Below are 65,616 nucleotides of genomic sequence, written 5' to 3' on the forward strand. Positions count from 1 at the left end.
TATACATAGAAAGCCAGGAGACCTTGACCCATAGGTTAAGGCAAGGAAACAGATGCCAAGCCTTTATATTTCTTCCAAAGATTTATTATATGTGATAATATGTATAATAGTAATATATATTATACTGTAGCTGTCTTCAGACACTCCAGAAGAGAGCATCAGATCTAGTTAGTAATGGATGGTTGTGAGCCACCATGTGGTTGTTGGGATTTGAACTCAGGACCTTCAGAAGCTCTTAACCGCTGAGATATCTCTCCCCTCCCCATGCCAAGCCTTCTCAGTCCCTTTCACAGGACACCATATACTGTGTGTGTGTGTGTGTGTGTGTGTGTGTGTGTGTGTGTGTGTGTGTGTAAAACAAATGTGAAAGAGGTTATACGAGAGGGAGTAGTGGACAAGTGGAAATTATGGAAAGTACACATGAACTTCTCAAAAGAAAAACTGAAAAAATGCTGTTCTCAAAAACACTTCCCAAGTAAGCGTTGGTAACTTTCAACAAAATTATGGGAAAACAATGTGTTGTCCGGTTGTATTGATCCCAATTGATCTTTAAGCTGCCGAACATAAAGTGAAACGAGAGAGTTCGTTTTCCTTGGTAATATCAGTTCTGTTGCTTTAGTTTTTGTTTTTGTTTTTGAGAGGGTCTACACAGCCCAGGCTGGGACTCACTATGTAAACCAGCTAGCCGAGCATTTAATAGTGCCAGTTACTGTATTGCTCTGCTTTCAAAACACAGAGCACTGCTGAAGGTCAGATACTAGATAATGTGAGGCAAAGGGTAAAACAGAACACTATACACTACAGAAACCTCATTAACATGGCCTTTTGCAAAACAAAACTCAACAGTGTTTAGAACTGTGGGTGTGGTCTAGTCCTAGTCAACCAGGTGAGGAGGAAATTTCCCGCCTAAGGGCACACAGCTCCGCGCATACTCGGTGACCCAGAAATAAAAAGCCTTACTCTTACAGGTTCCCAGAATCCTCTATCAGCTGGAAAGGTGGGCATCAAGTTCGTAAAATAAACCCAAAAAATGAAGGACGAACGGCAAGACATACCAGACACCGGAGCTGTCAAAATCCAACTTTTATTAACTCGGGGTAGGGTATTAGTCCAGGGAGCCCCAGGCTCCGCCGCTCAGCCGGTGATGCGCACGTCCGCGCGGCGCCTCAGCCGCCGAGCCCGGGCCGCCTCGGGTAGAATGGCCTGCAGTTGCTCCTGCACCAGCATCTCCACGATCTGCTCCTTGGTGCGGATGTCGGGCCGCAGCCACTGGCGGGACAGCTCCCGCAGCTGCCGGAAGGCTTCCCGGGGACCGGCTGCGTCCTGATAGCGAAACTGCCGGAAGCGCTGGCGAAAGGTCTCGGGGCCCAGCCGAGAGGCTCCGGGCCGCGGGGCGGCGTCAGCCTGCGGCGCTGCGTTCAAAGCTGCGGGCGCGCCGGGGAGGTCCCGGGCTGGGGAGCTCCCGGAGTCGGGTTCCGGGTCCGCACAGTCGCCGGCTCCTTCCTGCTGCTCGGGCGGCGCCGCGGGGCTTTGGGCGGCCTGGCTGGGCTGCGGCGCCGCCATGACTACGGCTGTCGGCGTCACCCTTTGTTTCGCAGTTACGCGCTTCTTCTGCGTCTGCACCGGAATGAGGTAAGAGAGACCCGCTGAAGGGCAGAGCCCGCACACCCCGGCGGGACCCGGACTCGGGACAGGTCGCAGGCGAGCCGAGCTTACCTCTACCAGCGAAGCTCCTCGGTAGCCGGAAATGGATAAATCCGAGAATCCGGAAGGCGCGTCCCTTTCAAGTCACGTGACGTTTGAGCTGGAGAAGTCCTTGGGGTCGGTAGATACCAGCTCTTCAGACAGTAAGGATGGCGGCAGTAGAGAGCTCCCATTGGAGGAGACGCGGAAGCCGCGGAAGCCGCAGACCGAGGAGATGGAGACGCAGAAGACGGAGTCGAAATCTGAGTCTGAATCGGATTCTAGATCGGAGGAAGAGAAGGAGAGAGAGGCCATGAAGTATAAGATAAAGGCGGATCTAGCCCAACCGAAGGACCGTCCTGTCATGCAGGTGACCTGCGCCTGCCAGGGCAAATGCTGGCCCTGGCTGACAGTCCTGGGTAAAGGAGGGTGATGGTTGGCCAGGAGCTTGGGCGGATGACCTGGGTGGGACAGCGGGACAGGGGCTCCAACTACTTTAAAAAAGACTACCCTGTAGTGGTGGCGCACGCCTTTAATCCCAGCACTCTGGGAGGCAGAGGCAGGCGGATTTCTGAGTTCGAGACTAGCCTGGTCTACAGAATGAGTTCCAGGACAGCCAGGGCTATACAGAGAAACCCTGTCTCGAAACAAAACAAAAAAACTTATTAAAATCCCAGATCTAGAGGCCACCCCTGAGCCTGAGACTAAATAAAGTGAGCCGAGACTCTCAATGAATACACAAACCTTCTAGAAAAGGGGAAACCATTTGAAATGTAAATAAAAAATGTATCGAATAAAACAAACGAACAAACAAAAAAAATACACAAACCTTGTCACCTGCATAGGTGCAGTAGATCTCACTTTATTTTGAGAAGGACAAAGTATTTGAGGGAAAGAGTTTTAGACTTTCCTGGCCCAAAACAAATGCTCAGGGCTTCTTTGTCATTATTTTTGCTTATCCTCGAAAACCAAGAGAAAGTGATTCGGTGGGTAGTACTTTTTAACTTGAATAAGTAGTAGGGGACTGGAGAGAAGGCTTAGTAGTTAAGAGCACTGACTGCTCTTCCAGAGGTCCTGAATTCAATTCTCAGCAACCACATGGTGGCTCACAGCCATCTGCAATGGAGTCTGATGCCCTCTTCTGGTGTGTGTGTCTGAAGAGAGCAATGGTGAATACATTAAATAAATAAATAAATTAATAAATAATAAATAAGATTAATAAGTGGACTGTAAATGACGATGTCCCATATGGTAGCCATTTGCTTCGTGTATTTACTAACCTTTGGAATAATGCAAATACCTCAAATTGAGATGTATTATAGTGTAGAATACACATGTGTCTGTGTAGGAAAAGAAAAGGGTTTATATTTATTACATATTCGAGTATGCTATGTAATTTTGTATGTATGGGGTAAAATAAACTATATTATTAAATTTTACCTGTGTCTTTAATTTTAAAATACAGCTACTAATGAAAAATTTAAATTACACATACAGTTTATAGTGTATTTTTGTTGACTAGCTGCTGTCTAGAGTGTTGTCAGAGCTAGGGAGGTAGTGTGGTTGGTAAGGATGCTTGGGATCCCGACGATGGGATGAGATGAGCATGGTGCCCAAGCTTCGTGAATGCACAGCTCTGAGCAGCCCACGAATGTCCTCCTCTGTTCTAAAAGCTGCTAGCCTCCGGACAATCTAATCTTCCAAGATGACTGATTTAATTCATCGTCTCCTGGCTTCTGACTGAATTGCTCTGCTTGGCCTCATACTAACTTTGGCAATCTGTTGTAATCTTCTGGCTCCTCTGTCCTCACCTGTGTCTACATAGTTCTCTCTGCAACCTGTGCCTGTAAAACTGTCCTGTTAAACTGCCAAATACACGCCACACCACACCTTTTCCCCTCTCTCTGCCCTTCAGTAGTCGTTTCCAGTGCTGTTCTCCTGTGAGTTGGGCATATCTTATCTCTGACTCATTCTGTCAAATCTTTCTCTGATTCCACACTTTGTCTGTCTGCCCCTTAATTAGAATTCGCTTTCCAACCAACCTGCTTCCTTCTATAAAACTAATCTAGCTTACCTTCATTGTTAAGAGATTAAGGTATGTACTAAGGAATTAAAGGTGTGTCATTCCAGCCGTATTACACAGACCTAGAAGGTCTTTGAATGTGATCCCTTGCTGGAGCAGCCGTATTGCTGGATTAAAATTCTTCTACTGGTGCTTGCTGTGCTAGCACAAGGCCCCGAATCTCCCCATACCCAGGTAAAAACCAGGCACGGCTGAGCTAGCCTACAACCTTACACAGGTAGAGCTCAAAAGAGCTGTGTGGTTAGCCTATCCAATATATACTTCTAAATTCAACCTGAGACCCTATCTCTATTGAGTAAAGCACCCTCTCCTGAACTCACACACCTGTGCACACGCATGGATTAAGTACACACACACACATTTTCATTAGGTCAGGTGCATTGCCTTCAGCCTCTGAGCTACAGTTGTTGCTGTTTTAATCTATACAATAAAAAAATCTGAATGCAAGAACTTGAATGGAAAAGAGAAATAAAAAGGAAAGAACATGACTGTGGTTCCCAGGCACAGTGGAGGGGAAGTTTTATTGTAGATAACAAGGAAAGCATAGCCAGAGTCAGAGACACCTGGGAGAGTCCAGAGGGGACATGATCCTGAGCCAGGTGGTGAAGAGAGAGAAGGGGAAGGCAGAAGGGAGAGAGGGGAGCCAGGTGCCACAGCCAGGAAGCCCAAAGGTACAAAGCTAGTAGGTAATCAAAATGGCTGGATGATACAGGGTAGGGCGCCACTGGGCTGCAGAGTTCAGGGTAGGGGGTAGGGTATATGAGCCAGGAGGACTCTGTAATAGGCAGGGACTGAAGGATGCTGGGATAACCTGGTGGCCAGGTTCACTTTGACATATTAAATAGGCAATGCAACCATCTGTCCCAGGGTTTGAGACAGAACTAACTTCATGGGAGTTTCTGTGAGAATTCAGATGGTACCAGCAAGTGCCATCCCTGGCAGCCCCTGGCAGCTGGTACATTCTGTTTGACAGCTTACTCCCAAATAAGTTGTGTATCTCCATTTTCCAGAAAAGGGTAGGCGTCCTGTCTTAGGGTTTCTGTAGCTGTGACAAAATACCAACACCAAAAAGCAACTTGGAGAAGAAAGGATTTATTCAGTTACACTTCCACATCACCGTTCGTCACCGAAGGCAGGGCAGGAACTCACACAAGAACTCACACAGGGCAAGAGCCTGGAGGCAGGAGCTGATGCGGGGGCCTTGGTGGGTGCAGCTTACTGCCTTGCTTCCCATGGCTTGCTCACCCTGCTTCCTTATTAGAACCCAGGGCTTCCAGAACAAGGGGAGCACCACCCACAATGGGCCAGGCCCTCCTACATTGATCGCTAATTGAGAAAATGTCTTCGTGCTGAATCTCATGGAGGCATTTCCTCAATTGAAGCGCCTTCCTTTCTGAAGATTCTAGTGTCAGTTTGACACAAAACCAGTTCAGGCCCCATATGATGGGATCTTAGGCATCCTTGCTCTTCCTTTGAAGTCTGTGCAGAGCTCCTGTAAGAGCCCTGTAACAACCATTAGGACAGATTTCTGATGATCATCATCTTGCCTACCCTTGGAGGACATTCCCCCCCCCCTAGGGGTGTGAAAGATGACCTTGAAAGTCACCACGGGGGGAAGGGTTGTAGTTGCTGACCTGTAAGCTTGGGAGACTTCACCTGCCAATCCGGACAAAGCCTTTTCTTGCTGCTGCTCTAAATCTGCATTTCTGTTAGTTGATCAGCTATTACTTCCTTACACAAGCTGCTCTGTCCCAGTTGTCCCCATTCTCTGACATAGAACGCTATTTGCATTTGCTATTGCCTAAGTTCTTTTCAGAAGTGGAAAGGGTAGAACTCTTGTGTTTGCTAGACCTAGTGGCTTCAGATTTCCTTCTGCCTGGTTCCCTGGTTTACTACTCTATATTAACATTAACAACAGTCTTATTCCTTGCGGTGACAGGCAGCGTTCAGTACTTGTATTCTTGTTCAGTACTTGTATTCTTGTTCAGTACTTGTATTCTTGTACTTGTGTTCAGGGTTTCTATTCCTGCACAAAACATGACCAAGAAGCAAGTTGGGGAGGAAAGGGTTCTTTCAGCTTACACTTCCACATTGCAGTTCATCACCAAAGGAAGTCAGGACAGGAATTCTCACAGGGCAGGAACTTGGAGGCAGGACATGAAGCAAAGGCCATGGAGGGATGTTTCTTACTGGCTTGCTTCCCCTGGTTTGCTCAGCTTGCTTTTTTATAGAACCCAGTACTACCAGCCCAGGGATGGCACCACCCACAATGGGTCGTCCTCCACCCTTGATCACTAATTGAGAAAATGCCTTACAGCTGGATCTCATGGAGGCATTTCCTCAACTGTAGCTCCTTTCTCTCTGATTACTGCAGCCTGTGTCAAGTTGACACACAAAACCAGCCAATACATCTGCCCAGGTTGCTTTTGGTCAGAGTGTTTCAGCACAGCAACAGAAGGAAACCAGAGGAATAGCATGTTAGGGACTGTGGACAGGAAGAAGCCTGGAGCTCTTTTTCTCTATAACTTTTTTTTTTTTTTAACCTGCTGGGTACCAAAGCTGTAATCCTATCATCCCATTGGCTGAGGGAAAGGTATTGGAAGTTTGAGACCAACCTGAATTACATAGTGAGACACTGTCTCAAGAAGATGTAACAACAAAACCCTTCGTATTTGGGAAATGTAGATTCGTAGGAAGTTGCAAAATAGTAGAGAGATTGTATGGTTTTTTAATTGAGCAGCATTTTAAAATTTTATTGAATTTTATTTATCTCATGTGCTTTGGTGTGAGGTCAGCCCTTAGAACTAGAGTTATGGGCTGAGAGATGGCTCAGTTTTTAAGAGCACTGACTGCTCTTCCGAAGGTCCCGAGTTCAAATTCCAGCAACCACATGGTGGCTCACAACCATCCATAATGAGATGTCCCTTCTGGAGTGTCTAAAGACAGCTACAATGTATTACATATAATAAATAAATAAATCTTTGGGCCTGAGTCAACAGGCCAGGAGAGACAGGAGCCAGAGAGAGCAACCATCTGTAACAAGATCTGATGCCCCCTTCTGGAGTGTCTGAAGACAGTTGTAGTACTTAAATATAATACTTACATAAATATAGTACTTAAATATAATAAATAAATAAATCTTTAAAAAATAAAACTAGAACTAGAGTTACAGTTGTGAGCTGCCTTGTAGGTGCTAGGAATTGAAACTTGATCCTTGGGATAGAGAGATGGCTCAGTGGTTAAGAGCACTGACTGCTCTTCCAGAGGTCCTGAGTTCAAATCCCAGCAACCACATGGTGGCTCACAACCATCAGTAATGAGATCTGATGCCCTCTTCTGGGATATTTGAAGACAGCTACAGTGTACTTAAATATAATAATAAATCTTAAAAAAAAAGAAAGTAAGAAAGAAACTCAATCCTCTGGAAGAGCATTTAGTGTCCTTAATCGCTGAGCCATTTCTCCAGCCCCAAGAAATTATATTACTTTGTTTATTTGTTTTGTGGTCTTTTAGTTTTTCAAGACAAGGTTTCTCTGTGTAGCCGTGACTATCCTGGAACTCACTTTGTAGACTAGGCTGGCCTCAAACTTAGAGATCTGTCTGCCTCGGCCTCCTGAGTGCTGGGATTGTGGTGCTTGGGTGGAACACACGCTTGTAGGAACATAGCAGGGGTAGGTATGGGGTGGGCTTGTAGGAACATAGCAGGGGTAGGTATGGGGTGGGCTTGTAGGAACATAGCAGGAATAGGTGTGGGGTGGGCCTAAAGGAACATAGCAGGGGTAGGTGTGTCTTGTAGGAACATAACAGGGGTAGGTGTGGCTTATAGGAACATAGCAGGGGTAGGTGTGGTTTGTAGGAACATAGCAGGGGTAGGTGTGGTTTGTAGGAACATAGCAGGGGTAGGTGTGGCTTATAGGAACATAGCAGGGGTAGGTGTGGTTTGTAGGAACATAGCAGGGATAGGTGTGGTTTGTAGGAACATAGCAGGGATAGGTGTGGTTTGTAGGAACATAGGGGTAGGTGTGGCTTGTAGGAACAAGCAGGGGTAGGTGTGGGGAGGGCTTGTAGGAACCTAGTAGGGGCAGGTGTGGCTTGTAGGAACATAGCAGGGGTAGGTGTGGCTTGTAGGAACATAGTAGGGGCAGGTGTGGTTTGTAGGAACATAGCAGGGGCAGGTGTGGTTTGTAGGAACATAGCAGGGGCAGGTGTGATTTGTAGGAACATAGCAGGGGCAGGTGTGGTTTGTAGGAACACAGCAGGCGTAGGTGTGGTTTGTAGGAACATAGCAGGGGCAGGTGTGGGGTGGACTTGTAGGAACATAGCAGGGACAGGTGTGGTTTGTAGGAACATAGCAGGGGTAGGTGTGGCTTGTAGGAACACAGCAGGCGTAGGTGTGGTTTGTAGGAACATAGCAGGGGCAGGTGTGGGGTGGACTTGTAGGAACATAGCAGGGGCAGGTGTGGTTTGTAGGAACATAGCAGGAGTAGGTGTGGCTTGTAGGAACATAGCAGGGGCAGGTGTGGTTTGTAGGAACACAGCAGGCATAGGTGTAGTTTGTAGGAACATAGCAGGGGCAGGTGTGATTTGTAGGAACATAGCAGGGGCAGGTGTGGTTTGTAGGAACACAGCAGGTGTAGGTGTGGTTTGTAGGAACATAGCAGGGTCAGGTGTGGCTTGTAGGAACATAGCAGGAGTAGGTGTGGCTTGTAGGAACATAGCAGGGGTAGGTGTGGCTTGTAGGAACATAGTAGGGGCAGGTGTGGCTTGTAGGAACAAAGCAGGGGCAGGTGTGGCTTGTAGGAACATAGCAGGGGCAGGTGTGGTTTGTAGGAACACAGCAGGCGTAGGTGTGGTTTGTAGGAACATAGCAGGGGCAGGTGTGATTTGTAGGAACACAGCAGGGGCAGGTGTGATTTGTAGGAACCTAGGGGCAGGTGTGGTTTGTAGGAACATAGCAGGGGTAGGTGTGGCTTGTAGGAACATAGCAGGGGCAGGTGTGGGGTGGACTTGTAGGAACATAGCAGGGGCAGGTGTGGTTTGTAGGAACATAGCAGGAGTAGGTGTGGTTTGTAGGAACACAGCAGGCATAGGTGTAGTTTGTAGGAACATAGCAGGGTCAGGTGTGGCTTGTAGGAACATAGTAGGGGCAGGTGTGGCTTGTAGGAACAAAGCAGGGTCAGGTGTGGCTTGTAGGAACATAGTAGGGGCAGGTGTGGCTTGTAGGAACAAAGCAGGGGCAGGTGTGGCTTGTAGGAACATAGTAGGGGCAGGTGTGGCTTGTAGGAACAAAGCAGGGGCAGGTGTGGCTTGTAGGAACATAGCAGGGGTAGGTGTGGCTTGTAGGAACATAGCAGGGGTAGGTGTGGCTTGTAGGAACATACCAGGGGTAGGTGTGGCTTGTAGGAACATACCAGGGGCAGGTGTGGGGTGGGCTTGTTTAGCTCTTTCTCGCTAGGAAGCAGAAAAAGAAGGAAACAGAAGAAGCCATAGCCATACACAGCCCCCTCTCCCCACAACCCCAGGACCTGTTTCTTCCTCTCAGACCCCACCTTCCACAGTTCCACCATCTGTAATGCTCTGCTATCATGGCTTTAAAGGGTTAATTTACTCTTTAGGATTCACTTGGATCAGAGCCCTCAGGATCTAACTGTCCTTAGACAGGCCATTTCATACATCCAAAGCTGAGCTGAGCTAGGCAGGTTTTGCTTTTTCAAATATTTTTGGGTCTTTTTTGTTTGTTTGTTTTTTGGATTTGGTGTTTTCAAGACAGGGTTTCTCTGTATAGCCCTGGCTATCCTGCAACTCACTCTGTAGACCAGGCTGGCCTCAAACTCAGAAATCCGCCTGCTTCTGCCTCCCAGAGTGCTGAGATGACAGGCGTGCACCACCAGCGCCCGGCTTTTTTCAAATATTTTTAACATTACTACTACTACTACTATTATATTTTTCAAATTTTTATGGGGCCAGGTGTAGTACATGCACCTTTAATCTTTGCACTTGAAGGAAGAGGCAGGACGGTCTCTATATGTTTGAGGCCATTCTGATCTACATAGACAGTTCTTCTTGTCCCAGAAAAAAAGAAATTAGTATGTGTATTTTACCTGCAAATTTGTTGGTGCACTGTGTGCTTATATTGCCTCTGGAAGCCAGAAGGGGGCGTCAGATCCCCTGCAACTGGAGTTATGGATGTTTGAAAGCCACCATATGGATTCTGGGAAGTGAACTCAGGCCCTCTGGAGAGCAGCCTGTCTCTTAACTCCTAAGTTATCTCTCCAGCCCCTATCTTTATTATTTTAAATTATGTGTATGTATGTGTGTACACATGTGGGCATGTGTGCGTGAGAGCAGGTGTCCCCAGAGGCCAAAGGCATCAGACCCCTGAAGGAGGAGTTACAGACGCTTATGAGCCACTGGGTATAGACACACTGGGAACTGAACATCCCTAAGAACAGGGAGTGCTCCTCACTGCAGCTCCTGGAGGTTTCTGTTTTTTTAAAGATTTATTTACTTTTTATTTATATGAGCACACTGCAGCTAACACACCAGAAGAGGACATCAGATCACATTGTAGGTGGTTGAGAGCCACCATGTGGTTGCTGGGAATAGAATTCAGGACCTTTAGAAGAGCAGTCAGTGCTCTTAACCACTGAACATCTCTCCAGCCCTGGATGTCCCTTAATATAATCAAGTTGACCGTGAAGTAAACATGTTGATTCACAGAACCCCAGGACAGCCCCTTTGCTTCTCAACTAAAGTTAAAGCTTAGAGTAGATATGCCTAGGCGATGTGGGACCAAGGCTCAGGACCCAGGCTTGTACGGGTCTTTCCTGACACTTGGTAGGCGTACTGTCAAGCTTTTAAAAGTATTGCTGAAGCTGGGTGTGGGGCACTCACCTTTAATCCCAGAGGCAGATGGAGCTCTGAGTTCCAAAGCAGTCAGGGATTTAAAAATAAAATCGTCATGTTCAGTGGTGTGTCACTGTGGTTTTATCTTTTTATCTTTAATTTCTTTTATTTTCTTTTTTAAAGATTGATTTGTCTTTATGTAAGTACGCTTTTAGAAGAGGGCATCAGATCCCATTACAGATGGTTGTGAGCCACCATGTGGTTGCTGGGAATTGAACTCAGGACCTCTAGAAGAACAGTCAGTGCTCTTAACCACTGAACCATCCCTCCAGCCCTTATTTTTAATTTCTAATAACTGATATTGCATATATTTCCTTTTACCATTCCTCTTTTTTTTTTGTTTTTTTCAAGACAGGGTTTCTCTGCATAGCCCTGGCTGTCCTGGAACTCACTCTGTAGACCATGCTGGCCTCCAACTCAGAAATCTGCCTGCCTCTGCCTCCCAAGTGCTGGGATTAAAGGTGTGCGCCACCACCGCCTGGCACCATTCCTCTCTCTTGTGTGGCAAATGTTTGTTCAAATCCACTGTATAATTTTTACTGCTGGTAGTGGTTTTCTTATTTTTGAGGGCTTTTATTTTAGTAGTTTTTAAAAATGTAGCAAGATAATACATAACATAAATATCACCATTTTAACCATTTACCCAAGTGAACCTCAAACTTGCCATGCTGGTCTTGAACTCATAATCTTCCTGCCCCAGCTGAAGTCCTGGGCTATATATATATATATAGGGACGTGCCATCATTATTGGTGCTGTTTTGTTTGTATGTTTGCTTTGGGTTTTTTGTTTTTGTTTTTGTTTTATTTTATTTATTTATTTATTTATTTATTTATTTATGTTTGAGACAGGGTTTCTCTGTGTAGCCCTGGTTATCCTGGAACTCACTCTGTAGACCAGGCTGGCCTCAAACTCAGAAATCTGCCTGCCTCTGCCTCCCAGAGTGCTGGGATTACAGGCGTGTGCCACCACCGCCCAGCTTGTTTTTGTTTTTTGAGACAGGGTTTCTTCGTGTAGCCCTGGCTGTCCTAGATCTCACTCTATAGATGAGGTTGGCCTCAAACTTAGAGATCTCCATGCCTCTAGTTCCTGAGTGCTGGCATTAAAGGCATGTGCCACCACTGCCCAGCCTGCATTGTTTTTGCCTTTGTTTGTTTTGAGATAGGGTCTTCCCTGTAGCCTGGGCTGGTCTCAAGCTTGAGAGTCTCCTGTTTCAACCTCCTAATTGGCCATTTTGGTCATTCTTTTGAGAATGAGTCTCATGTTTCCCAGGATGGCCTCAAACGTGTTTTGTGGTAGAGAATGACCTCACACTACAGAGCCTACCGCCCTCAGCTGCTGAGTGTGTGTGCCGGCATACTCTGGAACTGTTATTGAGTGTCCACTTCTGTGGCTTCTGGGTCACCCACATTACAGGGCACCAGCTGTGATCTAGCCATCTCCCACACTTCCTTCTTTTTCTCATCTAAAACAAACATAGCCCTTTAAACAGTAACTCCCTGTCTTAGTAAGAATTTTATTGCTCTAAAAAGACACTATGAACATGGCAGCTCTTATAAAGGAAAACCTTTCTTTGGGGCTGGCTTACAGTTTCAGAGGTTCAGTCCCTTATCATCACTGGGGGAAGCATGGTAGCGTCCAGACCAGCATGGTGCTGGAGAAGGAGCGTTCGACATCTGGATCCACAGGCAGCAAGAAGTGAAGTGGCTTGAGCTCTTGAGACCTCAAAGCCCATGCTCCAGTGACACACTTCCTTCAACAAGGTCACCCCTCCCAATAGTGCTGCTCCCTGGGAGCCCAGCGTTCAAACACATAAGCCTGTGGGACTGTTTCTCTTTAAACCATCACATTCCTCAGTCATATAGTCAGAAATGAGTACATAAATATATATGTATAGTGCTGGAGAAATGGCTCAGCAGTTAAGAGCACTGACTGCTCTTCTGAAGGTCCTGAGTTCAAATCCCATTGACCACAAGGTGACTCACAACCATCCATAATGAGATCTGATGCCCTCTTCTGGGGTGTCTGAGAACAGCTACAGTGTACTTGCATATAATGAGTAAATCCTTTTTTTTTTTTTTTTTTTTTTTGGTTTTTCGAGACAGGGTTTCTCTGTGTAGCCCTGGCTGTCCTGGAACTCACTCTGTAGACCTGGCTGTCTTCAAACTCAGAAATCTGCCTGCCTCTGCCTCCCAGAGTGCTGGGATTACAGGCATGTACCACCACTGCCTGGCATGAATAAATCTTTATATATATATTTACAAACATTAAATTATGTTATATGTATTAAATCTCTCTATATATTTACAAACATCCTGTTCTGAATTTTGCAGATTAAGCTGTCGTCCACACAGAAGATGAGGAGCTGGGTAGCGAGAAAGAAAAGAGTAAGTGGTTTTATTCTAAAAATTGATTCCCATGTCATAAACATATTACTTGCTTTTACCCTTTGACTATTTTGGATAAAATTGCTGTGATATTGGTCTTTGAATTTCCATTTTCTTTTCTTTCTTTCTTTCTTTCTTTCTTTTTTTTTTTTTTCCGAGACAGGGTTTCTCTGTGTAGCCCTGGCTGTCCTGGAACTTACTCTGTAGACCAGGCTAGCCTTGAACTCAGAAATCTACCTGCCTCTTTAATTTTTTTTTTTAATTTCCATTTTCAATCAATTTATGTTCTTATAGGTGAAACTGCTGGGTCAGATAGCAATTTTGTATTTGTATTTTGTGAGAATCAATCATACCATTTCACACAGTAGGTCTATCTCTGTGAGTCTGAGGTCAGCCTGGCCTACAGAGTGAGTTTCTGAACAGCCAGAGCTGCACAGAGAAACCCTGTCTTGAAAAGTGTGTCATCACTCAGCTATAATACCCAACCTCGTGTGTGTGTGTGTGTGTGTGTGTGTGTGTGTGTGTGTGTGTGTCTGTGTGTTTGTGTATCCATGGCTAACCTTGGGTGTCATTCCTCAGGAGCCACCCATCTTGTTACTGCTGTTGTTTTTAAGATTCATTTTTATTTTGTGGGTCTGAGTGTCTGTCCTGAGTGTACTTCTGTGTATCATGCAGAGGCCACAAGAGGGCCTGATATCTCCTGGAACTGGATTAAAAATGGTTGTCAGCCATCACATGGGTGTTATTTGGGAACCCATGTTCTCCAGAAGAGCAAATTGGTGCTCTTTTTTTTTGTTGTTGTTGTTGGTGGTGTTGTTTTTTGGATTTGGTTTTTTCGAGACAGGGTTTCTCTGTGTAGCCCTGGCTGTCCTGGAACTCACTCGGTAGACCAGGCTGACCTCAAACTCAGAAATCCGCCTGCCTCTGCCTCCCAAGTGCTGGGATTACAGGTGTGCGCCACCACTGCCCGGCTCAAATTGGTGCTCTTAATCACTGAGCTGTCTCTCCAGTCACTCATCTTGTTTCTTGAGACAAGGTCTCTCATTTGCCTGGAGCTCACTGCATAGGATAGGCCGGGTTGCCTGCCCTGCAGACCCCAAGGGTCCATCTCTCTGTGCCTGGGATTGCTGGGACTACTGTTGTGAGTCTGTGCCTGGGACTGCTGCCACCCCTGGCATTTTATGTAGGTGGATCAAGCTCAAGAAAGAATACATATTCTTGCATCTCCCTCCTCTCTCTGCCTCTGTGTCTCTGTGTCTCTGCCTCTCTCTCTCTCTCTCTCTCTCTCTCTCTCTCTCATAATCATTGTCTACAGGATTCCTGGGTCCCTTTTATGGTTTTCTTTGGCAGATCTGTCTGGGAGTGGAATCTAGAACCTTGTGTGTATGCGGCAGGCTGCCCACACATGTGCAACTTCCCGTGTATTTTGTTTCTGAACTGACTTTCGCTTCTCAAAAGCCTGTCTCCCTCTCCACCCTCCTCTCTGAGAAAGGGTATAATAGCCTTGGTTTTCCGGGAACTCAATTTGTAGACCAGGCTGGTCCTGACCTCAGAGATCCAGCTGCCCTGTGAGCTCCTGGGATTAAAGGTGAGTGCCACCATGCCACCTTGATCTCCTTTTATTTATTTTTTTTTTTAATTATTTTTTTAAAATTTTTTTTTTGGTTTTTTGGATTTGGTTTTTTTCGAGACAGGGTTTCTCCGTAATAGCCCTGGCTGTCCTGGAACTCACTCTGTAGACCAGGCTGGCCTCGAACTCAGAAACCTGCCTGCCTCTGCCTCCCAGAGTGCTGGGATTACAGGTGTGCGCCACCACTTCCCAGCTTGATCTCCTTTTAAAATGTGCCAAGCCTTTTGAGTTCTTTGGTTGTTCATGTTTCCTGTTATTTCTTTTCTCTCTCCTATTTTGTGTCTCTCACCTGACATTTATTTTCCTTGTTTCTCGCATCCTTCTGTTTTTTTTCTTATTTTGTAATGTTTAATTTTTTAACTGTACCTGTTTTGTTTTTTTTTCTGTGTATGTGTGCAAGCCTGTATGTACCTTGAATGTGCAGAAGCTCACAGAGGCCAGAAGAGGGGTGTGGCATCCCCAGGAACTGGAGTTACAGGTTGTGAGCTGCGGTGTGGGTGTTGGGAACCAAACCCAGGTCCTCTGCAAGAGGAGCAAGAGCTCTTATCAGCTGCGGCATTGCGCCAGCCCCGCTGTCACTCTTGCAGATGAAACAGACTCATAGAAAGGTGTAAAAGCAGCACACAGGAGAGGTCTGGTATCCCGGCCCGGGACCTAGTTATTCGTAGACCCGAGGAGGACCCAAGCCTGTAAAGAAATAAATGGGCGGGAAAGAAGAGGAGACCAAGCATCAGGGGTTCATGTCAAGGTCTGTTTACTAACGGGAACAGGGCCTAGTTTTAAGCCCACCGTAAGGAGAGATAAGGAGGGACTGCAGGAGAATGATTTAGGGCACAGAAGGAAGGGAAGACATCTGGTACGGATGCTGGTGACAGGCTGGCGGAGGCTGGAGGCATCTTATAACTTTTTTGGATTGCTGGTTCTTCTCTAACAACCTCAGGTGTTTATCTAAGATAAAGACCAGTTGGTTCCTACAATCATCCTTGTAAAAGAGGCTTCTAACAAGGGGTCAGCAAAAGGGGAATCTCAAAGTGGGGGCTGGTGAAGACCTGGCTTCCCACCGTTTGGTCTCCTACAGTCTGGTGTCCCTATCCTAGTTTTCCCCAATAGTATAGTATAGTGCATGGTATAGTCCAGTAGCAAACCCAGGAAACGTGTGTAAGTCCACAGTCCTTATCCTAATGATTTCTTTCTCTGTGTATTCATGTTGGAACATGTTGTGTGTGTGTGTCCGTGTGTGTATGCCTGTGTGTGTCTGTCCGTGTGTGTGTGTGTGTGTGTGTGTGTGTGTGTGTGTGTGTGTGTAGTATAAATAAGGTCTACCATGACTGCTTTAGATGCATTCTAAGCAGATGCTCGACCAGGGCCACACCCCCAGCTCTCCAGCCCATGCCTCTGTTCTGGCTGTCATTGCTACAGTCACTACTTTTTATTTTCTCTAGTGGTTGGGGGTTGGCTGCAGCTACACCTAGGAAGAAAGGTGTATCCTGTGCTACTTGCAATCCCAGTTTTTCACTGAGGATCTTGATATAAAAACAAAGTGAGGTAACAGTTGTTGTCATGGGGAGTGCAGCTCCCTCAGAGAGCATCGAACTGTCATTGATGTCTTTTTCTTCTCGGATTTTAGACACAGAGTCAGTTATCTTAGCAGCTTTCAGTGTTTGCTTGCAGTTGACGGAAGGATTTCGATTGTAGTGATCTGATGGGACTTCTGGGACCAAGCCACGGCCCACTGGGCGGTGTCTCAAGTGTCTGGCCTATAAATGAACACCTTTTACTTACTTTTCTTTCTTTTTTTTTTGTTTTTTTTGTTTTTTTTGTTCTTTTTGTTTTTTTGAAGACAGGGTTTCTCTGTGTAGCCCTGGCTGTCCTGGAACTCACTCTGTAGACCAGGCTGATCTCGAACTCAGAAATCCGCCTGCCTCTGCCTCCCAGAGTGCTGGGATTACAGGCGTGTGCCACCACCGCCCAGCCCACCTTTTACTTTCTTTAAGACAGTTCAATGACTCTGCCAGTCATTTGGCCATGTTGAGCCCCAGTGTCTTTATAAAGAGGGTTGAAATGAAGGCCCCCCCTCACAGGTTGCAAGCGTAAAGCCTGTGATAGCTCAGTAAACAGTAGATGGATTCTGGTATTGTACTGTTGCCTTCTCTCCAGAATTTTTGCTTGTGCAATCAACAAATTCTCAGAATAAGGTTTTGCTTGGAACCAGGCCTCCAGCAGCTGTTGGCAGGCTTTGAGGAGTTAGAAGCTTCCCACTGAAGGAAGCTGTTTGTTTCCACTGACTGATAGGGAAAGATTAATTGTCCTTGCCCGAGAAAGACAAAAGGCCCAGTTGTGCCATTTACCAATTTAGGAACCATGGGGAGAAATGGGGTGTGTCATAACTGGCAGGTCCGGGTGGTGGAAGGAGTGAGGCAGGCCTCAGGCTGGGGGAGGGGACTCCTGAGCAGACATGGAGAAAGAAGCAGGCGTGGGAGAGGCTGTGGAGGAATGGTGGTCTCTGTACCTCTCAGATTCACAGCTTGACACAAAGAAGATCCAGAGAGGCTCAGAAGTGAATTATTATCCCTGCTTTATAGCCTTCCTCCCTGGGGGTAGGGGGTGGGCTCTGAGATCATGCTCTTACCCATTCTTTCTTGAACAGAGAGGAAAAACCAAGGCAGGGCAGCAAAGGATAGTGAGCCTTATTCTTGACTTCTTCCTTTTGCACCCACCCTCAGCAGGACACCGGTGCAGATGCTAACATCACTGCTCCTTACACAGGAGAACAACAGGACCGCAGACCCAGGCCCAAGGAGTGGTCGCGGCGTGACTCTTGGTGGATATTCACACCACTCAAGAGGCTGGAAAGGCTTCCCCTGCCTTGGGCTCCCTTTGTAAACGTTGTAAACCCTCAAAACAGGAAAGTGGCCAGGCCTCCTCCTGAGGAGCTCCAGCAGACGGGCCCTTCCCCCAGGCCTCCCTTTCAGCCTCTGCTCTGTCACAAAGATCATCGCCAGCCCCTCAACAGGACCCTCCCCGGATTATGCTGATTTTAGGTAAAAAGTCTGAACAAAGCATAGGAATCGAACATGAAAATCCACCAATCCCTGAACAGGAAATCGCACCAATCCCTGAGCTCCCCCAAGCTCAGGATTTGAAATACCACCAGTTCTCACCCAGGAAATCTCCACCCTAGAAAGCTCCACCCCCACCCTCACCCACCCCCCCCCCCCAAAAAAACCCTCCATGTAAGCACTGCACTTTGTCCAGTTCCCAGCTGTTTGCTCCCTCCCAGGAGCAGTCAGTCACTCCTGGGTTCCCCCTCCTGGGTCTCCCTGGACCCTCCAGTCAATCTCTTCTAAAAGACTTGTGCTGCTGTGACTGCCTTAGGAAGACAGGAAGCAATGAGGAGGAGCAGGAAGAGGAAGCAGAGCGAAGCTGAGGCCCGGAGCTGCTCAACTCAGCTGGGGATACCCTCCCCGAAGCTGCAGAGACTTCTTGCTCTCAGAGCCCTGTGGGGAGCTCTGGGGTCTCAGGATGCCCTTCCGTTGGGATACCGTCTCCCCCCGCATTGCTGTGTGTTTCCTGGGCTGACACATCTTTCTTCCCCCTTCCTTCCCTCCCTCACTCTTTTTTTTGTTTTTTGAGACAGGGTTTCTCTGTGTAGCCTGGCTGTCCTGGAATTTACTCTGTAGACCAGGCTGGCCTTGAACCCAGAGATCAGGCTGCCTCCTGAGTGCTGAGATTAAAGGCGTGCACCACCACTGAGATTGTTTTTACCTCAGAATTATGAAAAAACAAAAACGAGTAGTTCCATAATAAAATAAAGAATATAAACAGGTTATTCAAAGGAAAACTCGAATCATCACACATGAAATGATTAGTTTTAGGCAGTGAACCTAGGGCTCAGGCTTCAAACACTGAGACATCCCCAAACTCCTGTATGTGTTGACTAAATTATTTGAAAGCAAATTGCATAGTTTAAAAAAAAATCGCCTTTTTGGGTTTTTTGTTTGTTTGTTTGTTTGTTTTGCTTTATTTTGTTTTAGTTTGGTTTGGTTTTTCAAGACAGGGTTTCTCTGTGTAGCCCTGGCTGTCCTGGAATTCACTCTTTAGACCAGGCTGGCCTCGAACTCAGAAATCTGCCTGCCTCTGCCTCCCAAGTGCTGGGGTTAAATGCATGCGCCACCACTGCTGGGCCCCACTGGCTTTTTTTGTTTAGATTTTTTTTATTTTTATTTTTATGTACACTGCTGTGTTGCCTGCATGTCTCTGTGAGAGAATCAGAGACACTAGAACTGGAGTTGCTTACTGCGAGCTGCCATGTGGGTGCTGGGACTCAACCTTGGTCCTCTGGAAGAGCAGCCAGTGCTCTTAACCTCTGAACTGTTTCTCTAGCCTCCACATTGGCTCCCCCCCCCCAACCCCCCAGACAGGGTTTCTTTGTGTAGCCCTGGTTGTCCTGGAACTCACTCTGTAGACCAGACTGGCCTTGAACTCAGAAATCCACCTGTCTCTGCCTCCCAAGTGCTGGGATTAAAGGTGTGCACCACCACTGCCCGGCTAATAAAATATTAATATTAATAATAATTATTATTATTAATAAATAAAATATTAAAATATTAAACCGTTGCCATTGTATCTATGTGCACATGTATGTGAGTGTATGTGATATGGAGGGGGAAGGGTTCAGGTCATGTGGTGGTGTGGGGATCAGAGGACAAGTTTGTGGAGTTTCGCCTCCTCAGACCTTTGTGAGTTCCCAGAATTGGATTCCGGTCACCAGGCTTCCCGGCCAAGCACAGTCTACCTGCTGATCCAACCGACTGGCTCATAGATTGCATATTTTTATGAAAGTTAAAAATAAAGACATTAGCTGTGTGATGGTGGTGCATACCTTTAATCTTGAAATTCAGGAGGGAGAGGCAAGCAAATCGAAGCCAACCTGGTCTATAGAGCAAGTTCCAGGACAGCCAGGGCTACACAGAAACTCTGTTTTAAGAAGTACCATTATAATAGTAAAAAAACGTGCAGGGCAGTGGTGCTGCACACCTGTAATCCCAGCACTTGGGAGGCAGAGGCAGGCAGATTTCTGAGTTTGAGGCCAGCCTGGTCTACAGAGTGAGTCCCTGGACAGCCAGGGCTACACAGAGAAACCCTGTCTCGAAAAAACTAAAAAAAGAAAATGTTCACGTGTACTCAGTGAATAGGGCACTTGTCTATCATGCATAAGACCCTGGAGCCACATAAACTAGGACTTTTTAGTGGCACACTGTAATTCAAGCACTCAGGAGATGGAGATAGGAGGATTGGAAGTTCAAGGTCCAGCCTGGGCTACATGAAACCCTGTTTAGAAAAAAACAAAGGAAGAAAATGTTAAATTTACTAAAATCATGTACACTCTAGTCTTATTTTCTTTGTCTCTTAAAATGCTTCTTATAGTTGTTATTACTGTTTATTTTTATTTTTGAGATAGGCTGGCCTGGAACTCACTGTGTAGTGGAACATGACCTTGAACTCCTTATCCTCCTGTGTCAAGTGTGTATGTGGAGGGGGTGAGTGGGGTGGAAAGGTAGCTCAATGGTTAAGAGAACTGGCTACTCTTCTAGAAGATTCTGAGCACCTACAGGAGAGCTCACAACCATCTGGATTTTTTTTTTTTTTTTGATTTTTGGAATTTGGTTTTTTTCAAGACAGGGTTTCTCTGTATATTCCTGGCTATCCTGGAACTCACTCTGTAGACCAGGATGGCTTTGAACTCAGAAATCTGCCTGCCTCTGCCTCCCAGAGTGCTAGGATTACAGACGTGCGCCACCACCGCCCGGTCTTTGTTTTGTTTTGTTTTGTTTTTTGGGTTTTTTTGGGTTTTTTTGGGTTTTTTTGGGTTTTTTGGGATCACAACCATCTGGAATTCCTGTCTCAGGGGAGTCATAGACTGACTTCTGGCTTCTGTAAGCGCCAGGCACATATACAACATTCAGGAAAAAGCCCATAGGCATAAAATAAGTAAAAAAAATGTAAAGTATGCCGTATAGGCTAGGTGTGGTATTGTGTGCCTTTAATCCTAGTATTTGGGAAGTAGCATGAGAAGATCTCTATAAGTTGAAGATCAACCTGATCTGCATAGCAAGTTCTAGGACAGTTGGGTCTATATAGTGAGATCCATTCTTAAAAAAAAATGTTGGAATGGGTGCATTTTTGTGGATGTGTGCAGAGGTCAACCTAAGGTATTGTTCCTGAAGCAGTGTTCATGTATGTGTGTGTGTGTGTGTGTGTGTGTGTGTGTGTGACAGACTTTGACCTGGAATGTGCCAAGTTGCCTGGCCAGGGAGACCCAGGATCTACCATCTACCTTCCTCTCTGCTGGTATCACTGGCACATGCCTGGATTTTTATGGTGCTAGAGGTTAAGCCTCAGGCTTGTGTGTGTCTCAGCCTTTCCTGAGTGTCTCTCCAGGCCTTTTGTAGTTTGCCATCATGGATTCAAAGGCTCAATAAATGTCCCTTAAATTTTTCTTCCAAATTTTAGAATCCTAAAATATCCCCCATTCCTTTTTTTTTTCCTCAAGAGATTGACTTTTTGAAGACATGAAAGTCTTACTTGACTTTTAGATTGTTAAATTCTGGATTCTCTTCACTATCCTACATATTTGCTTGGCTAGTAGATGTCTGCCCTGACACCCAAATTCAGTTTGGGATGGATGGCCTGTTGGTCCTCCGTCCAATTCCACATCCCCAGAGAAAGGACAGGTGGTGCCATTTAGGTTAGATATGAGCTTCCCTTCCTACTGTTGATGTAACACCACCACACACTGCCACGGTTTAACATTTAGATTCATCTACTTATATTTATTTGTGTGTATACGTTCCTATGTGTGCACGCCTTGTTGCCCACAAGGAGCTCAGAGGACAAGTCTCCTTTCACCCTGTGGGGCCCAGGTCTTAAATTCAAGTCTTTGAGTTTGTCATCAAGTGTCTCACTGAGCTGTCATAGTGACAGCCCCAAATCACTCTCCTTTAATGGCTTTAAATAATGCAGCTATATTAGTTTACATTACAGTAGAGGTCTCCTTGGACTCAAATTATGGTGTCAGAAGTTGGGAACAGAGCTCCGTGGAGGAGTCCTTACCTAGCTCCTGAGAGGCCATAAATGTAACCAGTAAACGAGCGGGCACTCACCACACCAATACATAGATAAACGTCACAAGCCTGGAGACAACGCTCAGTCAGCCTACAGAATCCATGTCTGTCTGTCTCTGCTTTCCCAGACATTCACATTTCTTTTGTGACTTTTTCCTCCATCTTCAAAACAGTAATGGATCTTTTCTTTTTTTTTTCCCCATTTTCCCTTCAGATCCACCTGACTCACCTCTGCACATGCACACTCTCTTGGGGCTGCGGGGATGGGGGGGAATCACACTCACACGCATGCATGCATGCAGAGTTACTCATTTTTTTTCCACAAAAAAAAAAAATCAGTGTAATTGTTTAGCAATTGGCTCCCAGCCATGTTCAAGGTACTAAGCTCAACCCCCAGTACCCCGAACCAGTGCCACAACCCTCCCCTGTGTGAGCACTGTTCTAACACAGCACTGCATCTCATCCTGCCTGGCTCTACCCTGTTTAGAGCTGCCTGACCTGAGGGCCAATGGCTTCCACTGACCTGGTTCACTCTGCTTCCAGGGACTGTACCAGCTCATCGTGAACATCATCATGATGAATCGCGTGTGTAAGATGTTCCGTCAAGGCCTCAGGGGATTCCGGGAATATCAGATCATTGAACCTGTCCACAAGAAACATCCCGTCTTCTCCTTCTGGGATGTAAGTCACCCTGCTAAGCAAGGGTGCGGTGATCCAACGGGTGCAGTACACCACCCCCCCCCCACTCCTCACGTTGGGTCAAAGGGGACATCACCAAGCAAGTAGGCTTCTTAAGAATGGACCCTGAATTAGACGACAGCCTTTCATGGCCTGTCCTGGCAGTGCTGCCTGGGGCAGGTCTCTGGTGCGGAACAGTAGCAGGGCAGAACAGAGTAGGGGAGAAAATGGGAGCTCCTGTCCAGATGTTCTTTCCAGAGTTTGCTGTTCCTCCTCCTCTTCTTCCTTCTCTCCCTTCTTCTCAAGGAAGCAAAAGCCAGAAGTATTCTGCTTACACGTCTGTCCATGTGGGCCGAAACGCCGGCAGTGAGGTAGGCACGGTACACTTTCCAACTGTAATCACAACAGCCTGAAGGAGTTGGGGCCACAACAGAACCAGGATTTTTCTGAGTGTCTTAAAATTGTATGCATGCTCCATATTTTTTCTATCTTCACTAAAAGAAGGGGAACATTTTCAGGGCCCTGTTGGCTGTGAAGACCCCATTTTCATGATAAAGAAGGTCCCAGCTTAAAATATCTTTTTTTTTTCCTTTGAGACAGGAATTTCTTTGTGTAGCTCTGGCGGTCCTGGAACTCACTCTGTAGACCAGGCTGGCCTCGAACTCAGAAATCTGCCTGCTTCTGCCTTCCAAGTGCTGGGACTAAAGGCATGTACCACCATTGCCTGGCCCTTAAAATATCTTATCTCAACAGTAAACCATGAGCACTTTTTGTCTTAGAAATAGTGATTGGGGGGCTGGAGAGAGATGGCTCAGCAGTTAAGAGCACCGACTGCTCTTCCAACGGTCATGAGTTCAAATCCCAGCAACCACATGGTGGCTCACAACCATCTGTAACAAGATCTGACCTCTCTCTGGAGTGTCTGAAGGCAGCTACAATGTGCTCACATATAATAAATAAAATAAATAAGTCAAAAAAAAAAGAAATAGTGATTGGTTGTTCACTGTCTTGTATTTTTACTGTTGTGATAAGATACAATGACCAAGGCAACTTATAGAAGAATTTATTTGAGGCTTAGCTTAGACCTTATGACCGTCATGGCTGTGAGCACTGCATCAGGCAGGCAGGTGCAGTGCTGGAGCAGAAGCTGAGAGCTCATCTCTGATCCTCAAATAGGAAGCAGAGACAGAGCCCTGGAAATCTCAGGAGTCTTTCTGAATCTCAGGACCTCAAAGCCTGTCCCCAGGGACACACCTCCTCTAGCGAGGCCACACCTCCTAATCCTTCCCAAACAGTTCCACCCATTGGGGAGCAAGTATTCAAATATATGAGTCTGGGGGAGGGGGGAGGCGTCCTCATTCCAACCACTGCAGTCCCCATTCTGCCAGTCTGTTCCAGTTCCCCAGAGATATCTTCATTGGTACTCTGTCTCCACCCCAGCCCAGGGTAAGTATTTCCCTGTAGCGTGTAGTTATTAAAAAACAATCCATGCTAAAGCTAGCTAAGTGCTGGCAACATGGTCTCCCCTCCCCCATTGGGAGCTGCAAGTTACAGTGGTCTGCCTAGTTTCCCCACCTCTCGCACTCCAGTGCCATCTGTCCCCTGTGGCTTGCCTGTCAAGACTGGCTGCCGCTGGCTCTAAACCCCTAGCCCTCTCTTCAGCCTCTGTCCTTTAGAAATCATTCTGGGAAATTTCTTAGAATAAAATGTTAGATGCTTGGGTCTAATCACTCGTGGCCCAAGAAGAAGATGGTCATGGCTGGTCTGCATACTGAGCTGGGGAAATGTGGATTGCTGTCTGCACAGCAGGTGAGGTCAGGTGAAATCTTAGTCAGATCAGGCTAGAGCCTGTGATCGGGCAGTGGAAAAGGAAGGCGGGTCTGAAAGTTTGAGAGTGGGGACAGGGAGAAAGAGAGATGGACAGAGAAGGGGCGGAGAGAAAGTGGAGGAAGAAGATGAACCAGTTCTACATGGCCTGGAATAACCACAGGTAGCTATGGATGTCACAGAATGGCAATAGAATAATGTAGGATACATTTGTCCAATCCAGGTGTGCAGCTTGTATCAATATCAATTGAGTTTTGAATTCTTTGTGTGGGCATTTTGGGGGTGGAAGATTTACTGTCTCATCAGCCCTATAACTCCAATTTAAAGAATCTAAAGAATATCTCCTCCAAAGCAAACACATTTATCATATGAACAGCCTGACTTTTAGGCTGGCAGAATTTGCATTTTTAAAGTACTCCAGACAAACAGAAAATATCTGACAGGTCTTTTTATGAATAGCAAATCTTAATACCCAATTTCTTTTACTCTCTGGTTTCATCCTCTATGCTATAAAGTAGAGAAAGTTTATTTTAGTGAATTTATTTTGTTTCCTGAGTTCCATTCCTCCAGGGATGTACCCTGTATGACCCCCCCCCCCATCTTTTTTTAAAGATTTATTTATTTATTATATGTAAGTACACTGTAGCTGTCTTCAGACACTCCAGAAGAGGGAGTCAGATCTTGTTACGAATGGTTGTGAGCCACCATGTGGTTGCTGGGATTTGAACTCAGGTCTTAACCACTGAGTCATCTCTCCAGCCTGTGACCCCCTATTTTTTAACTACATATTCAGGGAGCCCTAAGAGTAATATAAATCTGTAACCTAGTCTCCTGGCTGGTCAGAGTTTGTCAGTTATTTCTGTTTACCCTACACCAATTATCCTGTTTGAGTTTGTTTTGGGGCAGACAAGATTTCTGGAGTAATGTCTCATTTAGGAGTTCCCAGATTATTAGTGCTTATCTGTGCCTAAAGATCTCCAGGGCAAGCTGGGTGGTGGTAGCGCACGCCTTTAATCCTAGCACTCTGGGAGGCAGAGGCAGGTGGATTTCTGAGTTCTAGGCCAGCCTGGTCTACAGAGTGAGTTCCAGGACAGCCAGGACTACACAGAGAAACCCTGTCTTGGAAAAACAAAAAACAAAAAACAGAAAACAGAAAACAAAATATTTCCAGGGCATAAACTTCCAAATAGGGCCAGATAAAGTTAGAAGCAGAAGTTTAAGTAGGTGTAAGACCTTTCCTAGAAAGACCCGGGCACAATTTTCTTGGGACATACATAAAATATTACAGAAAGTCCCCAAGAATGCAACACGCAGAGGCCAAAAAGCCAACCGTGAGAGACAGGAGGACAGAGATGGCAGCGTCTGGCTCAGCTTTGTGGGAACTCTGCCCAACAGCTGGGTTGGCTTATGACTCTTGCTCTTTGCAGTGGACACGACTGTGCCAGCCAACCGTTGTATGGGACTTGATAAAACCAGTTTTGTTCTGTTGACGAAGTGGAGCAAGAACGAATGTGCCATGTGTGACTTGCTATAGAAACTTAACAAAGCTCCGCTTCCCCCGCCTCCCTTGGTCCCGCCTCTCTCCGCCTCCGCACTGTCCTTCTGTCTACTTCTTTCTCCTCTTCCATTTCTCCCCTATTATTCTTTACCTGCTGCCGTTTCCTTCCCTCTGCTGCGTGCCTCCGCCTTCACAGTTGTTGTTGATGCTAACACCAGGCAGAGTTGGGGCTTTTGAGCAGAGGTGATAACAAAACTGCTAGCTGGAGGTCCGCCAGGGTTTGCCGGTCACCAGAGCGGCCTGGGTCCGATAGAAGGGCTTCCTTCCCATGTAGAGCTCCAGGGACGCTTTTACTGACTTTGCCTTCTCCGCGTCCTTTCTTTCAGAAAAAGAAGCAAGGCCGCATTTCGTTTGATACCCAGGACTTTGCTGCGGAGGAGGTGTGTGGAGCTCCACCTTTTCCCTCTGTGGGCTCAGGGCGGGTCTGCTCTTCTGTCTGCTTCAGCCTGAAGAAGCACCGGACATGGCTGGTTTTAGTTCAGATTCTGCCTGCACCGGTGGCCCTCTGAAGTGGTCACTCAGTTCTAATCACAGTGACCCTGTCCCCTGTCCTCGGCATATCAACTGTTACCACTGTTTCACTGAGAAGAGCCGGTCTGGGAGTGTTTCTGGGCTTGGACTTATGGGAAAACAGCAGAAAGCAAACCAGAGGACACGGGATGGCCAGCCAGATGGAGGGAAACCCCTCGGCCTGTTGGTGAATTCTGGTTTGGCCCTGAACTCTCTGAGGGATGCCGGCATACATGGCCCCCTATATTGGATGTTCTTTAAGCTTCTCTAACAAGAGAAGGGCTTTCTATCTGTAAGGGTCTTTCGGCTTGTGTGATGTGCGCAGTCTCTCAACTCTAACACCATTATTACCTTCCTCTTGTCTGACCACCAAACCCTGGATATTAAATTCTGATTTAATATCCAATTTTAAAGTTAAAGGGACCTGTCTATTTATAGGAATCAGTCACAGTCTCACTCTCTCAGACCTGACATGACCCTGGTCCAACACATTTGGACTCTTCTCTGAGGAAAGAGGGAGAACAGAACTTTGTAATTGTTACTAACAACTGCTGGGCCCATTCCATTGTTCCACCCTACCCCTTGGGGGCGTGGATCCTCTCACACTGCTCTCCGGGATACAACCTGATCTCTCCATCCCCTCAATAGTGAAGCTTAGCGAGGAAGTCTTTTGAATTCTTCAGAGCAGCTGACGCCTAATGTTAGACATGAAAGGGCTGGCAGAATTTTACCCTGATTCACCCAGGAGAAACCAGGGACTTGTCTAAGCACCAGAGAATTCTAGAACTGAGGGATGTTCTGTGCACAGGAGTTGGGAAAAGCAAGAGGGCTTCAGAAGGAACGTCCGCAGTGGCTGACACAGCCTGTAGACAGTGGCAGACAAATGAGTCTGGCCTGACTGGTCCCTACACAGACTCGCATGCTAGTCCACACAAGGACAGTTCCCCCACTCTGCCCCATTACAGTGTACCTGTTTGTGGTGGATAAAGAGATTCTGGTGCAAGATGGCCCCATACCCAGCTTGGGCAGGTGCCAGGACTATTTTCTGAGTTCTTTCATCCATATGGGGATGATTCTTGGGCTGGATGAAAGTGTTGTGAGATGGGTGTGTAAGATGCTCACTCTGACTGTTGGCACACAACCCTTAGTCTGCATCAGCTACTCCAGTGTGTAGCTTGGGCAAGCGTGCAAGCAACAATATGGAGAGTCGCCTACTAGAATACTCTGGCCTTGTCTTCCCAGGGTCACTTCCCTCCAAGGGCCATTTCTATCACACAAAAGAAGCCATCCTGGAGGACAAACCAGGAGATCCAAGACCTCTGCAATATTCTTCAGGCTCTAGATTGCTACCGCAACTATACCGAGTCTCTACAGCTGCTCCTGGCCAAGGTCATGCGCTTTGAAAGGTCAGTGAGGGGAACAGCCCGTGGCTCCTAGACTTGGGCGGAGCTATACAAGAGGACCCCAGAGGAGAAAGACCAGCAGATCACCTGAGTGCTCCCTGTAAGGGCAGCAGCACAGCGTAGTCACTTACTGAGTCCTCAGATTACAGTCCTGGAATCTGAAATGACCAGACGGGCTCTGATCTGATCTAGTCTAGTTCACATATTTTTCAAGTATTTCTCTGTGTAGCCCTGGTTGTCCTAGAATTCACTCTGTAGACCAGCATCTCAGCCTCCCGAATGCTGGGGTTAAAGGCATGTACAAATAAACCTAGCTTAGATTAATTAATTAATTAATTAATTATTCGTGGAGGTCAGAGGACAATGTATAGATGTACAGAAGTCATTTCCCTACTCCCACATGTGTTTCTGATACCGAACTTGGTGACATATGCCTTTGCCCACTGAACCATCTGGTAACCCACCCCCCCCAAATATTGATTCTGCTGGACTTTTTTTTTTCCCCAAGACAGAGTTTCTCTGTGTAGCCCTGGCTGTCCTGGAACTCACTCTGTAGACCAGGCTGGCCTTGAACTCAGAAATCTGCCTGCCTCTGACTCCCAGAGTGCTGGTATTACAGGCGTGCACCACCACCACCCGGCTCTGCTGGACTTTTATGTATTTAAAACATTACTCTTTACCAATCTGTTAAAGGGCTCATAGCATACAATATCATGTAAATATCTTATCCTGGAGAAGTCATGGAGGTTTTATGGAACTATGGCATGAGAAACCATCACAGTGGCTTCTTGGGGGCACCATAGGAGATTGAGGTTAGATCCAGGGTCTAAAGTCACTGTAGGTTTGCACTTTGGTGATCCTAGGGGCCACGTGTACTACTGTCTGTAAATCTAGACTCCTTTTGACTGATGCATGATCCCTTATGACAAGGGCAGGATATTCCTTGGGCAAGATGGCTTGCTTGGTCATCAGCCTTACAGAGAAGACAGCATTAGAAGGCTTAGCGTCCAAAGTGCTTGACTTAGTGTCTAAAGTGCTTGGCTTAGTGTCTAAGGTGCTTGGCTTAGTGTCTAAGGTGCTTACTCCAGGTCTGACCAACTGAGTTCAATCCCTTGGACCCACAAGGTGAAGGAGAGGCAGCTCATGTGAGCTATCCTCTGGCCTCCACACAAACACACACTAATGCAATAATTATAAAATTAACTTAAAGAGTAGGTGGATTTAACTACAGATGCATAGACCAGGACATTCCAGCAGAGAGAACTATCTGCTTCATTCACATCCAGGGGAGAAGAGCAGTTTACTCTTTTCTGTAAAGATTCCACATCAAAAGAACAATGGGGGGGGGTGGAGTAGGGCAGAAGAGAGGAGGAAAGAAAAGCAGGCTGGCAGCTCGGTGTCCGAGTGTCCCAGAGGAAAAAGAAAGTCATGGAGCAAGCAGCTAAAGCCCCATCTGTCCCAGCGGGACTCTGAGCTAGCCACTTAACTTTTTGAGCTTTGCAGTTTTCTTTGGTGAAATAATGCCAGTGTTGACTGTATTTCAGATGGAGAGATTTGGGGGCAGAGTGGGCAAAGAGATGATCCTTAAAGCCCCCTGCTAATTGTTAGCCATCCCTGGGACCAGGAATTAGCATTTTAGACAGAGGCCTTTAGCTATATAGAAAACCCATCCCCAGGGAGGGTCTTGAAGGTCATCTGAAAGTCAGTCTCAGCCAGAGCGAGAGGGTCAGTGTGAGCAGTCAGTCTGTCTCCTAGTATTGGGGTTCAGCGCAGGCCTCTTGCTCTCTTACATTCCTTCTCTCTTTCTTGTACTCACTCTGTGTCTGGAACGCACACACACACACACACACACACACACACACACACACCCCGTCCCTTTTCACATTTTGTTGTTGTTGTTTTGAGATAAGGTCTTACTAAGTTTTTCTGGCTAGCCTCAAACTCACCCTGTAGCCCAGGCAAGCCTGAGACTGGAGATCTTCTTACCTTAGACTCTCAGCTGAGATGCCAGGCCCAAGGCCCCCAGACCCAGTCTCCCTCCCCATTGTGCTAAAATGGTTGCCACAGCTTCTAATGGCCCCTTCAGCCTGACTCCAGAGGGAAAGATTATCTCATGGGTCAGCCTTGACGACATTTTTTTTTCCTTTTGTTTTTTTCTTCCTTCCTTCTTCCTCTAACTCCATCCATTGGATTGACTTCATCTGGAATCGTCAGTGGGGTCTGGGTTTAAGGACTGTTAAAGAATCCGATTAGCATTAGGCTTGGGTATGTGTGTCCTAAGTGACATACAGAGCTACTAGAGAGACGATGTCCCTCCTCTCTTATCTTTAATTTGGGAGGGCATGCTCAGCATCTCCATGGAGGTCAGGGGGCAACTTGAGGGACTGAGTTCTCTCCTTCCACCATGGACCCTTGTAACAAACTTGGGCAGTCAGGCTTGGCCCCTAGCGCCTCCACAGGCCCCTTTCTCTGTCCCTCCTAAGCATGTCACCTATAGTTCAGACAAGAGAAACTGAGCTTCAAAGAGATGACCCCCTTACAGTCACACAGCCAAGTGTAGAACCAGGATTTGGTCCCAGTGTGGCTTTAAAGCCAGTGCCTGTCACTGCTCAGTTTATGACTCCATGGCCCTGGGCACCTCTGGTCACATACTGTCACTCAAACACTCAACAGATGCTAAGCTTAACCAACAATGAGCCACACTGAAGCAGCAGACTGGCTAAGGGTGAGTGAAGGGCCCTGCCTGACAGGCCGGATGGGCTGTTCTGAAGTCTCTCCTACTCTAAGGTTGTGCCCTCACGGCTCTGAGCACACAACACCGAGTCTGGAACACTTTCTAAATAAAAGCTGTCCCTCCGCCTTTCCCAGGTTTGGTCGCCGGCGTGTCATGGTCAAGAAAGGGCAGAGAGGCAATAGCTTTTATTTCATCTACCTGGGCACAGTAGCCGTGACAGAGGATGAGGACGGGAGCAGTGCTTTCCTGGACCCTCACCCAACACTGCTGCACAGGGGTGGCTGCTTCGGGGTGAGCCTCAGGGAAGGGCCTCCACTTCCGGGGCTTGGGGTTAGGGTATGGGAGGACTCCTGCTCCGACCTCTTACCCAGGCCCCACGTGGGCCCCAAGGCCCTTCCCTACCTGTCACCTGTCAATGAGTTGAACTACGCTCATCTCCCCACCTGTCTCTGCCTTTTTGCCCTTCATAGATGCTGGGATTCTGTAGACTTCACAGAGGCCTCTCCACTCCCTCTGCTCTGGCCTGTTTCGACCTGTTGTCTCTTTCCCACATACAGATAAAGGGTGGGAGGGTGAATGGGAGTCTGGAGGGGGCCAAGGGGGACTTCTAGAGGGAGGCAGAGGCAGGGAGGATGGACACAGGGCTGAGTGTGGAGTCACACATGCCCTTGTCCTTGCTTCCCTCAGGAAATGGGCCTTCTGAGTACCTCAGTCAGGAGGGCCACGGTGGTCTGCATGGAGGAGACAGAGTTCTTGGTGGTCGACAGAGAGGATTTCCTTGCCAATAGGCTGGGTGATGAAGTTCAGAAGGAAACCCAGTACCGGTACAATTTTTTTAGGTAAGCCCGCCTCATTGGATGTCCTCCCTTTCCTCGGACTTGGCTTGCCCTTCGATTGGAAATGTGCTGGTGGTTGCTATTGGCCTTGGATGCTTGGAAATCCCTGTCCCCATCTAGCTTCTCTATCTAGACAAACTCCAAGTATTGCCTTCACAGCTCAGCTCTGATATCTCTTCCTTGGGGAGTGGTAGAAGCTGCGGGTAGCTGACACAGGTTGAGCGTGCTGGCCAGGCAGGGGCTAAGTCCTTGGCACTGGCCTTGTATCCCGTCTCATATTCAATCCTGTGAGGCTGTTGCTTTGATTTTCCTCAGTGTGTAGATGAGGGTACCAGGGTTCAGGACGATGACATGCCATGTCTAAGCAAAAAAATAACAAGGTCTGGGTGGTGGTAGCACACACCTTTCGGCCCAGCCCTTAGGAGGCAGAGGCAGGCAGATCTCTGTGATACCTGTGATCTCTTAAGGATATCCTGGTCTATAGAGTGAGTTCCAGGACAGCCACGGCTACACAGCAAAACCTGTCTTTAAAAAAACAAACTAAACCAAGGTCCCAGTGTTCTGTTCCACTTAATGTACCCCATCTGTAATCACCTTAGAATAGACAGGGTACCCCATTTATAATTCTGTTGTACCTTGTATTCCTTGAAAACCCCACCCATACCATGGCTCCCCATTGTTTAGTAATTGTTTCATAATTTGCATGTCATATCTGACAGTAATGTGCCAACAGGGACCAGTCTGGCCTCTCCACCATTGTTATCTTCCTGTTGTCATAGCACCAAACGCATGCAATGCTCAGCAAACAAATGTTGACTAAATGAAGCTGTACTGGAGGGAGGCGTCTAGCCCGTGTCTGGCCTGGGTGGTAGCATCACTGGGAGCGTGGAGCCTGGAAAAGGCAGCAAGGGGGTCTGAGAGGAATGGAAACAGTGGGGAAAGGGTCTCACACCAAACCTCAGCCCCTAGGCCTACTAAGAGGAAAGTTCCATGGACTAATGACAATTAGTAGAGCTTATTTGATCAGAGCTCAGCAAAGCCAAATAAAAAGAGTGTGAGACTCATCCAGCTCCCAGAACCATAGCAAATTCTGAGAACTGCAACCAGCAGCACAGAGGCAGTGAGAGGACACGGAGGAGAACTTGGTCGCTACAGCCTAGTTAGCAGGGTGCTGTGGGTTAGCTGGTTTGCAGCTTAGCACTGACTGTGCAGAACGCTCACCAGCCTCAGCTCAATGCTGCGACCGTATCAGTTGTTTCTGAACCCAGGACAAGGGCTCAGCCCAAATCCACAGCCTCAGGTCTAAGGCAACTCGGGGTGGGGCTTTATCTCTTGGGTTTTAGTCTCTTGCTTCATGGGATGGGATGGTGAGAACTCTCTTCCGGGCTGTAATGATGGGATGAAGTGATAGAGGGGAGGGCCTGGAACATGGTTCACAGCAGGTGTTCCTCGCGGGATGCTCTTCCTCTTCCTCCTCTCTCAACAGCCCTCTGAGGTCAGGGTATGGACCCTGTTCCTACGCCATGCTCAGAAATGATGCCCAGTCAACTTGAGTTAACCAGCTCAGTCAACCTGGGTCAGTTGAGTTTTGAGCTCATAACATGTTAGAACTAAGGGAAATCTGTCATTGTTAGCAGCCCCGTGGAGCCACCAACCAGAGAGAGGCAGTTTCTGACTCAAGGTCGGTGAGGTCAGGGGAAGAGATGGCCTCTTTGGAGTGGACCTTTAAACAACTCCAAAAGAGTCCAGACATCTCGCTGCTCCCCAGGCTCAGAGCTAAATGTTGGACACTCACAGGCCAGAGGCAGCTAGAGATTGGTTAAAGCTTCAAGACCTAAGGCAGGGCAGGACCCCTTGGTTGGCAACAAGCAGCCAGCGTGCCAAAGTAAGAAACCGCACCTGAGCCGGGCCGTGGTGGCACACACCTTTAATCCCAGCACTCTGGGAGGCAGAGGCAGGCGGATTTCTGAGTTCAAGGCCAGCCTGGTCTACAGATGAGCTTGTAGATCCAGAGTTGTAGAGAGTAGCAGAGACAGAATTTGGAAGAAGATTCCTGGACAGAGAATCAGAGTGGGAGGATCTAGGTACTGCACAACTCCAGAGTTTGAGCAGCAACAGGGAGGGGCCCTCAGCTGAAGAGGAGCCCTTGAAGAAATGCCAGACTTTGACCACAGACTGGGTGAGGTGACTGCATGTGTCCTGGAGCAATCTTCCACCCCAGGCATATTCACAAGGGTCAAAGAACAAGGCCCCCTTTCTGGAACATTCTGATAAATATTGGGTGACAAGTTCTAATGGGCTCTTCCCCCTCCCCCAGGAAGTTGGATATGTTCCAGTCTTGGTCTGATGAGAATATCTGGAAGCTGGTGGCCTTGGGGAGGATAGAGAAGTTCTCACATGGACAGCTGGTGTCTAAAGACATTACGAATTCCGCATTTATCACATTCATCTGCAAGGTGAGATCTGATTTGGGAGCAGAGCTGGGAAGAGCAGGCCTGATTTAAAGCCCTCTAGCCAGACAGACGTGTGTGAGCCCGTTCTGCAGTGTATGCAGCACAGGTACTTGTCTGACCTTCCTTGCTCTGGCTTCATGCCTACGGGACAAAGCACAGAGAGCTTGCCTCAGTGGGTCACTGTGCCTCAGTGGGTGGGGAGGTACAGTGCACTCCTGTTGGTGGAGGTGGGGATGGGAGTCCATTTCAAATGTTGGAAAATGAGTGTAAGACCTAACTCTATGGACTACAGCCTATGCTGCATACATCCCTATATTCAGATTCATAATGTAGACAAAGTAAGAGACTAAGTAATCATAAAACTGTTAAATACAGAAGTACCATATCCTAACCCTTTTGCTAATAGTGTAAGATGAAATTTATAGAAAACATATTTATGCCAGGCAGTGGTGGTGCACGCCTTTAATCCCAGCACTTGGAAGGCAGAGGCAGGCAGATTTCTGAGTTCGAGGCCAACCTGGTCTACAGAGTGAGTTCCAGGACAGCCAGGGCCACACAGAGAAACCCTGTATCAAAACAAAACAAAAACAAAAAACAAAACAAAACAACAAAAAAGGAAAACATTTATATCACAAAAAAAAATTCACAGTTTTTGTGTTTTGGGGCCACTGTTAAGTAAAACAAAGTCACCTGACATTCGCACTGTGGCACTTCCACAGTCGAGCTGTTAACTGGGAGATTTTACGTGCCTCGCAGGTAGGCGATTCACATGCCATGAACACACTGGTCCTGGCTCGTGCCCCAGGCATGACAGAAAGGGTGGCAGGGTGTAGGCTCGCGGTACTCAGAGAGGCGCACAACTTCAGACCCACAATCCGTGTATTTCTAAAGCTTCTCATTTAATATTCTGACTCCGGTAGGCTATGGGTAGCTGCAACCACAGCTAAGCGAGTCTGTTTCATAGCTCGGGTCTCATTCCGGCCTCCCACTAACCTCCCAAAGGTTGGTAGGGCCCCTGTTCTCATCTAACAGAAGAGTAAACTGGGGCACAAGAATATGGCTGCCTACGGTCATGAGTGGAAGGGAGGGGGGCAAAGTTCAACCCAGCTCTATCTGACTCCAAAGTTCTTCTGGAGAGCTGGGACTGGGGTCGACCTGCCAGTTCCTTACCCAGCAAGTCACCAAAGATAACTGGTGCAGTTTTGCCAAGCTTATGCTGGGCCAGGGTATGGACGGAGGCAAAGATGGGGAAGACTCATTTTCTCTGTCTCTTCCGCTGGACCTGCAGCGTGGTCAGAGCTGACGATGCCAAGTGCAAGGATATTCATAAGTGGTTTCCAAGGACTGGAAAGGATAGCTGCAAGGCTGCAGGCTTTAAAGGAACTTCCTGAAGGAGCTGAGAGGACCATGAGACCCGTAGATCCAAGGCACACAAGATTGACGTGCCCTGGAATTGGCTCGTGTGGGCGGCCCCCAGCTGAGTTACATTTTCAGCCATTTTATGAACAATACTTTTCTTTTGTTTAACTTTTATAACTTTATTAATAATAATCACATTTTTAGATAGTCACATAGGAGACACGGGATAACTGTGGGATTCTTGTAACCCCTGCAAGCAGCTCTAGAGGCCTTCTTCAGTCAAGAGCAGCGCCCCCAAACTGGTCAGATTCATTTGTGGAACCAACCGCACAGCGCACTGGCTTCCTGTCCAAGCCTTGAGTTATGGGGGGTGGCGGGCGCAGATATTGACCGAGAGCATCAGTAAGCAGCAGTCTACAGCATGACACCAACCCGCTTGTCCTCTAGCAGACAGTGTCACCGCAGGATGGGGACCAGGTTGTTCCTCGCTGGCTCAGCTCTGGGAGGAGTTCTTCCTGAGCCTGTCTTTGGAGCCAGAAAAGACATAAAAACTCATCTCAATGGGGACTGGAAAATCAGGATGAGGGAGAGTGAGAAAGAAGCCTTTTCTAATGAGCAGTGACCTGAAGAGAATGAGACCCCCACGAGCTCACTGTCAATTGGAAGTATAAAGGGAGCACCACTGACAGGAACGCTCCCACACCCTCCCCTCCACCCCTGAGCTGCAGCTGTAATGTAACAACAGATTTGGGAAGGAGACTCCAGAAAACATTTCCATTCCATTGTGACTTCACAGACATCAATGGAAATGACAGAGGCCCCGCCCACCCACGGAATGATTACGTAAAGAACGGGACTGGATGCTTAATGAATACTAATTAAATGAGGACTATTTCAAGCACTCCTTGGTTCTGAAGACCCAGTGGGAAAAGGCACAGACAGACAAGACAGAGTGTGGAAGAGAAAACAAATGAACCAGATCTTTCCAGATCCTTTGGAGATTGATAGGAGGAGGCTAAAACAGTTGGGTGGGACAAACCCAGAATTCCTGAGCTTGGAAAGTTCTCCTGCCTAAATCTAAGACGTTTAGTGCCTTCAGTAACCTGGGGCCATGGTGTTCTATGAAGAAAAAGATAAATACGAAAAAGGATCTCGGGGCCAGCAAGATGGTTCAGTGAGTAAAGGAAGCTTGCCACCAAGCCTGCTGATCCTTGTTCAATCCCTGGGATTCATTCACATGGTGAATGTTGAGACCCAACCCCTGCGCTGTCCTCTGGCTTCCACATCCTGGCTGTGGCACGAGCCCCTCTCAGAAAAACCGTAAGAAGCCTCACGGGAGGCCAAGAGTGGTCAAGCAATGGATGGCCTTTGAGATGTTTGTTAAACTCGCTTGGGAAACAGTGCATTCAGCTCCATCTGCCAGAACCTGGTTGGTCTGTGAGGATGGGCCCGTGAGGAGTTCACACAACTCCAAAAGCGGCTGACAGCTGGTGGGATGTGTGGAATTTCTAGTAAGTGTGCTCATTTTATTCAGCACAAGTAGTCTTGACACCCCCTATTTTTGCCATGCCGAGGACTGAACCCAGGCCCCTACACAGAGCAGGCACTGAGATCCACCCCTGGCCCCTTTAAAAAGTTAGCTTATATTCATTATACATTTTTGTACATCCGCCATCGTTTTATTTCGGAGACAGGGTGTCCGTATGTAGCCCAAGGTGGTCTTCCCTTCTGCAGAGTTGAGGATTCCTGTGCCCCACACCGGGCCTGCCGCATGCCTTGTGGGTAACATTTGTGTCGGTGAACCTGTAAGTGCAAGTTTCCCCAGCGTAATGCTTATCAGCACCACTAGGGGGAGCGGTGTCCTTCCGGGGCTAGCTCTCCCAAAGTGATAGAGGCTGGCTATCTTGGTGCAAAAAGGGGAATTTATCTCAGGACTGTTAAGTAGGTAGCAGATTTGTGGAGGCATGGAGGGGTGGGGAAACCTGCCGAAGCAGAGCCTGAATTTCAAATGCCTGACACTCCGGTGGAAGAGGAAGCCACTTGCACAGCCTGTGCCCAGAGTAATCACTGGGAAGTGCTAGCTAACCAGCATGTCCCAGACTCTGCCTCATTAGGCGCATCCACCAATGGGACACAAAGAGCCCCAGGACCTTTGCTGCAACAGCTGGAATGGAAATGACTGGCTTCCTGCCCTTCAAAAGTTAAGCTTCTTGTCCTCTGCCTCAGGCCTGGAAGTCTGGGATTACAGGACCACCCACCGGACCACCAAGGTCCGCTAGAATGTTTTTCATTCTGTTCTCACCTCCATTATTCATCTGTAAAATGGGACCACTGACTCAAAAATTCTTTCAATAAGAGTTTAATATTAATTTTTTTTTTAATTTTAAAGAAGGTGTGTTAGAGGGGATGGTTCAGCTGTTAAGAGCAAGTACTATTCTTGCAAAGGCTACCAGCCACATGTAACTCCAGCTAGGTATCTTCTAGCCTCAGATAACAACTGAATTCACACACACACATACATACACACACCTACCTCTGCTCAAGTACACGTGTGTGCAATCAAAAAATAATAAGATAAATCTTTAAAAAATTACTTTTTAAAAGCTTCCATGGTTCGTGTTCATCCACCACAGTAGGGTTTCTAACGCCGTTCAGCCCAGCCCGCAGCCATAACTGGGAGCTCGTGAGATTCTGTCAGGTACGGTGGCAGCTTTGTGTAATCCTACCATTGGGAGGCAGAAGCAGATTATGGGCCCTGGAGGGGATAGGAACTCCACAGGAAGACCAACAGAGTCAACTAACCTGGACCCTTGGGGCTCTCAGAGTCTGAACCACCAACCAGAGAACACACACGGGCTGGACCTAGGCCTCCCCTACACCGTGTAAGGGTGTCTCGCCTGCATGTATGTCTGTGCCTTACATGTGTGCAGTGCCTATAGAGGCCAGAAGAGGGCGCTTGATCCCCTGGAACTGTAGTTACAAATGGCTGTGAGCTGCCAGGCAGGAGCAACAATTGAACCCATGTCCTCTAGAAAAGCAGCTGGTGTTCTTAACCTCTGAGCTACCTCTCCAGTCCTACCACAGTCCTACCTGCACTTTTAGCAGCCTCTGAACCTCATATAAATGGAATAATTTTAGTACATACATTTGGTTTTTTTGCTTTTTTTTTTTTACTCAACTGTATGTTGAGGAGACAGAGACAGGAAGATGCCTTGGGCTCGCTGGTCAAGGAATGTAATGAACCTGAGAGCTCCAAGTTCAGCAAGAGACACTGGCTTAAAAAAAAAAAAGTGGCTGGGGCCTGGAGAGATGGCTCAGCGGTTAAGAGCACTGACTGTTCTGCCACAGGTCCTGAGTTCAAATCCCAGCAACCACATGGTGACTCACAACCATCCATAATGAGATCTGTTATTCTCTTCTGGTGTGTCTGAGGACAGCTGCAGTGTACTCACATACATAAAATAAATAAATAAATCTAAAAAAAAATAAGGTGGAGAATGAGGAAGATACATGATGTCATCCTCTGGTCTATACATGCACACACATGCACACACATGAACACAGCACCCACACAAACATGTACACACACACAAAGAAAAGTAATAGCATAGAATAATATTTGGCCTGAAGTATAACTGGGGTTTCTTTTTTGTTTGTCTTTTAAGACAAAATTTCTCAGTGTAGCCCTGGCAGATTTCTGAGTTCGAGGCCAGCCTGGTCTACAGAGTGAGTTCCAGGACAGCCAGGGCTATACAGAGAGACCCTGTCTCGAACCATCCCCCCCAAAAATAAATAAAAATAGACCAGGCTGGCCTTGAACTCATGGAGATCTGCCTGTCTCTGCCTCCTAAGTGCTGGTATTAAGGGTGTGCTACCCTACTCCCCTCCTCATCCCCCTCGTCCCCCTCCTCCTCCTTCTGCTTTTCTGTTAATACACATTTTCATCTGCTGCAGTTACCTGAAAGGTGACAGAGTGTCATCGGTTGTACTCGCTTTCCTTGGGAACCTGGGTGATTTTTTTTGCTTTTTTTCAAAAAGGTGGGTTTTTGTTTGTTTTTCGTTTTGTTTTGGTTTTGGTTTATGTGTAAGGGTGTTTTGCCTGCATGTATGTAAGTGCACCGTGTGTGCCTGGTGTCTGAAGAGGCCAGAAGAGGGCGTCCGATCTCTTGGAACTGGAGCTGCAGCTGTGTGGTTGCTGGTGGCTGAGCCTGTCTGGTGGCCGCTGTCTGGTGACGGAGCCTGTCTGGAAGAGCCACCGGTGCTCCAGCCGCACAGGTCATCATGTCTAAGATTAGAATGAACTACAATATGATGGCAGAAGTCAGGGAATGACAGTATCAGCAGGATGTGTAACCTGCAGCTCACAGCGCCACCAAGTGTCTCATCCCATCCTTGATGGTGACCTTGGTCAGTGTCTGTGCGATGTTTAGTTTTGATGCTGCCGTAGGTGTTTGATTTTTTTATGTGGAGATAACATTTTTATCAAGGAGAACACCTTGAACCACATGCCCTGAGCAAATCAAACATAACGGGGTCAGGTGAGGTCGAAGCTTGACCAGCCTGGAGTGTCAGATCTAACCGTTTGCTTGTCCCTTGATGTGCCCAGGGCACCTGTGAAGTCCTGCGAATGCTATCCCTGGGGGACTGCCGTGCCTATTACAAGTGGGTCTGGCAGCAACTGGAGCTGTTGGACCACAAGCCTCTGAGAGTTCACGACAATGGTAAGTCATGTGGCCACATCTGGCAGTTGACAGCACAGCTGGCTGGGGAAAGGTGTGTCCCCTGGTTGGCTCCAGTTTGGACTTGGGAACATCTTTTTCTGCTTTGATCGTTCTTTTCTAAGAACCGAAGAGTCCTGCTTGCTGGCCAGGCTGCCCCTTCCGTCTCACCTCACTGGGTTCTTCTATGGCTGCAGCCTCCTGCCTCACGCGCCCCACCCATCTTTCCCCAGCTCTGTCTGCTGCTCACATCTTAACAAAACATCTTTATTCAGAGACTTCTCCAGCCTTCCCATGCTGAAGCAGCATCTCCTCAGCTCTCACTATATCCTAGTCACGTCTGCTGAATTCGTCTTCTGTCGTGTCTGTCCCACTCAAGTCACACACTGAATCTGAATTGCTTGTTAAATGGCTGTCTCCCTAAAATTTAAGCGCTATGTTCCCAGGTCCTGCAGCCACCGCAGGCATCTTGACTCACAGTCAATAGACACTCTCCCGTGTTGTTGCTCCTGAGAACGGTGTCAGGTTTGTCCTAAGATATGACTATCTGTGTGTTCCCTGGCGCCCATCTAAGTTCATACAGATGCCATGAGTAGCTGCTATCATTCACGGGATTCAGCCAGTAGTCTGGCTGTTTATACATCAGTGTAATTCATATAAAGGGTATATTAGCCAGGGTTCTCTAGAATAACCAAAATTATAGAAGGAATCTCTATATATTGAGAAAGGGGATTTATTAGAATGGCTTACAGGCTGTGGGCCAGCTAGCCCAACAATAGCTGCCTGTGAACAAGGCCGGATGTCTCAGCTGGAATCCCAAAGAAGAAGGCTCAAAGTCAGTGAAGGAATGGTCTTGCTAGTGAGGTAGGAGGAAGCAGGAGAGAGCAAAAGCTTCCTTCTTCCATGTCCTTAGGCAGACCTTCAGCAGAAGGCGGGTTTCCCCATCTCTAATGATCTGAATTAAAGGCATGTATTCCTACTTCAAAGATCTGGATTAGAAGTGGATCTTCCTAATTCAAATTAAGCAAAACAAGTGTGCCCCCCTCCATGTTGGGGTTTTAGAGAATTCCAGATGTAGTCAAGTTGGCCACTAAGAATTGCCATCACCAGAGTTTCAATAAGATACAATTATAGCTCCATTTCACAGGTACAGAAAGTGAGGCTCAGAGAGGCGAGACTCTTGTCTAAGGGTCATATAGAAACTAAGAATGGAGACCTGCAGAGTACAGGCCCAGTCTACTGAGAGAAAACCAAGAGCTTTCGTCTTCGTCAAAGGCTCCAGCCTTGCTCAGACCCCATTCCCTATTGTTGAACGTGATCAGTGTCAGAAAAAAAGCACCAGATCTGCCTGTGGTGGTAGCTTCCTGACTCTGGGGTCATGTTGGTTTTGTTCACAAGAGCCTCTGTGTGTGTGTGTGTGTGTGTGTGTGTGTGTGTGTGAGAGAGAGAGAGAGAGAGAGAGAGAGAGAGAGAGAGGAGAGATGTATGTGTGTATGTGTGATGTGTGTGTGGTGTGGGTGAGAGGGTGTGCATGTATGTGTGTATGTGGTATGTGTGGTGTGTTCTACATGTATGTGTGTAATTTGTGTGTGTTTGTGTGTGTGTGAGAGGGGGGGAGAGGGAGAGAGAGAGAGGGAAGGAGAGGGAGAGAGAGAGAGAAAGAGAGAAAGAGAGAGAGAGAGAGAGAGAGAGAGAGATGCACATTTGAGTAAAGAGGCCCCAGCCCTCAAAAGACATCCTCAGTGTCTCAGCGGTTGCCCATCTCACCAAGTATCAGCTCTGACCTTTCCGGCAATCCCTTGAGATTATAATCCAGCCTTTCCAAGGACCACATGGAGGATGTGGCCAGTTGTTCTGCGATCTCAGCTGAAGCCAACATGGGTGGGTGGGCAGGAGAGAAAAGTACATGTGGGTGTGGCAAAGAGAATTTTGGAGTTTGACAGAGCAAGGTTTGCCTCACATAGTGGTGGCTGTCAGTTTGCGCTTCAAGTCTTTAGGTTTCCCCTTAGCAGACAGTATCACCATTAAGAGCCTACTGAGCCCTGTGTGTGTGTGTGTGTGTGGCGGCGGCGGCTGCGCAAGCCTTTAATCTCAGAACCTGGGGGAAAGCAGAGGCAGACAAATCACTGTGAGTTCAAGGCCAGCCTGGTCTACAGAGTGAGTTTCATTCAGCACAGCCAGGGCTATACAGAGAAACCCTGTCTCAAAAAATCAAATCAACCAACCAAACAAAAAAGAGCTGAGGCTCAGACCGCAGGGTCCTGTGTGACTCTGGACAAATGGTTGTCTCTTTGTACATCCGTGTCCTTGGATCCTGTAAAATGTAAATTACGTTCCCTATATCATAGTGTTATTTGGATATTAAACAAATGAATATACAAAACTCATCCACCACTCCCTAGATGAATGAATAATGATGGTAGACACTTGTCACCATCATTACAAGGTGGCAGGCAGACCAAAAGGGATGTCAGCTCTCACATCAGGGCTAATCCACAGATATAAGGATGTACAGAACAAATTTGGATATGCTAAGTTTCTATTATGGTCAAAATACGTTTAAATTTCTCTTTTGATTTCTTCCTTGACCCACTGAATATTAATGAGGGTGTTATTCAGTTCCCAAAGATTTTGGGGACCATCCAGCTATCTTTGCTATTTATTATTTCTATGATAAAATATTCGGTACAGTTTGAATCCTCTCAAATGTGTTGAAACTTGTTTTATGGCCCAGAAAGCAATCTATCTTGGTAAATGCTCCATTTGCATTTGAAAAGAATATGCTGTTATTTGGTGCTGCGTGCTGTGAATGTTAGTCAGCTGGGGGGGTGACGTTAGTCAAGTGGTCTGTGTCCTTCCTGATTCTGCTCCACTCTGTCAGCTGTTAGCTCAGAGCCGAGAAAATCTCCAGCCACTGAGTTTTCTCTCTCCCTCTCCTCCCTCTCCTCCCTCTCCCCCACCATCCCCTCTTGATCATAGGCTGATGTTGATTGACTTCACGGTCCTAGAGAGACACAAAATTGATCTCTTCAAGACAAGAAAAATGAGCTCTTTGTTTTTGAGGTGCTAGACCTTGAACCCCAAACTGCACAGGCCAGGCAGGTCTGCCATGAGCTACATTCTTAGCCTAAAATGAACTTCTTTGTCTCTGGTAGCATTCTTTACTCAAAAATCTCCTTTTTTTTGATACTATTTAATTTGATTACTATTAGTTTGCTATTTCCCATTCTATCCATTTGTGTTTACTTCTTGGGTATCTTTGTATTAAAATGGCTTTTTGTTTTTTCCTTTCCTTCCTTCCTTCCTTCCTTGATTTCTTCCTTTCTTTTTGTTTTTGTTTTTGGTTTTTTTTTGTTTTTGGTTTGTGTGTGTGTGTGTGTGTGTGTGTGTGTGTGGTAATGGGGATCACACCCAGGGTCTTGTGTGTGCCAGGGAAGCACTGTACCACAGAACTTTATCTATGGTCACTAAAATAAGTCTATTTTAATTATTGTTTATTTTAGGTAGGAAGGGCATGTGTGCCTATCAGAGGACAAGTTTCAGCAGTTAATTATTTCCTTCCACTCTGGGGGCCTGCGGGGTTGAATTCAGGTTACCAGACGTGGCAGAGTGTGGCTGCCCCACCCCTCCTTGCTCAGACAGGGTTTCTCTGTGTAGCCCTGGCTGTCCTGGCCCAAAGGAGTCTTCCAAAGAAGAAGGAGGAAGATTAAAGGTGTGAGCCATCAAGTCCGGCTGTCTTAGTTAGGGTTTCCATTGCTGTGAAGAGACACCATGACCAAGGCAACTCTTATAAAGGACAACATTTACTTAGGGCTGGCTTACAGATTCAGAGGTTCAGTCCATTATCACCATAGCAGGAAACATGGCAGCATGCAGGCAGACATGGTGCTGGAGGGGCTGAGATTTATGCTTCTCGATTTGGAGGCAACCAGGAGAGATTGGCACCCTCAGGCAGCTCGGAGAAAGCTCTCTTCTGCAATGAGTAGAGACTACACATGAAGGGAGACATCCAAAGCCCACCCCCACAGTGACACACTTGCTCTAACAAGCCACACCTCCTAACAGTGCTATGGGCCAAGCATATTCAAAGCACCACACTGGCCCACCTTGTTTTCTGAGGCAGAGTCTCTTACTCTTAAAGTCGGCCAAGTGGGCTGGTCTGTGTGGCACACAAGCCCTGAGGATCTGTCTGTCTTTCCCTCCCCAGGGCTGGGATACTAAGCACAAGTCATCTTGCCCTACTGTTTACAAGGGTCTCAGGCATCAGACTTAGCTTTGTACACTCGAGGCAAGCACTCTACCAGTTAAGCTCTGGTCCCAAATGTGATCTATTAGTAGAAATAGGGGAGCTTTAAATTAAATAGAACTGAGTTCAAATTAAGAGTCAGTCTTTTAGAAGGCAATTTAAATTCTCTGTTCTTTTTTTTTTTTTTTTTTTTGAGACAGGGTTTCTCTGTGTAGCCCTGGCTATCCTGGAACTCACTCTGTAGACCAGGCTGGCCTCGAACTCAGAAATCCGCCTGCCTCTGCCTCCCAGAGTGCTGGGATTACAGGCGTGCACCACCACCGCCCGGCTAAATTCTCTGTTCTTAATTTCATCTCTCCTTCATAAGCTAATTTCTTTATCTAGATGTGATGATGGAAAGATCTAACACAGGGCTGCCAAAGAAAGCAGTTTACAGACGTGCTTCCGTCTTCCTCTTCCTCTTTCCACTTTCCCCTCCTCCTCTTCATCACTGGCTCTGCGGCCTTGGCTAGCCTAGAAGGCTGGCCCCCAAGTCCTAGAGGCTCCTTCCACACACCTCCCAGGTGCCCAGATTACAGTCCAGCCACACACCTCCTCCTCTTTCTTCCTGCACCAGAGCTCAGGGACCTCTGATGTTCCTCCACCGTCCCACGCTATACAAGGCCCATTGGTGTGTTTTTCCTGTGTTTTCTCTTAATAGAAATATCTCCAAAGGAGAGATTTAGGGAATTCCAGATCAAGTCATATCCTCTACAAGACTTCACTTATTTGAAACTTCTGCGTCTCCAGAAAACCAGAGAGCACCAGGGAATAAACGTCCACAGGAAGATCAACAAAACCGAAAACAATCTCCCCAAGTTGCTGGGCCCGAAGATCAAGTAAGCTTAACTCTTAGCTGGTAGGACGGTCAGATGTAGGTGTGCAGGAGGCAGAGATACTGGGGAGGGCAGAGGTGCAGAGAGTCACCCTGGATGCTGGATGTGGGGATAAGGCAGCCCAGGGAAGTCCTGAGTTGGGAATCCAGCCTGAATTCACTGCCCCTCATTCATATGGCTACTTAAGGGCATCCGCCATTCATTTCCTTGGGGCCACAGGAAGGATCTTCGAGCTATGGCAGAAGTCCTTGTTAGCTGGTCCTCAGGACACTGCCCACCTACGGGAGCAAACTCCAGAATCCAGGTAAGAGCTGGGCTTCCAGTCAGTCCAACTCACATTCAAATCCCAGTCCAGTCACTTGCTTTCGGTCTGTGTCCCTGGTCAAGGGATTTGAATTCTTTCTTTGTTTTTCTTACTTTTTAGATTTATTTATATGAGTACACTGTAGCTGTCTTCAGACACACCAGAAGAGGGCATCAGATTCCATTACAGATGGTTGTGAGCCACCATGTGGTTGCTGGGAATTGAACTCAGGACCTCTGGAGGAATAGTCAATGTTCTTAACCCCTGAGCCATCTCTCCGGTCCAGGATCTGAATTCTCTAAGCCCATGCTTTGCAGTTAGTGGTTTCTGAGTCTCAGGGTCATTGTAAGCCAGTAGTGACATGAGATATTACTAAGTCATACTTAATGCTGACAGAATGCTTGGCGTCAAGCACTAAGGTACCTATTCCTAAAGGTGCTGTGGTTATCACTCCCAGTTTTCAGGAGAGAAAACTATGATTCACCAGAGGGTAAAGTTGCTTGTTGAGGGTTACGTGGGTAGGAAGTGGTAAAGCTAGGATTCAAGCCTGAGCAGCTGGTCAAACATCTGTCTGTTATCTGGTGTGCATCTCACAACTGGCATGGGACAGACCCACACTGAGACCCTATGCTTTGGCCTTAACTTGAGGTCCTGAAAAGCAGAAAAAGATCATAACTGGGCTGGCAGGAGCACCACCCACTTTCCCCCTCCCAGCTGAAACCCATGCATCCTAAAATATCAAAGCTGGGTGTGGTGGTGCAAGCCTTTAATCCAAGCACTTGGGAGGCAGAGGCAGGCAGGAGGCCACCCTGGTCTACAGAGGGAGTTCCAGAAAAGTCAAAGCTACATAGAAAAATCCTAACAAACAAACAAACAAAAAGAAGAGGAGGAGGAGGAGGAGGAGGAGGAGGAGGAGGAGGAGGAGGAGGAGGAGGAGGAGGAGGAGGAGAATGCCTTTAATCCCAGCACTTGGGAGGCAGAGGCAGGCGGATTTCTGAGTTCGAGGCCAGCCTGGTCTACAGAGTGAATTCCAGGATAGCTAGGGCTATATACAGAGAAACCCTATCTAGAAAAAGAAAAGAAAAGAAAAAAAAAACCAAAACAAACCAAAAAATCATGAAAAGAAAAGGAATCAGTAGCGGGTTCAGTGTCAATGTCCCTGTTTCTTCGATGGCATCATGATTTATCCACTAACACTTCCGGTCTGTTCCACCAACACTTCTGGTTGCTGGCCTCTGTAAAAATGGCAACGCATGATTTCCAGGTTGTTTTTCTTCTTATGGAGTATTCCTAGTTCCAACTTTCCCAAGGTAGAAATAAAACAGACCCAGTGTTTCTGGAGAGTCAGTATGGGAGAGGGGGCAACATGGACCTGTAAGTAAAAGACACAGGGACGCTGCGCACCCGCCTGGTCTGTGTGCTTCTCGGGTGCAGGAAGGAAGCCCGTTTGTATAGGAGCTGAGCCCCAGCTGTGCTCATCTGAGCTGTGCTCATCCGATAATCTTTCCTCCATTTCTAATCTAAACTGCCTCGCTTCTCTCCTCCTGCTACCGCAGACAAAGACCAAACAGTACAACAGGATTGTGTGTGTAAAATTAACCCATCTTTAGACAAAGGTCAGGGTCTGTAACCCAACCAGGGAAACTTGTCTTTATAAACAGAGATGCCACCTCTACTCTGTGTTCCTGTCAAAAAGCTTCAACCTCTACTGTGTCTTGAGGTGTACACTTTGAACAATCTGTTTTCATAGGCAGTGCTCACTGCTGAGACTTCCTTCCCATGAGGAGCTACGAATTAAATAGACCAGAGCTCCCACTAGGAACATGAACTTTATGCCTGGATTTGTTGTCCACCAGGCTGGCTCAGCAGGACAGGGTCATCTGCTCTTCAGGAAGCATCCGTCTGGTGACTAATGTTCCCTCGTCCCTTTGTCTCCTAAGTCCAGTCTCCCTCACACATCTCTAACCCCAGACAGCAGCAGGCAAGCTCCCTCAGGGTTTGAGTTTTCCCACCTTGTTTGGAGGTGTGAATTCTCCAGGAGGACTTTGGCTGTAAAATGGTTCTGACAAGCTGTCTGTCACACTTCAGATCCAGGTATGGTCATTCAGTCAAATGTTCGATGGTCAACACCAAGTTTGGTGAACTCCCCAAGGAGGCCATAGTGGGGGTCTACATGAAGGTCCACAAGATAGAGGATGGAGATGTTGTGGTAAGTGTACCAAGAGCTTTCTTCAGTCTGATGGACGGCACAGATGGCCTGGGACTGTATTGCAGTGAGCAGAAAGGCTCAGAAACACAGCCTTCTAGACTTGATGATCTAAGAAAGAGTGCTAGGTTGTAGATGGCTCAGGGGTGAATGTGCTTGTAGCTCAAGTCCAACAAACTGACTTAGGACCCTGGAGCACATGGTAGGAGGAAAGATCTGAGTCTTGAATGTTATCCTCTGACCTCTACATGCACACTATAGTGTGTGAGCGCGCGCGCGCGCGCGTGCGCGCGCGCACACACACACACACACACACACATTAACGTTTCAAAGAAAAGAATGAAATAGGGCTGAAGAGATGGCCTAGCGGTTAAGAGCTGATCTTCCAGAGGCCCCAGGTTCAATTCCCAGAACCTACATGGTGGCTCTGTTCCAGGGGATCTGACACCCTCACACAGACAGACATATCTGCAGACAAAACACCAGTGCACTTGAAACAAGAAAAAATTAATCATAAAAAAGAAAAAAAAGAAAAGAAAAATAGTATTCCCCTTTGAGAGATAAGGGCCTACAGCTTGGTATGGTGGTGTATAACTTTAATCACAATGCTTGGGAAGCAAAGGACGGCAGATCTGAGTTTGAGGCCGGCCTGGACTTGATAGTGAGTTCTAGGTCAACCAGGATTATACCATCAGACCCTGTCTCCAAGGAAATAAAGACATGATAAGGATGTTGTGGTTTGATCTTTGAAGGGCCTGGGGACCATGAGAGGAGAGGGAAAGGCTTTAAGAGACTTATAGAGTATGTTAATGATTACAAGGAAGCAGAGGGGTGGATAATTGGGGAAAGAGAGGGAGCCAGCTGCAGATAAGGACGAGCCCCCCCAGGCAAGTGGGGGGAAGGGAACGAGCAAAAATAATCCCTGCATATTGCTATGACAGTGCCGTGGTGGCAGGGAACTGGGAGAGAGCTCAGCTGGCGAGATGTTAGGTACCAGCCTAAACTCCCTGATCTGAGGATGCAGAGAGAGGTGGATCCCGGCTCGGCAAACTCCCGGCCAACGAGACCCCGTGTCAGAAAAACAAAAAACCAAAAACAAACAAAAAAACCCCAAACAAACAAACACCTGGATGGCTCCTGAAGAATGACACCTGAGATTGACCTCAGTCTTTCACAACGCATGTGCACATAAGCCCATATACAGACAGTCGCCATGATGAAGCCCGTTGCTTTGTATGCAGAGGCCCTGTCATAGAAGCAAACAAACGTGTAGATGGGGCTGCCACAGCCGCCGATGGTGCTGCTGCCGCTGCTGCTCAGTGCTGCAGCGCTTGTATAGGGGCCCTGGGTTCGATCCCCAGCACTACAGTGAAGGATGAGGGAAGGGGCCGACTGGGGGGAGAAAAAGATGGCGGTGGAGGAAGCCAGAATCTGGCTCTTCCTTAAGAGCTCTTGCTGCTCTTGTACAGGACCTGAGCTTGATTCCCAGCGCCATTGGGTGGTGATTGACTTCCAGCTCACAGCGACCTGTAACTCCAGTTCCAGGGCATCCCTCTTCTACCTCACACGCATACACATGTGTACACACACATGCACAGCAAACAAACACATCTATTTCTTAAAAGATGAGAAAGGAGATTTTTTTTTTCGAGACAGGGTTTCTCTGTGTAGCCCTGGCTGTCCTGGAACTCACTCTGTAGACCAGGCTAGTCTCGAACTGAGAAATCCGCCTGCCTCTGCCTCCCAAGTGCTGGGATTAAAGGTATGCGCCACCACCGCCTGGCGAGAAAATTTATATATGGATGGTTGAGGCAATAAGGCAGGGTGTCGCCTCTTACCCACCTTGTTCAGCAGGACTTGTGAGGCTGCAGCAGGAGAGTTGCAAGTTCAAGGTCAGCCTGAAAATTTAGCAAGACCTGGTTTTTGTTTGTTTGTTTGTTTTGTTTCTTTTTTTTTAAACCAATAAAACAATTGGGCTAAGGGGATGGCTCAGCATTTAAGAGTACTCATGTGTTACTCTTGCAGAGGACCTGGGTTCGATTCCCTCATGATGACTCATAGCTATCTGTAACTCCAGTTTCAGGGGAACCCAACACCTGAGCACTAGGCATGCATGTAGAGGCAAAACACTCGTACTCATTAAATCCATAAATAACAACTCATTAAATCCATACATAAGCAATCAAACAAAAGATGTCAGAGCTGTAGCCCATATCTAATACATAGCAGGTGTGAGGTCCTGGGTGCAATTCCCCAGCACTAAGGAAACTACCCAGCCCGAGAAGATGTAATAGAACTCTTTACAGACAATATGGTTGCCTACAGAAAGAGTCTCAACAAATCAAAAACACTCCTACAACTGTCAGGTCGTTTTAGCAAAGTAACTGTTAGAAGTCACTTGTTTGGGGGCCAGGTGAGATTGTTCAGTGGCACAGAGCATAGGCATGTTTTTTTAAGAAGCCAGACTGCCACATATGGGGATAGATTAGTGTTAAAGACATCACTGTGAACTCAGAATTAACTCAAATTACCTGGAGAGATGGCTCAGCAGTTAAGGGTGCATACTGTTCTTGAGGAGGACCTGAGTTTGATTCCTGGCACCGCCGGGTGATTCACAGCCACCTGTTAACTCCAGCTTTGGGGAGCTAAGCCTCCTTCTGGCCTCCATGGGCACCTGCATGCACTCACACAGGCATTCACTCACACAGGCACATCAATAAAACATAAAATAATAAATCTTTAGAGGCTGGAGAGATGGCTCAGCAGGCAAGCACACATACTGCTCTTTCGGATGATCTCAGTTTGGTTCCAAAAATCCATATCAGGCAGCTTGGGGGGACCCAACCTGGACCCTTCAGGCAACTACACGTGCAGACACCGCCACTCCATCTACACATAATTAAAAATAAAAGTAAATCTTCAAAATGTTGGAAGTCCGATGTAGCCAGGCAGAGTATGGTGCTCCTATAATCAGCAGTACTTGGGGACTGCTGGTCATGAGTTTGAAGCCAGCTTAGACTGCATAGGGAGATCCTGTCCCAGGAACAAACAACAACAAAACACTAGAGAAAAGCCTATTGCAGTAACCTGGTTACTCATTCTTTTAGCCCAGAATGAGAGTGGGGCTGAGCAGAGGCAGAAAGGCACCGACCTAGCAGAGCCCACATGGGGTGGGGCTGTGTATGGTCGTCTGGGGCCGGGAAGCCTGCTCTATCACCGGTTCCTTCCTGCTGCACCTCAGGATGTCTCCAAGGTCATCCGTATGCCCCCCCCCCCTCCACATGTCACTATGGTTGTGAATGTTCTTTCCCACTGGCCTAGTGTCTGTCAGAATGTCTGGGTCCTAGGTGTCCTCCATCAATACTGTAGGTTTTGTTTTTTGTTTTACCTCTTGGGAAGGTTTTCATTTTGTTTAGTAAACTGGTAAGTTTAAACTAGTTCCATCTACCCCCATCCACAGTGAAACAGAAGAAATCCACTCCCTTGCCACGAGTTGGCCTGAGATATTTAAAGAGCGCCATTTTGGTCTCATTCAGCATTTCTCTAGCCAGGCTCAGTGCCAAGGCTCCAGAGACATCTTTCTCAGGCGGAGGGTCTTCCTCTCCAGTTGCTCTTTCCATCACAGTTTCAAGATGGCCTCAGTCCCCCAACCCCATCCCTTCACACACAGTACACACACACACACACACACACACACACACAGACAGACATCACACTTCCTGCCTTTCTGCAGTGTGTCAGAGTTTCAGAGTTCACTTTGTACCACTAAGGCACTAAGATGATAGCTGCAGATACTCAGGCCAGCTGGAGGCATGGAAGATGGGTAGATGGTGACTTAGTGGGAAGTTTTGTAAGGAACCAGGGTGACTAGGTCCCTTCCATAGAGGACACCTGTCACCCCGATGCTAGAATGCCAAGGAAACAGGTGGGGACTGGAGTCCAGGCCTGGATTTTGAGTGAGGTGTAGGAGAATGGTTTCTCCGAGAGGCAGGCACAGGCTTCTTATTTTTATGCTGTGCTAAAATCTGTGTGGCATCGAGCAAATCACTTTCCTTCTCTGGATCTGTAGCCTCATCCTGAAGTGTAGAGATTTCTCCAAGGCCAGCTGATGCCTCTAACATGTGACTTTGTGTGCATACATGTTCACTCAGCACATTACTGCATGTCTGCTCTGTGTTAAGAACAGCATGAGGCATCAGTGAGGGCAAGTAGACTAACCCGGCTCTTGCCCCCTGCATCACATGACCGCCTGCATCACATGACCCAGTAAGGGACAAATGATAAACAGATGAGTTACAGAAATGGAAACAGTTGAACATTGTGGCTAGACAGATTTGAGACTGGGGGAAGTCCAAATGCTGATGTGAACGCCCCGAGAGCAGAACCCTGAGAGCTGCGGGGTGCAGGGACACTGGAGGGGGTGCAGGGCCCCACCTTGTTCCAGGGCTTGGGAACTGTGCCGGCCTGGCGGGTAGTGGATGGAGCCCTGGGCTCATGATTCCCACCCAGAAAGCCTGCTGGTGGATCTGGCTTGCCTGTGAGGTTTCACGGTCTGTGATTTCTCCTTAGGGGCTTCACCGGGTCTTTCTCCCAGAAATCCAGCGCGATCCTCGGCCTTTCATCCTTCTGAGCTTAGGATCAGAGTTGATACGAGTAAGGAAAGAGAAGTTTTATGAGATGGTGGATGAGGAGACAAAAGCAAAGATAATAAAGATGGACGTGGAGTATCCGAGGTCAGTGCCGAGAATGTGCTTACATGTTTTAGATCCACTGAATAAGACTTTCCACCCAGCAAGGAGGGTGGGAGGGGAAGGGAGAGAGGAGGCGGGGTGCGGGGTCAGGGGGAGGGGGAGTATGCATGTGCAGGTGTATTATTCTGTGTATGTGTGAGTGCATGTGTGTGTATGTGTGTGTGTTAGAAACAGTGCTACATGTCCCCATTGTTTTTTTAATCAGACAGACGGCAGGGTGTTCTCAGACACATTCTGGTTTTGCATGTATGTGAAAAATTTAGCTGTTTACTTTTTAAAAGCTTAAATCAATGCACATGCATTAGATTTCATTGAAGCATTTTCAAACAAAATTTGTTTTCTCTCCTATCCCTCCGGCTTACCCTGGTCCCCTTCCGCCCCACCCCCACAGACTCTAGGGTGAATTAGAGAAACAATGCAATGAGCTCACTAAACCCTGCACTGGACAGACTCATTGCTCAGGGCAGTTAGATGTGTAAGTAGGAGGCACTGAAGCCAGGCATGGCAGCTCAGGTCAGTAAACCTGGCACTGGGGCGGTAGAGGTAGGAAGATCCGGAGTTCAGAGCCATCTAGTGGGCTGGAGAGATGGCTCAGCGGCTAAGAGCACTGACCTTCCAGAGGTCCTGAGTTCAATTCCCAGCAACCACATGGTGGCTCACAGCCATCTGATGCCCTCTTCCCGTCTGTCTGAAGAGAGCAATAGCACACTCATATACATAAATAAATAAATCTTAAAAAAAAAAAGCTATCTAGTGAGTTTGGGACCAGTCTGAGGTACATGAAGCCCTGTCTCAAAATTAAAAACAAAAGCAAAAGAAACTGGGTAGATTTAAGAAAAATCATGAAACCAAAAGAAAAAAAAACTGGGTGGTGGTGGCACACACCTTTAATCCTAGCACTAGGGAGGCAGAGGCAAGCGGATTTCTGAGTTCGAGGCAGGCCAGCCTGGTCTACAGAGTGAGTTCCAGGACAGCCAGGGCTACACAGAGAAACTCTGTCTCGGAAAAAACCAAAAAAAACAAAAAAACAAACAACAAAAAAAAAAAAACCAAAAAAACCACCAATCCCGAGCAGAGCAAAGAACACTTTATATGTGGGCGTGGCCAAGCTTCGGGCTGTCAGTGAGAGAAACCGCTGGTGGCTTCTTCCTGCTTCAGGGCGCCATTTTCTTCTGCATCCTGCTAAGTGTCTCTATTAAATGGTCTTCCAGAACAACCTCCTGGATGACTGTTGTGGGCACCTCAGCCTGTGGCAGGGGCAGCGTTTGTGAGTGTCTAACTCCTGGCTGGAACAGGAGCTGTTTGGAGCAGTTGCCTGTGTCCTGCTTGGCAAGGACCTTGAGGTACCATCTCAAGGCTGTCAGACAGGATTGTCGTCTCACTAATGGTTGAACTCAGGGCTTCCTAGAAGGCCCAGTCACACAGGAAGCAGGGCCAACATGTAGTTTAAATTTTTTGTATTTGAACTGGGGCATCTATCCTATGAATGTCATAGGCTAGACAACCTGAATGCTACCCCTTCAATGCCCATGTCATGACACACAGGACGAAGCATAGATCTGACTACAGTGATAGAGCTACAGTATAGGAGAGGTTGGGGGTTAGAGCTAGATACTATTTACTCAAACAATAGACTAGAAACCAGCATGACCACCAGGACCTGTAGGTAACATACAGTTTTGTCTACCTTGGACTCCAGGTCCAAAAATAAATTATCCTGTGGGGATGTGTAACTATGTGCCTGTCCACAGGCTTTGGCAAGTTCCCCTGGCCTCTTCAAGCCTGTAGTTCATGTCTATGTAATGGGTTAGCTGTGAAAACTAAAGACTCAGCCAAGCATTGGTGGAGCACACCTTTAATCCCAGCACTCGGGAAGCAGAGGCAGGCAGATTTCTGAGTTTGAAGCCAGCCTGGTCTACAGAATGAGTTCCAGGACAGCCAGGTCTACACAGAGAAACCCTGTCTGGGGGGGGGGAGGGGGGAGGGGAAGAAAAGAAAAGAAGAAAAGAAAAGCAAAACTAAAGACTCAGCAAGTGTGGCCATTGGTCCTAGCACCCAGGAGGTAGAGGCAGGCAGATCTCTGGGTTCGAGGACAGCCTTATCCACAGATCAAGCTCCAGGAAATCCAGGGCTACACAGAGAAACCCTGTCTTGAAAAAACAAACAAACAAAAAGACTCAGCCAGTGTAAAGGCTAGCCATGTGGTAAATGCTATCGAGAGTCAGATAATACTCTATTGGCTAAGAAGACATGAGTTAAGGGAACTTTTAAAGAGGGACTGTCTGGTCCATGAGCTGGCAAATATCTGACAGCAAGGTTTCTGGGAGTCGGGACAATCTTGCCAAGTATCATGTTTATTTCTATGGTATAATATATAATATACCATCCAGCTAATTTCTAGTTACCAACATGATATCACTCAGCATGGCACTGAGAAGAGATGCCCACAGTTAGCTTTCATGAGTGGGTGGGGATGTTACTGATATTTGAAGGTCTGTGTAGCCCACTCTGGCTGCTGGGTGTTGTCTTAGGTTGATGTCTAGGGATGGCAATTGCCTTTGTCAGGATCAAGGTCATTTAGCCAGGGACGGCTCATGGTTACTCAAGAGCTGTTAGGCTTGCCCCCTTGGACAGGTGAGTCCAGATAAGGCAGAAGAAGTTTGGCAATGCTCTTCCTGTACTGTGGTATCAGAAGGAAAAGAGCCAATAAGTACTGAGCCCATCCCACTTCACTGTGTGTCCCTGAGATGCTGTGAGGGAGGGGCCGAGGCAGGATCAGGGCTCCTTGGCCACCCAGGGCAGCCACCCTATTTCTCTCAAGATTTGTCTGTTCTGGGCTTTTCATGTAACAGAATAATTGTGTTTGTGTGTGTGTGTGTGTGTGTGTGTGTGTGTGTGTGTAAGAGAGAGACAGACAGAGGCAGATATATATAGAGAGACAGAGACTAAGGAGAAAGACTTAGACAGTGCTGTTGTGAATGAACAACTTACACAGGTTTATATATGAACCTGTTTTCATTTCTCTGAAGTATATTCTTGATGGAAAATTGCTGATTGCGTGCTAACTGTATATTTAACCTTCTGTGACGTTATCAGGCTGCTCTCCAAAGCAGCCGCACCAAGTAGCACCCCTCAGTCTGTGGGGACTTTGACTCCCTCCAGATTCTGAGCATCTCCATGCTCTGTCCCACAGGAACCAGGGGTGTCTCACTGCGAGGCTCCCTCATCGCATTGTAGTTTTTATTGACATCTCACCCAAAGCTAACGACTGATAGCTATCTTTTTCCCCCCTGATAGGGTCTTGCTATGTAGCTCAGGCTGTCCTAGAACTTATTCATACTCCTCCTCCTGCCCCGTGAGTGCCGAGTTTACCAGAATGTTCCATGGGCAGCTCTCCAATAGCCTTACTTATTATTATTACTTTCAATTTGTTTTATTATTGTGTGTGTTCAAGTTGTGTATGTGTGGGTACCTATGCACCAGGGAGCGCCTACAGAGGTCAGAGGACAACTTTGTGGAGTCTGTTCTCTCCTTCTGCCTTCCCGTGGGCTCTGGGGAATGAACCCTGGAGATCAGGCTTGGTGGCAAGCACCTTTAGCACTGAGCCATCTTGCTGGCCTTCTTTTGCCTTTTTGAGACAGGGTCTCATTATGTGGCCCAGACCACTCCAGTTCACTGTGTGGCCCAGAGCTGCTCGCAAATTCACAGTGATCCTCCTGTGCGTGCTTTTAGAAGTAATGAAATTACAGGCATACATCACTCTCCCTGGTTTGGCTATGTTATTATGGGATATAAAACAAAAGTTAACTTCGATTCACGTTATTAGATTCAATACATCAAAAGTATTATCTCAACACATTATCCATTTGAAAAGTAATAGTTCCAATTGCTTTGTGGTTGGGAGTCTGACTCACGCTGGCCACATTTCCGGCACTTACTAACCCACTCATGGCTCCTGGCCACGGCAGCAGGGCAGCAGGGCAGCACAGACTTTAGGGACTGAGTTGGTAGAAAGGCGAAGTAGAGAAATGTGGGGAAGAACGGAGGTAGGGTGCAGAGCATATGGTTAGGATTTGGAAGGAGCAGTGGGAACATCTGATCAGCATGGACAGAGGGCAGAGCTGGAACACAGCTTCTGTGTTTGCCCTTCAGCGACGAAGACCTGTGTCAGAGTTTCCTGAAGGAAAACGACTGGACTATCTTTCGGAAGGATTTGCTGCGGCTATTGGTGGAGCCCCTCAACAAACAGGCGTTCATCCCGGGCCAGACCAAGAAGAAAGAGATCTACGACCCTAAGTCTTTGTTCCTGGATTTGTGTAGCCTTGAAAGGAAGGCAAAACAGCGCCATCTTGTTTTTCTGGCGCCCCAGAAATACCTGCCCCCCTTGAAGATTGTCCAAGCCATCTCAGCACCCCGGCACAAAATCCAAGAACTGCTGCCTCAGTATAAAAACCCAGGGGTCCTTGTTTAGAAGGAATAAAGTACATTCTGATTAGCTTCTCTATTCTCTGCATGACCCCCATAGGATTTGCAGGCGTAGGGTGGGGAAGGTAGAGAGGTGTGGTCCCCCTTGACACGAGGACAGGAAGGAGGAGAGATGGACGCCCAGGAGGCGGGGCTGTGTCTATTACTGGGGAACTAGAGTGACCATTCCCCATTTAGACGGTGCTCCTTCACCCCAATCAGTGGATCCTGTGCCAGGAACCAAGGCAGACCAACCGCTGTCAGTCCACACACCGTGTAAGAAAATCAAGAAACCTAATATTTTAGCGTGTTCCTACTGGGTTTATTTTTATGCATGAGAAACTAATTTAAATTTTTTTTTTCCGAGACAGGGTTTTTCTGTATAGCCCTGGCTGTCCTGGAACTCACTGTGTAGACCAGGCTGGCCTAAAATATTTTAAAGAAGACATGTCTGGAATGTGTTGGACCTACAAGCTTGTAGGCTAGGCCTCTCTGGTTGAATGGCAAGGTTGGCATCCTATGATGGCACAGGCCCACCAGAGACAAGCAGGCAGTAGAGACAGAGTTCGGGAAGACTCCTTGGTCCCCCTGGTACTTCTTATTTTTGGGCACCTGTTCCCACACAGCCTCAGTACTACAAACTAATCGCCATGCCACTCCTCCACATGAGCACTCCAAGACCTGAAGGTCACGAAAGCACAGTCCTCACATCCCCATGGCTAAGGCCACACACATTCACCTGCAACCTAGCAAGGAAAGGCCTGGGCCTTGGACTTTGGGTCAGGAACCCTGGAGAGCCTGGCTCTGTCCCTCCCTGGGGCCCCTTGAGAAACATGAGTCAGTGTAGTGCCTGCATGTCTGTCGTCCCCAGCAGTGAACCATGAATTTGAGAAGCTCAGTGGACTGCACGATATGTTCAACGGTAGAAGTGCTTGTATTAATAACCATTTTCTTGCCGGGCGGTGGTGGCGCACGCCTGTAATCCCAGCACTTGGGAGGCAGAGGCAGGCGGATTTCTGAGTTCGAGGCCAGCCTGGTCTACAGAGTGAGTCTAGGACAGCCAGGGCTACACAGAGAAACCCTGTCTCAAAAAAAAATTTTTTTTTCTTGTACACTCAATAGGAGAAACGGGAGTTTTTTCTTCTCAGTAGAGAGTATAGATGTTATAGAGAAGTGGACTTCAGGGTTTTGACTTCTCAAGTGACTTCAGAGTCAAGAGATCAGGGACACTGAAGCAGGGTGAGGTGACATATATCTATCTGTAATCTTTGCACTGGGGAAAGAGGTCTGGAGGGACAGGAGTGTCCTAGTTTCGTCATCAACTTGACACACCTGGGAAGAGGAACCTTCAACTGAAGCACTGCCTTGATTGACTGGCTTTCAGGCATATCTGTGGTACTTTTCTTGATTGTTAACTGATGTGAGGGCCCAGCCCATGGTGTCTGTTGCCATCCCTGGGCCCATGGGTGTGGGCTGTATAGAAGAGATATTTGACTGTGGTGAGCCTGGAAGCAGCCTTCCTCTCTCATCTCTGCTTCAGTTCCTGCCTCCGGGTTCTTGCCTTTGGTGTCCCTGGACGATGGGCTGTAACCTCAAAGCCAAATAAGCTCTTTATTCCCTCCAGTGGTTTATAGTCATCTGTCAAACCAGGACAAGGAGCTCCTGGTCACCCACTATACAGTGACTTGGAGGACAGCCTGGGCTACATGAGACCCTGTCAACACAAAACATCAGCAGTCCTGTAGAGCAGGCTATGGCCTACAAAGAGCAGGTACCACTGTCTGGGGCCTAGGAAAGTGTGGTGCCTTACTAAGGATCTCTTTGGGTTGCTTCATTCATGAGATATGAGCTTTTTGGGCAGTTGCTCTGAGGCAGCTAAGAGGAAGATGAGGAAGTCTGTTGTTCAGTAGGCCAGGCACCTCTAGCCAGCATACAGAGCCAGAGGGTACTTTAGGCTTCACAGGATGGTCCTCACCCTATGGTTCCTCTTACAGAGCCAGCTCACCTCAGGGAAGAGACGATAAAAAAAATATGTAAACAAGAGAGAATGGCTGGTGAAGACAAAGTAGGTGGAAATTTGGACCTGACCCACTGGCCACAGTTTGCTGTGCTCAACAAAGGTAGCTGGGGGCCTTGAAGGTTCTTAAACAGATGTAACTTGGCCAGAGAAAAGAAAAGGGGCTCCTAAGAATTGAGCACCCACAGGCCAGCCCTCTTGCTAAGTATCTGTGGGATCCAGTGAGCCGCTGGCTCCTGCCAGCTCTTCCCCATTGGGCTGTTGAGGTGATTGATACGTGTATAAGGAGGTAACATTTTCCTTCATCAGGACATTCGGGTCCTTATTCTTGGGAAGTGAGAGAAAAGCTTCCATAATGTTCTTCCACACATTCTCTGCAGCAACAATTGGGCAAGAAACGGACTCAAAACTGTGCTTGGTAGCACACAGCTAATCACCAAACTCCAGAGGCCTCACTGGTCAATATTGATACCACGGCTCAAAAATCAAAATGAGGAAAGGAGAGCCAGGGGCGAAGGCAGGAAAGAGGAGGTTAAAGAGAAGAGAAAGAAAAGCAGTGTGTGTGAGGGAGGGAGAAGCTAGAGGAGGAAGCGCATCCTGGGGTAATGGCCCAGACTGAGGACAAGCCATAGGGGGTGCTTCAGGAACTCACAGGGAGCAGAATACAGGTCTCTGAGTCTCCAGGGCAGTGACAGGGTTTAGAGGGAGGAAACCTGCAGAGGTAGGTGTCCTCTCCACAGACAGCAGGGAGCTCCTGTGTGGCTGCTCCTATGAACTCAGTGAACAGGCATGCGTGCTTGAGCAGTGTGAACCGTCTGCTCTACCCCACCATCCTGGTCAATAATTCCTGGTTTATCAAACACAGTGGAAGTGCCTGGTACTCAGCAGTCGTGTTTAGTACCATTTAACAAGGAGCCCTATCACCAGGGACAGCTTCCCTCACCAACAGGGCCAAACATCAGAGCTGGGCCTGACAATCAGCAGCGATAAAAAGCCATCAGCAAATGAATAGTAGTTCCAGGAGCCAAGCTGGCCACTCGGCCCATCCTGCCATCTTCTCTAATGACCTGGCTGATGTCAACATTAAGGGGCAGCCAGGCAGGTGGAGGTCAGAGGGTCACTCACCTTGTTGGCAGACAATGGGAGAGGGTGCTGCTTAAGACCTTGGTGGGGAGGCGGGTGGGGGCAGTCAGGGTAGGACAACCTCTGAGCTGAGCTGACAGGCCTCTGCCTCTCTACACGCTGCCCCCACCTGAAGCAGTCTGCAATGCAGATCCGGGGTCAGCATCACTGGAGGAGGATAAACCAGGAATTATTTGGGAGAGTTCGTTCAGAAGGTAGATGTGATGCCGCCTGGCACAGGGTAAGCAAAAGATGTCGGCTTCATACTGCCGAGGCCTGATAGACACAGAGCCGAGTACAGGGCTGAGGCTCCAGGAAGCCCACAGCCCTAGTCCTGAGAAAAGGAAAGGTGCCGGAACCGGTGGAATATCACCACACTTGGGGAGGCTGAAGCAAGAGGCTCACCACAAGTCTGAGGCTACCCTTGGCTACCCAATGAGATCCCATCTCAAAAATAAAAACAAACAGCAGGAGAAATTTCCAGGCTTAGGCATGAGTGTGTGTGATACCTTGCAGAGGTGCTCTGGTCTGGTTCCCACCATAACGAAACATCCCAAGTTGATTTAGAACAAAGAGTAATTTATTTTGTTCATGGTTTTCAAAGCTGGGAAGTCAGAATAGCATGCTGTCAGCCCTGTTGAGGTCTTCCTGGCTGCTCACGTGACAGCTAACATGACAAGAGGGGGGTCACATGGAGAGGCAGGACAACCTAGGCTTGGCTCAGGCTTTTATGATAATTATTCTTGAAAGAACAACTGGGGCTCATGACAGTTACCTGAGTGCTGGGTATGGTGGCGCACACCTTTAACCCAGCCCTGGGGAAGCAGAGGCAGGTGGATCATTGTGAGTTCCAGGCTAGGCAGGGCTACATTGTAAGACCCACCTACCTTAATCTCTGGAGGGTAGCATCTGCCCAAATATTCCAAGGGCCTCCCATGTGGCCCCTACCTCTTGATTATTGTGAGACAGCCTGGGTTGGAAACTCACTGGAGCCAAGGATATATCCTCAATTCCACTCATCTTGCCTTCACCTGAGTCCTGGGACCACAGTCCTGCACCAACATGCTTAGTGGTATGCGATGCTAGTGATCTAAACCTGGGGCTGTGGACTGGAAGCACCCTACCACTGAGCTACACCCTCATTCCATAGGTCCCACTTGACAACACTGCCACACAAGGACAGAGCTTCCTACACATGAGCCCATGGGGACATACTCAGACTAAACCCCAGCAAAAGACTGACACTCTGAAAGTCTCGCCTGCCTATTAAGCAGGAGGCAAAAGCCTTGTCTCACCCCACTTGCCCGTTGGGTGTCGGATCCAGGCAGCCTGTGTGCCTTTCCACAAGCTGCCCACTGCTGGTTAGTCACTTTTGAGTGTGTGCACTGCTGCCCACTCCTGGTTAGTCACTTCTGAGTATGTGCACTGCTACGCCACCGTTACTCATCTCTTCCCAGCGAGCCACCTGTTTTCTGGAGAGAAATTCTGTGTACCCAGCCTCGAGACTGCACGAGACGGAACACTCGCTCGCCCTCCGCCATGATCTCCCATATGTAAGGAGGCACACCCAGCCAAAAATAGAGCCCCCTGGCAGTCAAAGCTTCCACTGTTTGGGGGAATTGGGAAAACCCATTGGAGAAACAAGCAGAGGAATGTTGCCAGTGTTTATCACAGGAAGAGCTTTAAGAGCCCGTCTTGGGGCTGGAAGTAAGCACATTTGGTAACTCTCTAGTCCTTGTGTGAGGGGCGGGGTAACCTTACTTTCTGGTCCCGGGAACCTTGAAGGGTGAGGCGGACAGCTTTGGGAGCCCAGGTCACTTTGCCCTGGTGCCTCCTGCCATGTCTTTAACAAGGGACTTAGTTGCAGACCTGTCACTGGGGACTGTGGGATGACCTCAGTTTCTAGTGGCCAAGGAGTGGGGACCAAAGCTGGAAGAGAGAGGTATTTGTGGGTGCTGCAGGGCTGTGACCTTTGGGAACCAACATGGGAGAAGGGGAGAGAGCTGGGGCAGAGAGGAGACGGCACTATGGGACCTTTCCTTTCTAGGGCCCATTACTCTGCTCATCAAGGCTGACCGTCTCTTGTGCTACTTTGCATTCTGTTGCTAGAATAAAACCCTCTGATCAAAACCAAGTTGGAAAGGTTTACTTTAGCTTCCTGGCCCATCATCAAGGAAAGCCAGGGCCAGAGCTGGGGCTCAGCTTGCTTCATATAGAACTCGGAGCAGGAGTGACATCACCCCCAGTGGGCGGGGCCTCCTACATCAATCGAGAACATCCACACAGGTATGGCCACAGGTCAGTCTGAGAGAGGCAGTTCTTCAGATGAAGTGTCCTCGTCCCAGGTGACTCTAGTTTGTGTCACAGCTGAACTATGACAGTTTCTTGCCCCCTACCTATGTTCTTACCTTACCTCACACACACACACACATGTGCGTACATACATGATGAGAGCTGCCTGAGAATGAAGAAGCCTAAGGGTTAGAGACTAGAATTGTTTCCTGATTTAATAGCTGTCTTGTGTTATGTAAACCAATCTCCTTTTCTCTGGGATTGATACATTCTTTGACCTATGTTGAAATTACTTAGGAAAATACACCATATTTTGAGAAAATAGAATTAAATGGGTGACTGAAATAATGGTTCAATGGTTAACGCAATTGCAGGAGGATAAGAGTCCCTAGAACTGGCCGCACTAAGAGGCCATGGCTGCCTCCCTCCACTTACAGCCTGGGAGGGTAGAGACCGGGAATCCCCATATCGGGGAGCTCTGGGCTTGATTGAGAGATCCTGGCTCAATAAGATAGAAGGGGATGGAAGAGGATTCCAATAAGCCTTGGGCCTCTACATGCACTGCACGGCCTATACAAGTCATGTAGACACATGCATGCAGACACATGCATGCAGACACATGAGTGCAGCACATCTTGCACACATACTTGTGGACATACATATAATACAACACAAAGAGAACAATGGGAAAAGGAAAAATAACAATTGGCGAACTCTGAGAGGTCTTCAGGAGTCCTTTGAACCATACTTGCAACTCAAAAGTTATTTTAAGGGCTGGAGAGATGGCTCAGCGGTTAAGAGCACTGACCGTTCTGGAAGAACAATTCTGGAAGGAGTTCTTGAGTTCAAATCCCAGCAACCACATGGCGGCTCACAACCATCCGTAATGAGATCTGATGCCCCCTTCTGGTGTGTCTGAAGACAGTTACAGTGTACTTACATATAATAATAAATAAATCTTTAAAAAGTATTATAAATGGAAACCACATAAAATTTACCATCTTTTAACTATATATGTTAACTATATATATATATTTCAAACAAGGTCTTACTGTGTGTAGCTCAGGTTGGCCTCAGATTCAAACCCAACCAAACAAAACGCACTAATGGTGAATATACACCATTCTGTAGTTGTCCAGTCCTATGGGCTGCAATGTCCAGCACAGTGTCCATTCCTAACAAGGTATGGACTCTGGTGCAGATGATTTATTCTCTGTAGAAATGTCCCGTCTGTTGAGGGATGCTGATGATAGGGTGTGGTGGTTTGAGAGAAAATGACCCCGCAGGCTCACAGGGAGTGGCACTATTGGGAGGTGTGGCCTTGTTAGAGGAGGTGTGTCACAGGGGTTAGGCTTTGGGGTTTCAGAAGTGCCAACCAGGCTCAGTGGCTGGCTCTCCTTGCTGCCTGCAGATCTGGTTGTAGAGCTCTGAGCTCCTCCTTTAGCACCCGTGTCGCCTGCAAGCTTCCCACCATGGCCATGACGATAATGGACCAAACTTTTGAAACAGTAAGCCAGCCACAATTAAAAGCTTTCCTTCACAAGAGTTGCCCTGGCCACAGTATACTGTTCACAGCAATAAGACCATAACCCTAAGATATGGGGGGAGCCAGAGAGGCAAGTGCAGGGAGTGTGTGGCAAATCTCTATACCTGCCGCTCGGTTTTGCTGTGAACTAAAACTGGTTTTTGTGTTTTTTAAACATTCAGTAACAGTGGCCTTTAATATCTAAATAAATAAATAGGTTATGTAATAATAATATAGAAATGTCTATAAACAAAAATAGATTTTGGGGGGGGGGCAAGAATTGTTCTGAGGCCTAGAGAGATGGCTTAGAGGTTAAGAGCACTTGATGCTTCGCTCGAGAGCCAGGTTTGGTCCCCACACGCACATGAGGTGGCTCACACATTTACAACTCCAGCTGCAGGGATTCTGAAGCTGTCTCCTGGCTTCTGCAGGCACCTGCACACACATGAACTGCACACACGTGGTGCACACAGATCCATTTCTTTGTCACAGCTTTGGTTATTCCTGTATGACATCTCTCAGTCTTGTTTTGATGTCCATGCTCCCAATACTTTTGGAGATTACAGGTCAGTTACTTTGTAGCATGTCCTTTGACTTGGGTTTATATGGTATTCTTCTGTGATGAGACTTACCATCTGCATTTGGCAGACAGGAAACCCCAAGAGTGGCATTTTGTGTTGTCCTGCTCCCCCCACCCTGTGCCACCATGCCATGTCCCTGCTGGCTGTTCAACTGAGGCCTCGTACGTGTTAGATAAGCATTCTGCCACCGATCGACATCCTGAGTTCCTTTTATTTTTCATTTTGAGACAAGGTTAGGCTACTGTCAAATTTAAAAACCTCTTATCTCTGCCTCCTGGGCAGCTCGGGTTGGAGGCAAGTGCTTCCATTCCCGCTACTTTGTTCTTCTCTTGGTTCCTAGGAAACAGGGTTTCAGTCTCTTCCTCTGCTGGTGATAGTAACTTGACAAACAAACAAAACAGAACACAAACCCATGTGACATTATCATTTAGGCCTACAATACTGAAGTTATGGTTCAGTGGTATGAAGCACATTCGTGTTGTTGTGCAAAGAGCCCCAGAATTTTATCTCAAAAATGTGGGACTCCATGCTCATCACACACAGACATGCATATGTATATGCATACAGGAAAAATGCTTAAAAATGATAGACTCAAAAAAAAAAAAAAACCCCGAAGATTCCACTTTCTCAGGAGTGAAGGTAACCTTACTTCGATGTCTGTCACTCCATCCATGACCAAGGCTGATTCAGCTGCTTTGGCTGTGTCCCTGCTAAAGTGGCATACTTGGTGAAGAGGATGTGACCTCCTCTAATAAACAAGGTCTTCAGTCAAGGGTGTAAGAGTAGCTTCCGTCCCCTACCAGGACTTCCAAACATGCTCTCAAGCAGTCACAGATTTGGCCAGTGGAAGCCATTTTAAATTGGTTTCTGTCATTTGGGTGCGTCTCTATCATCTTTTAATTAAAAAAAAAAAAAAGTCAGGATGATCCTGTACTTTCCCTGCTTGTAAGCCTAGAATTAGCCTTTTTTTCCAAGATCACTGACACTCTGGAAAAAAAGAATACTTCAGAAGCTTGGTCCCGACTTCTGCCGTTGATGAAGCATGGCTTTGAATGGCCCAGCATTACCTGGAAGGGCAAACACCATTGATCTTTAGATCCTGGAAGGATAACCTGGTACTTCTGCCCCAGGTCAGAGATTCAGAGAAGCACCTCCCACCCAGGTTGAGTATAAAAATCTCTGTACTGCCACTTCAGAAATTCCTTGAGCCTTATCTGGGTGAGTAGTGTTGCATCCGACCTCGTCCAAGTCTCTGGTTTGGACAATCACAAGGAAACTTGCTTGGAAAACCCTGGCTCTTTAACGGGTGCATACACCAGTACATAGCACAAAGCAATAATCCAAAA

The 65,616-nt window shown here is 47.5% G+C and overlaps 2 protein-coding genes across 3 annotated transcripts; one reads left to right on the forward strand and one right to left on the reverse strand.

The window, feature by feature from the left end:
* Window positions 1–1,068: 1,068 nt before the first annotated feature.
* Scand1 (SCAN domain containing 1) lies at window positions 1,069–1,563 on the reverse strand. Its single transcript, XM_052184114.1, has one exon. The coding sequence runs from the start codon at window positions 1,561–1,563 to the stop codon at window positions 1,135–1,137; it is 429 nt and encodes a 142-aa protein (XP_052040074.1). The 3' UTR covers window positions 1,069–1,134.
* A 51-nt stretch (window positions 1,564–1,614) lies between these two features.
* Cnbd2 (cyclic nucleotide binding domain containing 2) lies at window positions 1,615–56,740 on the forward strand. Of its 2 annotated transcripts, none has more exons than XM_052184099.1 (13): window positions 1,615–2,053; window positions 13,004–13,057; window positions 22,355–22,492; window positions 26,201–26,254; window positions 27,627–27,790; window positions 30,656–30,812; window positions 31,209–31,360; window positions 33,675–33,813; window positions 39,776–39,890; window positions 44,834–45,011; window positions 47,401–47,521; window positions 52,088–52,251; window positions 56,422–56,740. In XM_052184099.1, exons 1-13 carry the CDS (start codon window positions 1,748–1,750, stop codon window positions 56,738–56,740), a joined length of 2,061 nt encoding a protein of 686 aa, XP_052040059.1. In that variant the 5' UTR covers window positions 1,615–1,747. The 2 variants fall into 2 exon arrangements, with proteins under 2 accessions (XP_052040059.1, XP_052040060.1); XM_052184100.1 differs by having other exon boundaries at window positions 2,014–2,102.
* The last annotated feature ends 8,876 nt before the right edge of the window (window positions 56,741–65,616 follow it).

This window comes from Apodemus sylvaticus, chromosome 5, assembly GCF_947179515.1.
Source record: "Apodemus sylvaticus chromosome 5, mApoSyl1.1, whole genome shotgun sequence".
In the NCBI taxonomy this organism is placed as follows: Eukaryota; Metazoa; Chordata; class Mammalia; order Rodentia; family Muridae; genus Apodemus; species Apodemus sylvaticus.

Excerpts from the sequence above, each read along its gene's own strand:
- Scand1 (XM_052184114.1), bottom strand. The coding sequence starts at position 1,563 with ATGGCGGCGCCGCAGCCCAGCCAGGCCGCCCAAAGCCCCGCGGCGCCG.
- Cnbd2 (XM_052184099.1), top strand. The coding sequence starts at position 1,748 with ATGGATAAATCCGAGAATCCGGAAGGCGCGTCCCTTTCAAGTCACGTG. Across the intron at positions 22,493-26,200 it reads CCGTCTTCTCCTTCTGGGAT|AAAAAGAAGCAAGGCCGCAT; the intron begins GTAAGTCACCCT and ends CCTTTCTTTCAG. Across the intron at positions 30,813-31,208 it reads ACAGGGGTGGCTGCTTCGGG|GAAATGGGCCTTCTGAGTAC; the intron begins GTGAGCCTCAGG and ends TGCTTCCCTCAG.